The sequence below is a fragment of the Dipteris shenzhenensis genome, chromosome 9 (assembly GCF_047967505.1).
Source record: "Dipteris shenzhenensis isolate YYH24624 ecotype China chromosome 9, Dip_SZ_1.0, whole genome shotgun sequence".
In the NCBI taxonomy this organism is placed as follows: Eukaryota; Viridiplantae; Streptophyta; class Polypodiopsida; order Gleicheniales; family Dipteridaceae; genus Dipteris; species Dipteris shenzhenensis.
Genome location: NC_141604.1, coordinates 9311735 through 9383823, shown reverse-complemented (window position 1 = coordinate 9383823; position 72089 = coordinate 9311735). Strand labels below are relative to the sequence as shown.

General features: G+C 42.2%; 1 protein-coding gene across 1 annotated transcript; it reads right to left on the bottom strand.

Annotated features, from left to right (window-relative positions):
- Positions 1 to 36520: 36520 nt before the first annotated feature.
- On the bottom strand, positions 36521 to 41064 carry LOC147898157 (pentatricopeptide repeat-containing protein At5g27110-like). The gene is made up of 3 exons (XM_087379330.1): positions 40711 to 41064; positions 40566 to 40639; positions 36521 to 40472 (listed from the first exon to the last, which is right to left on the bottom strand). Exons 1-3 carry the CDS (start codon positions 40892 to 40894, stop codon positions 36930 to 36932), a joined length of 3801 nt encoding a protein of 1266 aa, XP_087235456.1. The 5' UTR covers positions 40895 to 41064; the 3' UTR covers positions 36521 to 36929.
- Positions 41065 to 72089: the final 31025 nt, after the last annotated feature.

Here is a 72089-nt window from a genome sequence, read left to right as displayed (position 1 = left end):
GCAGGAGAAGGTTTTACTAGGTCTTATTGATCTAGTTTATGTCAGCACAGAGGATCAAGTAGCTGACATATTCATGAAAGCATTGGGCGCAGAGAAGCTGCGCAAGTTCAGAGACCTGCTTGGTGTGCAGGAATTGGGATTGAGCTCGAGGGGGAGTGTTGAGATATCGAGCTCCACTCGCGATATGCCAGGGTGACTGTTGTGCATTTATGTCACCGACTTGTTAGCTGGAGATGTGGTTGGTACACCGCCCACGAATAATAGCTGGATGACAGCTATCCTTATCTACACTAGTTCGTGGCTCAGTTAGTATGCCACCTTAGTTAGTTGAGTTTGGTTTTGAGACCCACATATAGGGTTCTTCTATTTCTTTGTACTAGTGTTCTTTTGGCTTTCACAACTAAGAAGAGGAAAACTGTTTTCAGCCTCCACCTTTGTGTGTATTCCCCCATTGTGCATGTGAGAAAGCCGCAAGTGAGACTCCTTCCCTCTCTCCCACAATCTTCACACTTCCTTCATGGAATCCTTTGCAAACAATCCAGTAGGCACTTGCATGACACAAGTGTAGGCTTTTGCATCTCAAGGAGCAACTTGGGAGTGGAGACTCCAACGGTATTCCTCCAAGATCCCCATGACACATGTGTTACCTCTAGACCACACAATGACATTGATCCAAAGACTTTGAAATCTCATAAACCTATATGCCATTCCATAAAATTTGCAACTCGTCCACCAAAGAGGCAAGATACACATCCATGTTTTTCACCTTGGACTTGCCTAGCATAATGAGTTCCAACATCAAATGCCCCTTCTTTATGGTCAGCCAAGGAATAATATTGTATTTTGTGACTACTATTGACCACGTTGACCATGATGTGGACTGAATTTCCAAAGGGATTAACACCATCCATAGGCAGCCCACAACGTAAATGATGAGACTTTGGCCACTTCTTCTCTACGTGTCTCCAAGAATTTCCATCTACAAGGATTCTTAATATTCCATTTGTGGAGTGGTTGTGAGAATGCCAATCCATAAATCTAGCTTACGATCCACAACAAAACAAGTGCACGATGCATGTTAAGATGGGTATGTGTCACAGTGCCTTCCTCAAAATGTTTTGTCCTTGTGTTTCTTATATGTATTGAGATGCACCATATTGTGGACAGGTTGTAGAGTGCTTATATGCTCCTCTATAGAATAGGCATGAATTGACTTGTAATGAATTTCTAATGATGCAAGAATTTTCTTTGCATCCTTCATTGAGTTGGGCATTGTATTTCCTTCTAGAATTAGTGTTCAAATTAACCTAAAACATTAATCCATTCAATGAATTTGAAGCAACAAATTGGAAGTATATGCATGAAACTATAGTTTGGAGTACATAAGAACTCTTACCAAAAACAAGGCATGAAATGAATTTGAAGCAACAAATTGGAAGTATATGCACAAAACTATAGTTTGGAGTACATAAGAACTCTTACCAAACAAGGGATGAAACTGACCATCCATAAGTTCTTCTAGATTAGATTAAATTAGAAGAATGGCTACAAGGCTTGCCCCTTCATACAACATGGTGCTTGCTTCATGTGTTGCAAGCTCTCTTCTTCTAGACTCCTATTTCATCCCTACACTTTGATGTCTTCATCTCTTTCATTTTGGGGTGAAAGAGCATCAAAGTAAGTTCTTATCATGTCTTGCATTTTTTCATCCTCATTCAATGCATCCTTCTCTTAAATGCTTCTATTACCTTGCTCTTCTAGCTCTCAATCTTACCTTAGACTATTTTGATATCCTTGGGTCAACATTGACTCATGAGGATGATTATACAATCATGCGTATGCTCTCAAACTTCCTAGAATAATTTCATCTCCCTAGATGAAAAGAATTTAGTCATTTCCTAATTCTGAGCTAGGGTAAGCGCACGCTCATAATTGAGCGAGTCAAAATTTCATACAAGGAATTGAGACGAGGAAACTCGTCTTCAAGATTCAACAAGTTTTGAGGTGGTGGAAACCGATCTTTCAGGTCAGTCACAAACGTATCCGATTTAAAACTAGTGACTTGTGTGGTCGCATTCGTATAAGGTCTAGACCAATGTTACCACCAAGTCAACACCTCATCGGTCAGCTGAGGGGCAGCTAGGTGGACTTTGTCTTGTTTGACTTGAATATGAGCTAATGGAAAATGAGCTACAAATTGATTAATGAACTGCAAAATGGCTAAGTCATCGCACTTACCATCGTATTTTGTGAAATTTGGAGTGGACAAGGTGAGTGAAAAACCTTTGGTGTGGTCGAATTTGAGAAGGAAGTAGTGCTCATGCTAGCCTGCATAGTAGCTAAAATATGTTTGTGCTGGAGCAACATGGCTTTCTTATTGGTGCTTCTTCTCGGCTTCGGTGATCTCGTCACACCGAAGTGCCGCCTCTTGTTTGTGCTCCTCACTTTTCTTTGAGTTGTTTCTGCGATTCCTCTAGCTACATGTCTTTTTCACCCAACTGCCATGAAGTTTCTTCAAGTAGGGCCAGGAGGAGTTTATTCTATTCCATGAGCTTTTCTAACATTTCTTGAGTGATTGGCAAAAGTGTACTTTCTTTTTCTTCTTGTTGGTAGTCGAAACTTTGCTCTTCTTCTCTATGCTTCTCCATGATGTTGGTCTGTGTGTCATTTCTGGATCACAAGACCATGCACTCATGGTAGTCAAGCTAGATTATAGATCGAAGCTCTGATACCAATGTAACATGCAATGGTATTGATCGTGTAACGCACAACAAGATCCTCTTTAAACCTTTGTGTGAGGTAAATGTGTATGCACCATGAGAGAGAGAGAGAGAGAGATGATTAGAGAGAGAATGTAGACGATGTAAATTTGGTTTGTGTACCCCACTGAGGGGTCCCTCCCCAAATGCGGAAGAATTTACTTAATACTTAGAGAAATGCAAAAGAATACAACTGACACTCCTTCAGAGGGCTTGGGAGGCAACTCTGATGATGACCCTTTGATACGGAGAGCTAACCCACAAATGCTTGAGAAGCAACCCAAATCTTGATTAAGACCATGCTGCCCACATGGAAGATGTGGACCATTGTGCAAGCCTATTGAAGATGTAAGAAATCCTAGAGTTACTATATTTAGAAAAGTGCTAAGGAATAGAAAAGAGACTGAAATAGTAGAGAACAAGGAATATATGTATTGCTTGAGAGTCTGTAGTGTGTCATCCATATAGTTGGGCCTCTCTTATATAGAGAGTGAAGAGTTACACATGAAAAGGTGTGTACTCCAAAGTGTATATCCATGAAGAGGTGTGTACCCCTTGTGAAGGGTGTAACCCTTGATGAGAGGGTAGATTACGATGATAGCATCTCTTCAATAGGATGTGTACCCTGTTGAGATATCGAGCTCCACTCGCGATATGCCAGGGTGACTGTTGTGCATTTATGTCACCGACTTGTTAGCTGGAGATGCGGTTGGTACACTGCTCACGAATAATAGCTGGATGACAGCTATCCTTATCTACACTAGTTCGTGGCTCAGTTAGTATGCCACCTTAGTTAGTTGAGTTTGGTTTGAGACCCACATATAGGGTTCTTCTATTTCTTTGTACATGAGTTCTTTTGGCTTTCACAACTAAGAAGAGGAAAACTGTTTTTAGCCTCCACCTTTGTGTGTATTCCCCCATTGTGCATGTGAGAAAGCCGCAAGTGAGACTCCTTCCCTCTCTCCCACAATCTTCACATGGTATCAGAGCCTTGTTCGTGGTAAGGGGCTCAAGAAAGCAAGCCAAGTTCGTGGTGTCCTGGTAAGAGGACCAGTGTTGCTTTTCTATTTCGAGTTTGGGAGCAAATCTCTGCAGGTAGCACAGCCAGAAGTGCAGGAGTGCACTATTTCAGATTGAGACGCCCTTCGCGGTGTGGCGAGAGTGCAGTATATGCTGCAGGCATGGGCAAGGCCCTCAGTGACTTTATTTTTCTGATTTGAGGCCGTTTCGGGGCCCGTTTTGAAGGCGGAAGTTCTTCGCAGGCACTTAGAAAAAGGCCCTGTTTTTTGCTGTGCGACCACTGTGCGGCTAGTCGGTGGAAAGGTGCCGCAGAAATTGCATCGTATGCCTGTGTGCAGAGATATTGGGAGTTGCAGATTCATGCCTGTTGCCTGTTGATGCAAAATCGTCACTAGGAAGTGACTGTGTGGTGAAATACCACTTTCGTCAGTTTTGCAGATCTGCCCGTGTGAGGCAAAAGCTGTGTTTTTTACAGTGATAGAATATTTTGCAGTGTTCTGTAATGGCATCTGATTCTCTTTCACAGATTGTCACTGAAAAGCTTGACAAGAACAACTTCCAGGCATGGAAGTTTACAATGACGACTTTCTTGATGGGAAAAGGCTATTGGGAATTCCTTACAGGAAATGAAGAAGAACCTGTTCTTCTAATGTTCCCAGTCAACAGGAAATGCAGGCATTCAAAGGATGGCATGAGAGAGCCAGGAAAGTTATGTACTGGCTGTCTATCAGTATTTTGGACTCCATGATTGTGCATATTCAGGATGCAAGTACGCCAAAGGAGGCATGGGATACTTTGGCAAAAATGTACAGCACAAATACGCAAGCCAGGAAAATGCAACTCAAACAGGAGTTGCACAATATGCAGAGAGAAAATTTGAGCATAAATGACTACCACATGAAAGTGAAGAAAATTGTAGATGCACTTGCTTCCATTGGGTCGCCAGTGGATGATGATGATTTGGTTTGTGTGACCTTGAATGGTCTAGGAAAGGATTATGCACAGTTCCGGACATCCATTGCCGTCCGTGAAAAATTTCCTGATTTTGAGGAGTTGATTGCTCTTCTAATTTCTGAAGAGCAGAGAAATGGGGGTGCATCTTCTTCAGCAAGAACTTCAAAAGAAACTGTCTTCTACTCAAATGCTGGTAGAGGTAGAGGCAGAGGTAGAGGAGGCCGAGATCCGCAGGCCGTGGTAGAAATCAGAATATGCAGCAAACGCAAGAAAACCAGTCCTATGCAGGAGGACGTGGTAACTCTAGAGGCAGGGGGAGCCAAAGAGGCCGTGGTGGATGGCAGAGAGGCCAAAATGCAAACAGCAATATTGAATGCTACTATTGTGGCAAAATGGGTCATATGGCTAAGGACTGCTACAAAAAGCAGAATGACATTATGAATGGAAAATTGCAGCAAGGCAATTATGCATCTTCTAGCAGGCAGGGTGATGACAAAAATGAGCATCTATTTATGGTGCAGCATATGACCAATTCTGTGACAAGTGCAGAAGAGCAAAATGATGTGTGGTATGTTGACTCAGGTGCGTCAAACCACATGACAGGTCATGCAGAATGGATGCAAGATGCAAGGAAAATGGAAAAGCCAGGATTTGTGGAGACTGGTGATGATACTGCACATCCTATTGTGCAGATTGGCAAAATTCCTTTGTCCATGCAGGATGGGAAAAAGAAATACTTGTCTGATGTATTTCATGTCCCGAACATCACCAAGAACCTGGTTTCTGTTGGTCAGATGGTTGAGCAGGGCTTGCAGGTCAGATTGAATCCTCATGGATGCTTTCTTGAGGATATGAAAAATAATGGTCGCTTGATAGCAAAAGGAAAGAAGAAGGGCAGGATGTTTACGTTGGATGCAGACATGCCTGAATTGAGTGCAGCAATGTTTGCACATGGGACCGGTGTAATTGCAGATATTGATATCTGGCACAAACGCATTGGTCATGTTAATATACAGCGACTTAAATCAATGCAAGCCCAAAATATTGTTGCAGGATTGCCAAAATTCAAGGTTGCAGAAATGCACAAGGTTTGTGAAGCCTGTCAATTTCGAAAACAGGCAAGGAAACCTTTTCCTAAGCATGTTCAAGAGGGTAAAAAGCCATTGGAATTAATCCACTCTGATGTGTGGACTACAAAAGCTGCATCTATTGGAGGCTATCACTATTTTGTCACATTTATTGATGACTTCAGCAGAAAACTGTGGGTGTATTTTATGAAAAAGAAAAGTGAAGTGTTTGGGCACTTCAAAGCTTTCAAAGCTATGGTTGAAAAAGAAACAGGCCTACAAATAAAATGCCTAAGGTCAGATGGAGGGGGAGAGTACCTCTCAAATGAGTTTGCAAGGTTCTTGCAGGAGCATGGTATAAAGCAGCAATATTCATGCAGTCATACCCCACAGCAAAATGGAATTGCAGAAAGAAAAACCAGGCATATTGGAGAGGTATCTCGGGCTATACTAAATGAAAAAGATCTACCAGATTATTATTGGGCTGAAGCAGTTGCTATAGCAGTCTATATAATGAACAGGACTCCCACTGCAGCACTACATGGCATGACGCTAGAGGAGATGTATACTGGTAGGAAACCAGATATTTCTCATTTGAAGATTTTTGGTTGCATTGCCTATGTCCATGTGCCAGATGAGTTGAGGTCCAAGTTGGATCCAAAAGCTGAGAAGTGCGTCTTTATTGGTTATTCTCAGCAGAAAGGGTATAGATGCTATAACCCTTCTACACGTAAGTTCACAGTGAGCAGAGATGTTGTTTTTTATGAGATGAGCAGCTGGTATAAACCAGTAAATGTGATGATTGATGTAGATGCACAAAATGGTAATGCTGCATAGAATGCACAGCAGCAATCACAAAATATCAGTGGACCTGGAGTGTCCTCTACCAGTGGTTCACATACTTCGCCATGGACAGGCAGATTGAGATCAGGAGAATCCCCTCAAAGCAATGCAGAGAGTGGTACGCAGGTATCACGAAAAGAAAAAGAGAAGGTAGATCAGCCCATGTATGATGTGAATGCAGGTCACTCTTGTGTGGATGGTGAATCCAGTGGCTCAGAACAGAGCATTGATGATGAGTTGGGTATTCCTTCTGTTGTTACACCTAGAGTAAGGAGGACCAAGGATGTTTTGAGAGCACCTGGAAGTGAGCCTATTTTGCACAGGTCTACCAGGGTTAGGTATCCTGTGGATAGGCTGAAATATGATGGATTTACAGCCATTCACTATGCCTATATGGTCAAAGTGATACAGGAACTAGAACCCACTTCTTTTGAGCAAGCCATGGGAAATGAAAAATGGGAGAAAGCCATGGATGAAGAAATGGATGCCTTGGATGCTAATGCTACATGGGAATTCGTGCCTTTGCCTAAAGGCAAGAATGCAATTGGTTGTAAGTGGGTTTATAAAGCACAATGCAGATGGTTCTGTGAATAGATACAAGGCAAGATTAGTTGTCAAGGGGTATGCACAGACATATGGCATTGATTATGAAGAAACTTTCAGCCCGGTTGCAAGGATGGCAACCGTAAGAGCAGCCATTGCTATGGCTGCATCAAAGGGATGGTCTTTACATCAGATGGATGTAAAGAATGCCTTCTTGCATGGTGATTTGCAAGAAGAGGTCTTTATGGAGCAGCCAGCAGGTTATGTTCATGCTACTCATCCTGAGTTTGTTTGCAGGTTGAAGAAAGCCTTGTATGGCTTGAAGCAAGCACCTAGAGCATGGTCTGACAAGATAGGACAGTATCTTGTCACTATTGGCTTTTAGATTTCCAAGGCAGATTTCTCACTCTATGTGAGAAAAACAGAGAAAGGGATTATGCTGCTGGTCATTTATGTTGATGATTTGATCATCACAGGTGATAGTGATGAAGATATCCTTCATGTGAAAATGCTACTGAGGCAGAAGTTTGAGATGAAGGATTTGGGAGAGCTGCGTTATTTCTTGGGCATTGAGGTGATTAGATCACCAAGTGGGATACAGCTCTTGCAGAGGCAGTATGGACTGGACATGCTGTCCAAATATGGGATGACAGGCTGTAAGCCTATTTCAGTTCCTTTGGAGCAGAATGTGAAGCTGAGCGCAGATGCAGGTGAGCTTCTGGAGGACCCTACTATGTACAAACGCATAGTAGGAAGTTTGATTTACATGACTATTACCAGGCCAGATTTGAGCTATGTTGTTGGGTTGGTAAGTCAGTTTATGCAGGCTCCAAGGAAACCGCATTTGGATGCGGCTAGACGCATACTCAGGTATGTGAAGTCCACATTGCAGTATGGACTACTTTATGAGGCTGGGGTTCAGATACAGTTGCATGGATACACTGATGCTGATTGGGCTGGTAGCATTTCAGATAGACGATCTACCAGTGGATATGTGTTCTCTTTTGGGAGTGCTGCAGTCACTTGGAGCAGCAAGAAACAGCCTACAGTTGCCTTGTCGAGCACAAAGGCTGAGTACAGGGGTGCAGCAATGGCTGCATGTGAGGTAGCTTGGTTGCATAAGCTACTCTATGATATGCATCGGCAGCTCAAATCCATCTCACGTACACCAAGCAAGCTCCTAAATCTGTGAAGCTTCTCGGTACCCAATGCCTTCGTAAAAATATCAGCCACCTGCTCCTCAGTGCTGACATAGACAAGGTCAATCTCACCAGCTAGAACCTTCTCTCTCACAAAGTGATAATGCACCTCAATGTGCTTCGTTCTAGCATGATAAACTGGGTTATTAGCAAGCATGATGCTGCTAATGTTGTCACAATGAATGACAACTGCTGCATGAACTGACTGTCCCATATCTGCAAGTAGCTTCCGTAACCAAGCTACCTCACATGCAGCCATTGCTGCACCCCTGTACTCAGCTTCTGTGCTCGACAAGGCAACTGTTGGCTGCTTCTTGCTGCTCCAACTGATGGCACCACTCCCAAGGGAAAACATAAAACCACTAGTAGATCTCCTGTCTGAGACACTACCAGCCCAATCAGCATCTGTGTATCCATGTACCTGTAATGCACACCCAGCTTCATAAAACAGTCCATAATGCAATGTGGACTTCACATACCGCAGTATGCGCCTAGCCGCATCCAAATGTGGCTTCCTCGGTGCCTGCATAAACTGACTTACCAGCCCCACAGCATAGCTCAAATCTGGTCTGGTTATAGTCATGTAAATCAAGCTACCTACTATGCGCCTATACATAGTAATATCTTCAAGAAGCTCACCTGTCTCTACATTGAGCTTCACATTCTGCTCCAATGGAACAGAGATAGGCTTACAGCCTGTCATCCCATATTTGGACAGCATGTCCAACCCGTATTGCCTTTGCAACAGCCATATCCCACTCGGGGATCTAATAACCTCAATGCCCAAGAAGTAACGCAGCTCTCCCAAATCCTTCATCTCAAATTTCTGCTTCAACAGCAGCTTCACTTCATTAATGTCTGCATCACTATCACTTGTAATAATCAAGTCATCAACATAGATGACTATAAGCACAATCCCTCTGTTTGTCCTTTTCACATAAAGTGAAAAATCTGAATTGGAAATCTGAAATCCAATAGTGACAAGATATTGCCCTATCTTGTCTGACCATGCCCTCGGTGCCTGTTTTAAGCCATACAAGGCTTTGCGCAACCTGCATACAAAATCGGGGTGTAAATTATCCTCATAACCTTCTGGCTGCATCATATAAACCTCTTCCTGCAAATCACCATGCAAGAAGGCATTTTTCACATCCATCTGATGCAAAGACCATCCCTTTGCAGCAGCCATAGCAATTACTGCTCTCACGGTTGCCATCCTTGCAACTGGGCTGAAAGTTTCCTCATAGTCAATTCCATATGTCTGTGCAAAACCTTTAGCAACCAATCTTGCCTTGTACCTGCTAACAGACCCATCAGCATTGTGCTTTACTTTGTAAACCCACTTGCAGCCAATAGCCTTCTTATCATGAGGCAAAGGCATCAAATCCCAAGTGTGGTTTGCATCCAAGGCAGCCATCTCTTCATCCATAGCTGCTTCCCAATTTTTATGCCCTGCTGCATCCTCAAAACATGTGGGCTCTGGCTCCTCTAGAACCTTGACCATATAAGCATAGTGATGTGCTGTATACCCATCATATCTCAGCCTGTCAACTAGATACTTAATACGAGTGGACCTCCGTACAACTGGATCAGTTGCAGGAGTCTTTAAATCATGCCTGCATTTCCTTGCACCAGGTGTAACAATAGAAGGAATCCCAAGTTCCTCATCAAGGCTCATTTCAGAGCCACTTGACTCTCCATCAACATGAGAGCTACCAGCAGACACATCAAACACTGGAGCATGGTCCACTTTTTCTTTTCCCTTATGCGATACCTGCACAACACTATCAGGACTGCCATGTGATGATTCACTAGATCTCAATCTCCCTGTCCATGCATTAGATCCACTAGTAGAGGACTCTCTGGGTCCACTCAAGGTTGCTCATTTCATCAAAAACAACATCTCTGCTCACTTGCATTTTGTGGGTGGAAGGGTTATAACAGCGATACCCTTTCTGGTGCAGAGCATATCCAATAAAGATGCATTTTTCTGCCTTTGAATCCAGCTTTGTTCTCTTCTCATCAGGAACATGAACATAAGCTATGCAACCAAATACCTTCAAGTGAGAAATATCTGGTTTTTGGCCTGTATACATTTCCTCAGGCGTCATGCCATGGATAGCTGCAGTGGGGGTTCTGTTCATAATATAAACAGCAGTTGCTACTGCTTCAGCCCAAAAATAATCAGGCATGTTTTTCTCATTTAGGATCGCCCGTCCTACTTCTGCAATATGCCTGTTCTTCCTTTCTGCAACCCCATTCTGCTGAGGGGTAGACCTGCATGAGTACTTCCTTTGAATTCCCTGTTCTTTTAGATATTCACAAAATTCTTCTGAAAAGTACTCTCCCCCTCCATCAGATCTTAGCACTTTCATATGCACACCTTTCTCTTTTTCAACCATGGCCTTAAAAGCCTTGAAATGGCTAAACACTTCACTTTTGTGCTTTATAAAATAAATCCACACCTTCCTAGTGTAGTCATCAATAAACGTCACATAATAATGGCATCCACCAATAGAAGCAGTTTTGGTTGTCCAAACATCTGAATGGATCACTTCCAAAGGTCTTCTGCTCACCTTAGCATTTTTGGGAAATGCATGTCTGGCCTGCTTACCCATTTGGCATGCTTCACATACCTTTTGCATTCCCTCAACTCTGAATTTAGGCAAACCTACAACAATGTTTTTCGTTTGCATAGATTTCAGCCTTTGTATATTCACGTGCCCAATGCGCTTGTGCCATATCTCAATATCTGCAATGACACCTCTCCCATGCGCAAACATAGCAGCTTTCACCTCAGGCATATCAACATCCAAGGTGAACATTCTGCCATTTTTGTTGCCTTTCGCAACCAAGCGGCACTTATTTTTCAAGTCCTCAACAAAGCATCCATCAGGATTAAATCTAACCTGCAGACCTTGCTCAACCATCTGGCCAACTGAAACCAGGTTCTTAGTGATTTTTGGAACATGAAGTACATCTGCCAAGTACTTCGTTTTGCCATCCTGCATAGCCAATGGCACTTTACCAACCTGTGTAATTGGGTGCGCAGTATCATCACCTGTTTCAACATAACCTGGCTTATCCAAATTTCTAACATCATGAAACCACTCACCATGACTGGTCATGTGGTTAGAGGCACCTGAATCAACATACCAAACATCATTGCAAGCTGCAGCATCTCCTGACATGGAGTTAACCATATGCTGCATCACAAAAAGGTGCTCATTTCTGTCGTCACCATGCCCACTTGATGATGCATAGTTGCTTTGCTGCAACTTCCCACTTTTGATGTCATTCTGCTTTTTATAGCATGTACTCTCCTTGTGTCCAGGCTTTCCACAATAATAGCATTCTGTGCTGCTATTTACTTGCTGGTTCCTTTGCCATGAACCACGGCCTCTTTGGCTCCCCCTGCCTCTAGAACTACCATGTCCTCCTCCATAGGACTGGTTTTCCTGTTGTTGCTGTTGGTTCTGATTTCCTGCACGGCCACCAAAACGGCCTCTTCCTCTACCCCTGCCTCTACCTGTATTCGAGTAGAAAGCAGTCTCTTGAGAAGTTGAGGTGGCTGAACCACCATTCCTTTGCTCTTCACTCAGCAAGAGAGCAATAAGTTCCTGAAAATCAGGAAATGTTTCACGGACTCCAATGGATGTCCGAAACTGTGCATAATCTTTCCCAAGACCATTCAAGGTCACGGACACTAAGTCCTCATCATCAACAGGTGCTCCAATGGAGGCAAGAGAATCTGCAAGGCCTTTCACCTTCAAGGAATACTCATTTATATTCAGATTTTTCCTTTGCACATTGTGCAACTCCTGCTTTAGTTGCATCTTTCGTGCTTTGGTATTTGTGCTATACAGCTTCACCAATGTATCCCATGCCTCCTTAGGTGTCTCTACATCCTGTATATGCACAATCATAGAATCTGAAATGCTAACAGACAGCCAATACAAGCATTTTCTGGCTTTTTCATGCCATTCTTTAAAGGCCTTCAATTCAGCAGGAGTGGGAGCGGCACCCAAAACTGGTTCTGCAGTTTCACCACTGATGTAATCCCAAACTCCCTTTCCCATAAGGAAGTTTGTCATCCTGAACTTCCATGCTTGGAAGTTGTTCTTGTCAAGCTTCTCACTGACAATGGTAGACAGATTCTCAGACATTTTACAAATCACGAATTGCAATAGCAACCTGTAACACAGCAAATGCCTCACAAGGGCAAATAGCAAAACTTTTGCAAAAAGCCTCACAGGGGCAGATCTGCAACACTGACGAAAGTGGTATTTCACCACACAGTCACTTCCTAGTGACGATTTTGCATCAACAGGCAATAGGCATGAATCTGTAACTCCCAATATCTCTGCACACAGGCATACGATGCAATTTCTGTGGCACCTTTCCACCGACTAGCCGCGCAGTGGTCGCACAGCGAAAAACAGGGCCTTTTTCTGAGTGCCTGCAAAGAACTTCCGCCTCCAAAACGGGCCCCGAAACGGCCTCAAATCAAAAAAATAAAGTCACCGAGGGCTTCGCCCCAACCCGCAGCATATACTGCGTTCTCGCCACACCGCGAAGGGCCTCTCAATCTGAAACAGTGCACTCCTGCACTTCTGGCTGTGCTACCTGCAGAAATTTGCTCCCAAACTCGAAATAGGAAAGCAACACTGGTCCTCTTACCAGGACACCACAAACTTGGCTTGCTTTCTTGAGCTCCTTACCACGAACAAGGCTCTGATACCATGTAAAGAATAAGGGAGAGAGATAGGAGACTCAAGTTCAGCTTTCTTCACAACACACAAAAGAGAGAGGACACAAGGTTGGAGGGTGAAGCCTTTCTTCACATTTGCACACAACAACAATACAATAGAAGAGGGAAATACCCTATATGTCAAAACCTAGAATACGTGGTTCATATGTGAACCCAAACCAAAAACATACGTGGTAGTCTAACTACACCACGAGTACAACTAACATAGGTGGTGACATAAATGATAGTCATCCAGGAGATATATCGGGGGTAGAGCTTGATATCTCAACACGCTCTGCGTAAGAAATAGCGCCAGCAGTGGTGGTGATGTTTGCTTTGAGGACATCAATGTGTAACAAGGTATTTAGGCCTTAGATGAAATCATGAAGGCAATCATTATCAGTCAAACCATCAATCTCCAGCACCAATGTGGTGAACTGGGAGATGTAGGAAGACAGGGAGCCCATTTGATCCAACTGTCGAAGTTTTGAGCGTGTTCAAAACATTCCCAGGTTAGCAAACTTTTTCCATCCTTTAAGCATCATTGCCACCAAAGAAAAGCTGTATCTTTGAGGAGGGACGCTACCAAGACAATCTTCTTGCCTTCAGTGAGGTCAACAGTGTCAAAATACATGCGCATTTTGGTGAGCCAACTGTTCTTCGACGATTCCGCTGACAAATGTAGGCTTCCGATAGTTTTATGTCAAGTCCTTTAGTTTTGGAAGCTTGAAGTAAGCAGTAGAGGGCACGAAGTTCAACATTTTATGGACCATAGATCGAAAATGTTGTCTTGAAGTTGGAAATTTGGAGTTGAAGTAATGCTTTGCCATGTATAGTTGCTTCAAGAGACTTTTAAAGATTGAAGTCGCTAATCTCCGGAGAGGTTGGAGGCAAGCGGTTCGACATATCTGAGGTCCCTATGAGAAGAGCACGAGATTGTGCTCTAGTTTGTACCATTCCTGGAGGAAGATCCAATCTGCTCCCTAAGATTGCTCATGCTGGATGGGGCAGGGGAGGAAGGATGGAACCACCCGTGGAAATCTGGCAGAGGAGGTCTTAAAGGAAGTAAAACCAGTGATGCCAAAGTGGGTGTTACTGCTCTTGAGAGGTTAGGAGTTGGTTGCAGAGTCCTTGATCCAGAAAAGGGTAAGGAGTTGTTGTCGAAGGAGGAGGATATCCAGGAGAGGGAGTGCCTTCAGAGTGTAAATATTGTCTTGGGGAAGGGGAAACCTACTTAGGAGAATATCTGGGAGCTGAAGGACGTGGAGAGTACCCTGTAGATGCTGAAGCTGAGGGGTGAAATCCTCTCCAAATATGGATAGCAAACTCGCATGGAATATCAGGTTCTGGGTATCTGGGTGTCTCATGAAACACAACCTAGACTGTGCTGAGGAAGTAGTGAAGCTGAGGTGCCTCACACAAAAGATATAGGATGTGGTCCAAGTCAGTGGATGGGCACGTGACACAAAAGACCCATGATGCAAAGGCTCCAAAGTGGGCTAATATTGAGTGATAGGTGATGCCCGTGGTGGTGACCTTGAAGGTGCCGGGGCATTACCAGAGTGGTGTCCATGATTTAAGGAAGGGGCTTTCATTTGATGTAATTTGATAATGAGCAACAAATATCAATATGAAAAAGAATCCTTAGAAAAAGATTGAATGGAAAGAATCCACCTAGCATAGATCAGATCTACCAATTAGGTGCATGGCATGGCCTGAAAATCTATGTCGGGTTTGCAAGTCCAGGTTGAAGTGTGAACCAGGAAAAAAAGCGCCTAGAGATAATTTCGAGGCTAATTGAGGTGTGGCAGAGGCAATTTGCAGAAGAGGGTAGATTGTGTGGAAGCTAGCGCTATCTCCTGCATTGAAACTATGGCAAGCACCTGTGGGGTGCTAGGCACAGAACCGGGCTTGGCTGGTCGGGTTTGGAAGGCAACAAAAGGGTGCTACTCACAGGCAAAGATGGTGAGAGAACCAATGAGAACCAGGCTGGTCTGGTCGAGATAGACAGGCACCAAGGGCTGCTGGTTGTAGGAGGCAGGCATGGTTGGAAGAACTAGAGCAAATCAGGTGCTACAAACTACTCCAAGATATGCAAACCAAAGGTCATGCCTTGCTTGTGAGAGGGTGGCGAAATCCATACGGCCATTTTTGGAGTGGAGAATGCAGACGTGAATTCGTGATTTGTTTTCACCTATTGTTGGTTGGTGGTTGCCAAAAATTAAAACGTGGGTTTACTTGAACCTAAGATGACCTAGGGTTAGGCTTGGGTAAGGGGCTGGTTCTCCCTTTTTAGCCCCCTAGGGACCCTTTTTATAGGTAGGTACTTGGGCCAAAGGGTGTACCTATCCTAAGGGGTAAGTCTCTTTTTAAAAGAAGGGTCTCCCTAGATAAAAGGGGTGTCTTTTCCATGAAGGGATGCGCACCTTGGGTGAGGAGTCAAAGTGCTTCATTGACAAGGCACGTCCATTGGCGAAAAAGGGTGTGTCCCTTGGTTTTGGGATAGCCCAAGCCAATCAAAAGACAATATATCTTTGTAAGACTAGAATAAGTCCAGTCATACAAATTTAGTTTTTTTGTTGTTCTAAAGACCAAAAATCTACACATAAAATAAAAGAGAAAATAAAAGAGAAGAAAAAAGAGGTTTAAAAAAACTTTTATGAAAAACAAAAGGAAGACATACTTAGCAAGCAAAGCAACACTTATGTCGTCATCAGTGCCCAAGCATAAGTAACTATACTAGGTTTATAAAGACCCATAGAGTCTCTTGGGCAAACCCACTGCTTACTAAAATACATCAAAAAAACAAAAGGGAAAGAAAACAAGAAAGGAAGAAGAAAGATAGAAGGTGACTAAGCAAAAATAGACAACCAAGTCAAGAAACAAAATCTTCCAAAATTTTGGAATTCTCTCTCTCTCTCTCTCTCTCTCTCTCTCTCTCTCTCTCTCATTTAAAACATTAAAAGCTAAATGGACCCTTTACACTTATGTATCGCTTCCTACAAAGAGGCACAATTACATTCCTAACTTAGAAAGCACAAGCATACTCAATCAAACTCTCGTTTGAAACAAAAAAAAAAAACGGGCTATTCAGCTCCCCGCTTTTTGTTTTCAGCTTATGTTCAATCATTCTAAACATACCTAAGGCCGATACAACATAGATAAAAGACTTCATATCTAAGATTGTGCGTACTTTTTTCATTATTTTCCTTGGATTATACCTCTTGTGTAATAGTAAAGTGATCAAATTACTACATTGACTCCTTAGTTGTGCAAAGGTGGGAAAATCTATGAAATTGGAAAGAAATGACTCCATATTTTGCCAAATCAAAAATGTTTGAGTCAATATGATGCATTTTTATAATGTGTAAACCACCATATTCAGGTTGTTCACATTTATCATATATATCAACCTCTAATCCTATGGTAGGTTGAGAAAGTCTAAGATCTAAGAAAACACAAGAATCCCCTCTTGAAGTGTAGTTCAGTTCACAAGAGTCACAAGGATAGATTCCTTCTCCAAAAGCACAAGCATCTTTGTACATAAAGTCTTGAAAGTCAGGAACATCTGGTACAAATAAATCATCTATAAAACACCTAACTTGGCTCAACTTATGTAAAATGATAGGGCAGGTATTGATAGAAATAAGATGTTGCATAAACTCAAATTCATAAGTGAAAAGATAAAAGCTTGCTAAAAATACAGCACAATTAGTGCCCATGGGGATTCCTATAATTTGTTGAAACAAAGAATCACCTATTGTGACACTAATGACTTAGGTGGGGTTGGCCGTTAAAAAATTTACACTCATCCTCTCCATCTCTTCCATGCACAATGTGCTTGGATCTCCTTCTAGCGGAAGTAGAGGTATCAGATAGGCACTACAAGGTGAGGGGCTTTCCTACAGGCAGGAGCAAAATTTGCTCTGATACCAATGTAAGAAATCCTAGATTTACTGTATCTAGGAAAGTGCTAAGGACCAGAAAAGAGACTGAAATAGTAGAGAACAAGGAATATCTATAGTGCTTGAGTGTTTGTAGTGTGTGATCCATACAGTTGGGCCTCTCTTATATAGAGAGTGAAGAGTCACACATGAAAAGGTGTGTACTCCAAAGTGTATGTGCATGAAGAGGTGTGTACCCCTTGTGAAGGGTGTGACCCTTAATGAGAGGGTACATTACAATGGTAGTGTCTCTTCAACAGGATGTGTCTCTTGTGAAGGGTTGTGCCTCATAGGAAGTGTCCCATTGAAATGGCATACCCTTCCACAAGTGTCCATTTCATCAAACCAATGATAAGTCTAAGGTATAGAGAAAGGAATGTGTCATAGATCCTGACAGAAGAGGCGTATGCTGTCGTCGGGCATGTAATGATGATGTCGATGATATTGATGTAGTTGTAGATGACTATTATTTTGATCTGACTAAGTAGGATATAGTTTTTTTCTTTTTGTATGGGTGTGGATGCTCGATTAGTAGCTACACCTTTCAACTGGCGTGTATCAGGTTTCTCAAAGTATCATCTCTTTCTTTGGCCCGTCTGGAATGTTTACCAAGATTGTAAAGTCAAACACGCATAAGGTGTTTCTTACAGACATGTATGACACATTCTTTAAAGTGTACATGACAATGCCATCTTCATTGTATTCTTGCACGAGCCGCGAGAAGAGCCCCTTGTGCTCGTTCACAAATGTCAACTGCAAAGCTCAATTGGTTAAAATGCATTTGTAAAGGAAGAAAATAAAGTGTTCAAAGAAATATCTAAGAGAAGTTGCTTGCCCCGCACGGTCTTCATTTCTTGGCCCGTCTACAATAATAAGTTGATCAGCTCCTCCTCCATCCTTCACAACTTTGATTACAACAAATGATATAGTTCCCATGGCTATATTGATATGTTTTAGGGATTTACAGTTCTTTGTCACATAGGGCACATACTTTGCAAGATTGTGGTCATTCAATAGAGTAATAGTACCCTCAAAAGGTTCACCCTTCAATATAGTTGTTGTGGCATCTAGATGAATGGAAAAATGACAAGTACCTCCCTCGCCAATGTTCCTCTTCAACACCGCTGGCCCTTCTATCCTATAGAAGGACTCTACCTCAAGCTCATCTTTGAATTCTTCAACATATGAATGAGGTACAACAAATGTGATAGTATCACAATTGTGCCTTTCGATAAAATCAGCCCTTATGACAATGTGATAGTCTGCGTCTTTGGCCTTATAAGTCCCATACTTAGCTAGGAGCTTTCAAACCTATGGTTAATACAATCAGTGATTTGCCATATGTACAAGACTGAAAGCGTGTTAGGGTCAAGCATGCCATGTGCAAGAACAGGAACTATGTCTTGCAAGTTTCACCATCATTGGTTGGGGGGAAGCTTTTCTCGAGCCCTCCATTTGACACTGAAGATGACTTAACCTTGTCTTCACAACTCTTTATTGGTGTTGAAGATACTTTGCTTGCTATAAATAGTTATGAAGTTGAGATAAGTTCATTAAGCTTTCATGCATTTGCATTGAATTCACTATAAAGAAGTACGATTGATGCTTTTCATTTTTTATCTTAACAAAATTTCAAGTGGTGTGCATGGTATTTGGGTGATATTGAATTTATACGATTTTCTTTGAAAGACTAACAACTATGGAATTGATAAAAGAAAAAATAGTTATTGCAAATGTATTTATGACAAAAAATCCATGTATGAAAAGTTTACCTAGGTTGCAAAGCATGTTAAAGCACGCTATTTAAGTGTAAAAGCAAATATCATGTCATTATCAAACTAAGTTGCCTTGCTAAACTTAGCAAAGTAAAAAGCAAAGAAAAATGAAGAACAGCAAACAAAAACTAAGCACGAAGCTGTTCAAAAATTCATGAATAAGGAATGAAATTAAATTTTTTGTAGACGCCACCTAAAACTAAAGCTTTGGCCACTGCTTGGAATGCTTTGCGCAAAGAGCGCTTTGCAGATTTTTCAATCACAGGCTTCATTGCGAAGTGCCCATCTTTTGGGGGTTTCCCAATGCTAGGGGCCAACACAAGAATACAAGGAGAAAAACACTTGCAGATTGAAGCTTGACTTGCGCTGAAGTGGCTGAATCTGGATGAAGGCAATTGACAAACAGGTTGTTTTCTGCATTGTGAGGGTGTGTTCTCCTTTTCTTCACTGTTTTCCTCCTCAATGCATAAATGGTTGACAATGAAATCTCTGAAATAATCTTGCTCTCCCACTCTGTGAGTTTCCTCTTCATTGCATAAAGAATGTTGTGTCTCCATCCTTCCCCTGCTCTTACATCCTTTCCATCTCACCACAATTCAAGTGCCAAACTGTTCACATAATCCAAACCTCTATGCATCCAATAAGTTCAACGATTGACAAATCGTATTTCTTGCATGCCTATACCTACCTTGGCCTTCATGGTGAGTTTGTTTCCCATAACGCTTCTGAAGTTCTGCAGAAGAGGAAAGTTAGCAGCCAATCAGAGGATACGTTTTGTTAGCAAAGAAGATTGAAGATGAAGACTAAATGGAGAGAGATCAAGTTCACAATACCTTTCCCAAAGGTATTACTTTCTGTTTCCATCGCCTCAGGATAGCAGACGTTCTCAGCCATAGCGATCCAAAGATGATTAGATTGAATAGATTGATGTTGAACGCCCACTGCATGCAGCCCTTATAGGAAGTCCCTAGTGTATCCAGGTAAGCAAGACTGACGGGATATCTATACCATGAAGGCTGAATCTTCTCAATTGCACAAGAAAATAGTACGCCATCAATCAAGGAATAATGTCTAAGAAAGAATCGATGCAATACGACGGAATGCTGAAGGATTAGGCTATTTAAGGTGCCTTAATTTTGTTTGACTGCTCAACAACTAATTACAAAATGACACGTGGACAGTCACCCAAAATTTAGAAAATAATGAATTTACCTTCTCAAGCTCATGAACCATCCCTATACCCTTCCCACAAGGAAGGCCAAAAACCATTTTCCTCAACAAATCACAAAGCTTTGGGTTTGAAGGTTTTTTTAATCCTTAAAAAACAAGATGGCTTTCATATTTAAAAAAAGGTGGGGATCCCACATGGGCCCTGCCCAGGGGGCTTGATTATAGGAGCGAAGTTGTAATTTCACGATGCCCTATGTTATTTACGCATAGACAATGGAGTGGTCTGTCCAATAAGCATGTGGTATCCCAGTTCGAATGTTTGTCGGTTTTATGTCACTCCAAATGTGATCCAAGTGGGACCCGTATATTGTTGTTGGTTGTTGTAGCTGTAGTTGTAGGTTTAGTGTTTCCATCATTCTTTCCAAATTTGTTGAGTTTCGTGATTGCCTACCCATGTGTATGTTGAAGTCGCCTAGCAATATTGTGTAGGAGTCTGGCTTTCTTGTGTTTATTATTATGTTTTGAATGTATCCTACAAACAGATTGCATTTTTGAGATGGCGGCCTGTATATATTGTAGATTTGGAACTTCTTGTTGTGAATGGTAGTGTCAAACTTTTTGATTTCTATTCCTTGTTCTGTGAATGTACTAACATCGTGGATTGGCAAGTGTTGTTGCAATAGCGTGCATTGGCCAAAGTGAGTAATTGTCAATGACATGGAATCCTGAAAGGGTGAGCTACTAATGGTTTCTTGTTTTTGTTTCTTGTAGGCAAAAAATCTTGGAGGTTCTCTAATAAGTACAAAATCTAAATGTCTTTGACACATGATAGGGCTGTGTATGCCAATCCGTGCCCATGAACTCCTTTTGGGGAAAATGCAACTCATTGGAATGTGAGCCCTTGGGCTCTATGTATTGTCCTTGCTGCTGTTGCTCATTGAATAGGAAATTGTTCTCGAGTCAGGATATTTGTTTTTGATGACCCTATCTGCATGTCTTTTACGATCCTAAAGATCGGTGTCCATCACGGTGCAATACGTTCATCATATGCGTCAATGTTATTCTACTGAGCTTGCAAACCGATATCTTTAGAAGGTAAGAATATCCACACAACATCCTCCCCATGGGTGTTGATGTCGTCATGAAAACCCCATCAGCCCCATTAACCAAGCTGTCTTGCTGCTAGTCAATGTTGCCAGAGCATAGCTAACATACCCTCTTTTATTTCAATTTTTATATGGAGACCACATGTGTTTTTTGGATCTTCCTTGCTTGTATTATATGTTGCATTTGCGAAATGGTCCCTAGCAAGGAGGATGTGGTTTTTGCCTTTGCATTTATTTTCATCACCATCTCATTGTGTTTTTTTGTTTGGGAGTTTGTGTAGTATAGGCGTGGCAATGTATGGTCAAGTAGGATAGGACGGATGCATCTTTTATTTATGTATTCTATTTCCTCCATTGTGTGGTTACACTTTCTAAAGGAGTTGAGGATGTTAATAAATATGTTGTTGTTTTGACGCATGACTGATGTTAGCTCATAACATGAAGGTTTTGAGTGCCAATATGTGTCTGCGAGGCACTCGAGGTTGTTTTCTATTTTTTTGATAACCCAAGTCTTTCACTAGATTCGCTTGGTAGAAGTGCCCACATGCAATGACATCCACATCACCAAAAAAGTGTTCGTGGTCTCTTTTCAAAGTACGCATCCTGAGGTCAGCAAAGTTTAATGTTCTTCTACTGACCAAAGAGATTTCATCAAAAACACTAAGTTGTACTTGTGAATATAGGCTTGTCAGTGTGTCTGATTTCTCCTTTGACAGAGATGTCAAGGTATTTGTATGTGTGGGTAGATGCAACGCTGAGTGAATTGTGTTGCTGCCATTAATGTTACGCATTGCTTTTCCTGTGTAGGCCAACATCAACACTTTCGGTAGATTGTAGTCAACGTCCATGAGTACACGATTGTAATGTCGTAGCAAACCTTGCACCAGGAAATGCACCTTTTCATGTGGATGTAAATGTTTCCTTACCATGTTGTCATTGAAGAGGTCATGTTGTTCTTTGTTTAGTGTTCTTATCCTTTGGAAATACTCGTCGTTGTCCATTAGTATTTGTTTGTTCATAGGGATGGTGAATTGGTCATTTTTTGTGGTCTTTGACAATGCAAGCATATCTAATAATATGTCATATAAATCTTCTTTTTATGGGAGGTCATGGAAAGGAGGGCTTTGGTTGTTATTATCGATAGCCTCGGCATTGTCATGTACTCTATCCATGTCATCATTTTGATAGTAGTCATAGTTGTACATCTTCCTATTCTCATGTATAATAGCTTCCCTTGTGTAAAACGTTCTAAGTCTTTTCCACCAACTTATGGGACATTAGGTAAAATCATTCCTATATATCCTACTGTCAAGGTCTCAAAAACTAATACTTTTGGCAAGGATTCTAAATATGATAAACAGATGTCTAGATAATGATAAGGAAAACAGGGAGGTTCACAAACAGTTATCCCATTCTCTAATGGATGAGATGAGAAAGAAAGGACTTTATTTTAGATGTGGGGAGAAGTGGAGTGTGGACCACAATAAGGCATGCAAAGTTAAATCAACCCCGGTTAAGCTAAATTATTGAGGTGCACAGCCACAGCCATGCGCTCATTAGCTTTTTGGGTGCTGTCAAGACTCGTTAATCCAGCAAAATAGAATCTAAGGAAGAATTTGAAGATGCAGAGGAATTCCATGATTGTGCACAAGGCACCTCTAGGGATGATGAGACGAACGATGAGAATTGTGTTCAACACTGGGGGTCCTAATCACTTGGAATTGAGAGCTATGGAAATCTCTAGGACCTGGAATTTGATGCCTTGCTCTCCTCAATCAGTTCAGAATTCATTTGCAACAGTGGAAAGGCACAGCTCCTATCACCTTGAGAGTTCCTTTGATTGTAGTGAACCCTACAGTAAAGCTAAAGGTAATGGGACTCCTCAAGAAGGTCAGTCTATTTGCTTTGAAACTACAAGTTGGAAGCACTCAAAAACCTTGTATTTATTTATTTCTTTAAGAATGGGAAATGTTCATACAACAAGGGCTCTCCCTAGCACTGTGTTTTGAGCTATTCCTCTGTCAAAGCCAAATAGTGGCTACAACTTGCACTCAATCCTAGTGCACACACTAGTATCCAAGTTGTTAGAAATTGACCAACAGAGGGTACGCACAATGGAAGACTAAAAGAATAGCCCAAGAGCTCACACAGTGTGGTGTGGGGTGTGGAATCACAAACTTCTTTAACTTGTATCAAATAGATGTGCAGACTCATCAATAGACAATGAACCAGCCAGATATAGAAACCACCAAAATAATATATTTCCGTCCAAAGCTATGGAGACAATACTAAAGAGATAGATCCAGAGTCCCATCAATGGTGTGGTCCTTTGATTTTACCACCACAAGGTACTTCTATCCACCGACTATCTGTTGAAAAGTAGAGGATAGAATCACTCACTCCTCACACTCCCGATCGCAGCTTAAACAACACTCAAAGAGAGATAGAGAGATAGAGACAAAACTCATATACATTCTTCCACAACAATGGGTTGACAAAAGCTCAAGGTGAGCAACAAATAGCAAAGAGATGCTAAACCAAAAGCTAAGTCTACTCCTCTCCCTCCACGCTTTCCCGGGTGTTGGCTGTCAGTGCTAATGAGGGGGAGTAGGGGGGCTTTTTATAGGAGGTCCAGGCCCTCTCAAAGTGGCCAACCAAGGAGTCGGCTCCCTGATCTAGGCACCGACCTAGTAGGGCCCCCAACCGCGACCAGCTGGGTCAACCATTCCTTGGCTAATCTGGCTGGCTTGGGCCATCCTATATAAGGGCCCATGTGCCCAGCACAAGGGCTGCTGCTGCAATCCCCAGTGCCACCCGCATGCTGTACCGAGAGGCACCTAAGATACTACGCCATCATCTTTCTAGGCCAGGTAGGTGTGTTTTTTTTCCTTCCTCTACCCCCTATAGCCTCTTGCCCCCTTATCCCCTCAACTCGGGGGCTCACAGGGGGATCAATGACTTGCTTACACCCCCTCTCAATGACACAACTATGGGCCAATCCCCATGCGCCGAATGAGGTGTTCCATATGCTCCCTGGCAAACGCCTTCATGAAGACATTCGAGATATTGTCATCAGTTGGGCAATACATCAACTCTATGACACCTTTGTCGATGAGTTCATGAACAAAGTGGTAGTGGATCTCAATGTGCTTCTTATGAGCATGAAACATGAGGTTGTTGGCAATTGCTATGCAACTCTGGTTGTCGCACATAATCACCATCGCATCTTCTTGGGCCGTCCTCCAAGATACACCTGAGCCACAATGCTTCGCATGCTGCTGTACAAGCAGCCTTGTACTCTATCTCTATAGATGAAAGGGCAATAGTAGGTTGTTTCTTACTCAGCGATGACACAGCTCCTAATGAGAGTAAGAAACAGTATCCAAAAGTCAATCTCTGGGTGTCACTATCACCTGCCCAATCACTATCGCAAAAACCTCCCAACTCAATGCCTCTCAAATAAGTGATGCCATAGGTGCAAGTACCTTTCGAGTACCTCAGCACCCTCATACCTGTGTCCCAATGGGCCTTCTTGGGTGTGGCAGAGAACTAACAGAGCAATCCAACTAAGAAGGAAATATCCGGTCTGGTATTGGTGAGGTAATGCAAACTCCCCACCATGCATCAATACAATGATGAATCAACCGATGGCTGAGATGGATCATGTACACTCAACTTCAGACCAGCTTCCATGGGAGTCACTACTGCTTTGCAATCTTCCATCTGAAAGCATTTGAGTAGCTCCCTGCAATATTTCTCCTGTGAGATAAAGATACAGCTCTTTCCTACTTAATTTCTTTCATCTGAAAGCATTTGAGCGGCTCCCTGCAATATTTCTCCTGTGAGATAAAGATACAACTCTTTCCCTGCTTCACCTCAATCCTAAGAAAGTAATGAAGTATGCCTAAGTCCATCATCTTGAACTCTTCCATGAGAAGTCTCTTGACCTGGTTGCATCACGTCATCGTCCTATGGATAATTGATGGACTCGGTGATTACTCAACACCACGCCTAGAAGCTTAGGAGAATGGGGTGGGTAGTTAGGGCTTGAAGATTGGAGGGATGGATGAGGGGTAGGCTGGCAGGATTTTATTGAGGGAGAAGTAGGACATGGCAAGAATGGGGTGGTAGTGGTCGAGATTGTGGCGGAGGATGGTTGGGGTTGGGTGGAAGGGGGGCAATGAGATTGATGTGAAAGATGAGATTTTGTGCACAAAGGGCCATAGAAGTGCATCTAAAGTGTTTGGTGGATTATGCATGGCGATAATGTGTAGGTGGCCAGTTGTGGAACAACCTCCCTATACATTGTGAACTCCTGCTACTCCCTATCTTCTAGCATGGACTCCTTTGGGCGTCTTTGTATGATCTGCTGTAATGATGAGGTCATCCACATATAGGATCAATACCAACTGCACATCCCCCTCTATGTCAAGATAAAGACTTTCTTCTGATGGACTCTGCTAAAGCATATTCTGAAAGAAGACATCTATCCCACTGGTACCATGCTCTAGAGGCCTGTTTCAGCTCGTATAGGGCCTTCTTCAATTTGCAAACTTTTGATCGCGATCCTAGAATCTGAAATCCTGGTGGTTGTGCTAGATATAACTCCTCCTCTAGGGTTCCATTCAAAAATGCAGACTTGATGTCCATCTAAAAAATAGGCCAACTGTGATGATCAACCAAGGCAATCACTGTTTGAATGGTTACCATTCTGGCTACAGGTCACATGAAAATGCATTTCATCCCCTCAAAACAAGATGAAACATTTCATGACGAAACATTTCAAAACATTACAAAATGATGTTTCACCCAAATGCATGAGAGTTGATTTTGGCTGTTTTTTGACCCGTTGACCTTCCAAAACACTCTTCGCCTCTGTCGCCTACACCCGTGTTCATTTCACCTCCACCTGCATTGATCTAGCCTCTCCATCTCATTGCCCGTATGCTTCTATGCTACCCATGGCCCGTACCACACTGCCTTCTTCCGAGCCATCGTTCCACGTTGCTTTCTTGCAAGCCCTTGCTACAGCCATGCTGGGACAACCTGCAGCGTGCATGCATCTAGATTCTACATTTCTCCTACCAACCACCATCGATGACCAAGTCTTGCATCTTGTTTGCCCACCCGTTTTTGCTACTGAAGCCTGCCATCGATGATCCTACCCACCATCCCCTTTGCAGCTACCTTTGTTTTCTACCCCAATTTGGGATCAAGGGAGCAATAGTTCAATTTGCCCCAATTTTCTTTTCTCCAAAATTTGAGGACCTTGTCCATCATGCCTCCTCGCAAGTCTACCAATTAGCGTGATGTTTGGGGAGATTCAATTCTCATTAGCAAGTATGGCACTGCGGGCACAAAATGTGTTGTTTGCAAGTATTATGGGGAAGTGATTCGAGGAGCATCAAGCTAGGTGAAGGCACACTACATATGGGAGAGAGCTCAAGGAACACATGGCTGCACTTATGTTCTGGAAGGTGTATTTTTAGCGCATGATGGATTACCATCAAAGTTTAAAGAGGTCCAGTTATTGCTCCATTTACCTTTGCCTCATGAGGTGATTGATGCAAAGGTACAAGAGGCGACTGAAATAGAGAGGCTGAAAAGAGAGACCTCTACTTCAACAGAATCTCACCTCAAGTATCTTCTCAAAGAGGGGCCTCTACGTCAACAAGAACCTCACTGCAACTACCCTCTAAAAGTAATATTGGGCCTTCTCACCAAGTTCTTACCACCTTGGAGTCTTCTAACATTGGTGAGTCTTTACCCAATGTGAATATAGAGTTCCCGTGTCTTCTCCACATGCATCAAGCTTTGTTAGTGTTGGTATGGGCCATCAGAGGATCCCAACATCCTCCCAAATTCATGTCAAGGCTGCAACAACAAGAAAAAGGGAAAGAGAGCTTCCAAGACGCCAAATCATGCTTGATGCTAGTTTTGCTCCAAAGTTGAAGCAAGAGGCTCAAATAGCTTAGCATCATTTCTTCTATCAATGCAACCTTGCATTCAACATAGCTTGATGTCCAACATACCAAAAGTTCTATCATGCACTTGTAGCAATAGCCGCAGCAGGAGCTACAGGCCTACACCCAGCAAATTCTGAGTCCTTAAGGACTACCCACTTGACAAATCAAGTGAGACAGATTGAGGAGGAGCTTAAGGGTTAAGAGCATGCTAGGAGCGATATGGGTGTAGCATTGTGTCAAATGGATGGAGTGACATGGTAAGTAACAAGTTATAAGTACAAGTCTTTACTCTTGAGTCTTTACTTATTATAAAGTTCCACTATAGATTTGTGGCTGATTTTAGAGCTAAATTCTAATGCATGATGTATTTTTGGATATTTACTCTTGTGATTTGTCAAATATTTTCAAAGTCAGCGTCACATGATAAACATCTTGGTCTCCTTTTGTGCTGGCACTTCATTACTTCGTGTAGTTGATGCCTCTGCCCCTGGCTTGAGTATCACGGGAGAGTGGATTTATGGGCAAATTAGGCCCATTGTATGGACTCCATGTGCTTCTCACTCTTTGGACTTGATGATGGAGGACATCGCAAAGTTGGATTGGGTGGAATCTACGCTTAATAAAGCAACCCAAATCATTAAGTTAATAACAAGAAAGAGCCTGGCATTAGCTCTTTTCAGAGGTGTATGCAAGTATGATCTTGTCAAGCCATCCAAGACAAGATTTTTGGCTATCTTTTTCATGTTCTTCAAAGGTAAATGACAAGTCAAGAGCTAGCTAATAGAGAGTTGATTCTCAATTTCCTTTCTTAATACTAATTATTCAAATTTCGATTCTTAAATATTAACTTATGCTGAAATTTAGGGTGACACAAACGAAAGATGCACTCAGGTTTCTCGTTTGTAGTGAAGAGTGGGAGGCTTGGAGGGGAAGCTGCAAAGTGGAAGCACGTACCATAGCTTCCTACATCTTGGACAGTAGTTTTTGGGAAGAAGCCGCAGCCATAAAAGTCGCCATCACACCTTTGTACTTCATTTTAAGATTATTTGACTATGAGGGAAGTACAATGAGTCATCTCTACCACTACATGCAAAAGCTTAAAGATAGTATGCTCAATTGTAGATGTCTCTCAAGTGATAGGTATGCAAACTCTTTGTTATTCTATCATGAAATGTTACATTGAATTTAGAGAATGTTGTGACATAGTATTGAAATTTCATAAGTTGCAATTTACAGGGTGGATGATCTTCGTCAGATATGGACAAAAAGATGGAATTGGTTTCATAAACCAATTCATATTATTTCCTATATGTTACATCCATTATATAAGGAGGAAAGCCACTGTGGTTAGACATTGTTGTTATGGCTGGGTGGACATCCTATGTGGATAGAGTTTTGCCCTCCAAAGAGCAAGGAATGTGAGTACTTACTACGAAGCATCTTGATTAAAATTCTTGGTCTTAGTATACTATGTGATCAATTAGCTAAGACCTTATGCTTGCATCTTATTGGATTGAGAGGGAGTCTGTGCTCTATGTTCATGATCGTAGCTAGTTCAAACGAGATGTGGCTATGAGTCTAGAGCAAAGAAGATTTGCCATTTCACGGTGGGAGATAAATGGATGGCTTACTCTGACTTTACAAAGATTAGCTCTTCGAGTATTCAGGACTGCACTAGTGGAGCAGCTAAGTGCATATGGAGCATATGTGCAGACATTCATACTAAAAAGAGAAATAGGTAATCCAACTTATTGCTTGGATGCATTTTCAATTCTCTTGAGTCGTGAGTCTTATCCAATTTATGAATCACAACTATTTAGAATCTAGAATCTAGATGCATTTTTAATCTTGTTTTATCTAGAAATATTTGTGTTTTATGTGATTATCATGTTACAGGTTGAGCACATCTCAGCTTGCTAGGTTGGTCTATGTAAATGCCAACCTTCATCTCTTGGAGCGGTTCAAAGATAGAGACAATACTGAAGGGATCAATGTGCTCAATTGGAAGGTCAAAGAGCTTGATCCAAAAGTTTTAAAGAAGCGAGGCATGGCTCGAGGGGAGACTATTGATATATCATTCATCCAAAGGTACAGTGATGAGGATATAGCTTATGACTTTCTTTGAGAGGATGAGGCGCACTTTTGACGTGTGACACATGTGCAATCAAGGGTTATTGCACAAGCATCTACTAGTGCAACACCCTTGATTATAGACACTGGCCCTTCATCTTCACCATGATGTTATACACAATAGCAAGGTCATGGTCATACCCTTGCTACCAGTGGTCATTCTAGTGATTCCTTTGAGGAGATGGCAGCAAGGGTAGAGGCGCAAGAGAGTTCCCATGGCAAAGATTCCACGGATTCAAACATAGATAGTGATAGTGATAGTGATAGAGAGAGTAGTGAGCGTGAGTAGTTCACTTGACTCATGCTACTCATTTTCATTTTTGAAAACTTATTATTTCATATATCTATTTTTGGAACTTATTTATGCCTGACATTTTGGAATTGAGTCATATATCTAGATTCAAGCTTCAATGAGTCAATGATGTTCATATATCTAGTGTAGGCTATCTCATGGGCTATCCATAGATGTCACTTATGCCTTGGTATGAGCCTTGTAGGCCTAGTTATAGTCAGTTAGGACACTTAGTCCAGTTAGGGCAGCTAGCCCTAGGATTTTGTTATCTTGGCTCTCCCTTGAGCCTCCACACTTCAGTTTTGCAGCAATATTATAGCATCTCGTTTTTCTCCATTGTGCTTCCATTTTTGAGCTTCCATTGCTTCCAACACCCAATAGTGGTATCAGAGCAGGTCAAGAACCATTCCCTCAGCCATTAACAGCTTTTCCAAGCTGTTTGGTAGCCTCTAGAGCTCTCATTCTTGCTGGTCTTGCTGGTTTTCACACTCCCATGAGTGTTTGAGAACTTTCCAAGCACTTATGTTGCGAAAAACCTCATTTTGTCGAGAAGACTGCACTTTGGAGCAACTCTCGTGAAGGGAACTGTTTTTTGATGCATTTTGTAGCTTGTTGCAATAAAACAATGACCACGCGAGCATTTATAGCATTTGTATGAAATTTTGAACCTGTCAAAAAAAAACCGTACATGCATCAGAAATTGTATGGAAATCCATACATCTGTCAGAAATTGTACGAAAATCCATACATCTGTCAGAAAATTTCATACTTTTGTTTGGTTTGTCAAATTTTCAATACATTCACTACAGTGCCATTTCTCAAATTTTCTAGCATTTCGGAGCTATGCCTCGAGCTATGTGCCATCATTTCGGAGCTGCCTCGAGCTACATGCCAGCATTTTGGAGCTTGCTCAAGTTGCATGCCAATGTTTGGAGCCATTTAAAGCTGCTGAATTGATCCAAAGACTCCTCTTTGAGCCCTTCCCTCCTCATTTGGCATCCCTTTGCCTCGAGCTACGAGCTTCTCTCCATTGGATCTCTCTCTCCATTTCTACGTGCTCTCCTCCTCGTGGGAGCACTTCTTTGGCTGTAATTCTCATTTCCACCCCTCATTTGCTCGCTTTCAAAGCCTGTCACTGCTGTTCATCATTGGGTAAGCCATTATTGCATTGGCTTTTCCCAATTTCTGCTTCATTTGCATTTTGGAAAGGCCTCATGTTGCCTTTGGGGATTTTTCTTGCAACAAGTACAGCAGAGCCTTTTATAGACATAAGCTTTGAAGCTTGGGCAATTTTTTTGCTGATCACTTTCATTGGTAATGGGTGGGACCAAATAACTCGATTGGAGTGGCGGCAGAGCCATACCACATAGTCCCAGAAACTACAAAGGCGGCGAAGGAAACGACAGCGATACTGCTGGACGAAACGGTTTCGACATTCCCCATGCATAGGGCCTTGTATAACCGTTGGGGGGGACGAACACTGGGATGAAATGGACCAGACTGAATAAATAGGGCGCAAAGCGACATGCTGACGATCAGTAAATCTCACTTTTCGAGCTTTTTTGGCCGTTTCCGGGCCTCCGGATGTCCGATTCCAGTGTTTCCAGTGCTGTTCTTCGGGTTTGGGCTGCTCCGGACGCATCTGCGGTGTCAGAATCACCAAATTCTGCACAAAAAATAAATTTTTTAAAGATTCAAATTAGATCACCTCATTAATGTGACATGCTTCTACGAACATATAGTACTATTTCTTTTTCTTATTTTCATCTTCTTTTTTTGAATTTTTAACGTTACGTTGGCCCACTCTTGATTGGTTGAGAGCCTTTTTTCTCTCTCTTCTAAAAGGCCCCAAAGTGAGCTCCCTTTTTTTCTAATGGTGCTTCATGTAAGCTTTATTTGGTTCATAATGATGTTTGTCGACCCATGAGGGTTGTAGCTCTTGGGGGGGTTCTATCATTTTGTTACTTTTATTGATGATTTCACTAGGTACACTTGGATTTTCGCATTGAAATCCAAGTCTGATGTTTCTTCATGCTTCAAGCACTTTATTGCCTTGGCTGAGAATGAGAGTGGGCTGCACATTGCTCCCATTAATACAGACAGGGGGGGTGAATACATGTTGAAGGAGTTTGCTATTTTTTTGGCTTCCCGTGGCATTAATCATCGATGCACAGTGCCTTATACTCCTCAACAGAATCTCATGGCTGAGCGAAAGAATAGATCCATGATGGAAATGGCCAGATGCATGTTGAAAGGCAAACATTTGCCTAATAACTTGTAGTTGGATGCGGTCATGTGTGCAAATTACATCTTGAATAGATGTCCTACAAAGGCATTGCAGACTATCACACCTTATGAGGCTTGGACGGTTCGTAAGCCTCGCATTTCCCACATGAGGACTTTTGGTTGCTTAGCTTATGCTCATGTGCCTTCACAGAGAGGCACTAAGGTGGATGATAAAGCTCTTAAATGCATTTTTCTTGGGTATAGTTCAGAGAGCAGGGACTATAAGCTATATCATCCCCGCACGGGCAAGGGTTTTGTCAGTCGGGATGTTGTGTTTGATGAATCTTCCACTATGCCTTTGCTGGACTGTCAAAAACAGCCCGTTGTTGATGCCCTAGACATATTTGACAACTTGATGCCTTTGTTTACATCCGATGCTCGAGATGATGTTCCATCTGAGGTTGTCCTTCCTCCATCTGTTGGTCATTTATAGCCCCATGTGCATGCAGAAATTCAACCTGATATGCCTATCATTGATCAGGATCATTTGCATCGAGCTCTTGACCAGGAAAGAGCAGAAATTCAAGAGCCTAAAAAGGTACCCCGTTGGCTCCTTAACACATTAAAAGACAGTAAACAAGACACTCCTCTACCAACCCGTATGAGAGCAGCTATCCAGAAAGAGCATGCTAGTTTTGTTGCTTATGCTTTGGTTGCTACATCATGCAATGAAGAGCCATTATGTCATCAAGATGCCTTTTAGAATGATTGTTGGATGAAGGCCATGAAAGCTGAATTGGATTCTATCCATCAGAATGACACTTGGGAGTTGTGTGATTTACCTTATGGCAAGAATGCCATTGGAACTAAGTGGGTTTACAAGATCAAACGGAAAGCTGATGGTTCAGTGGACCGTTACAAAGCCCATCTTGTTGCTAAGGGCTATGCTCAGCAGCATAGCATTGACTTTGAGGAGACTTTTGCTCCCACTCCAGGATCACTACCATTCGCATTGTTATTGCCTTTGCTGCCCACTTTCATTGGCAGATACATCAGCTTGATATTAAGACAGCTTTCCTTCATGGGCATTTGCAGGAAGACGTCTATGTTTCCCAACCTCCTAGCTTTGAAGTTGAAGGTTCTGAAAGCAAGGTATGCCGCTTGAAAAAGGCCCTCTGTGGATTGAAGCAAGCACCTCGAGCTTGGTATTGGAGGATTCATTCTCATTTGCTCATGCTTGGCTTTCAAAATAGCCCTACAGAGGCTACCCTTTACATCCGCAAGTGTGGGATAGATTTGCTGATTTTTGTCCTTCATGTGGATGACATGCTTGTAACTGCAGATTTTAAAGTTGATTTGCAGCAGATATTTGCTATGTCTGATCTTGTCTTCTGCACTACTATATGGGCATTCAATTTGCTAGCAGTGAGGGGGGCATTTTGATGTCACAATCCAAGTACATTGGACAGCTTTTGCAGCATTTTCAGTTTGAGGATTGCAAGCCAATATCCACACCATTAGAGACTGGTTTTCACTTCTCTTCTGAGGATGGCAACGGTACATGAGATGTCACTCTCTATCAACAGGCAGTTGGTTGTTTGATTTACCTATGCCATACGAGACCTAATCTACAGTATGTTGTCTCACAATTGACAGATAGATGCACAGTCCATCTATGCACCATTGGCATGCTGTGAAGCGTGTTTTCAGATATCTTAAAGGCACTTAGCATTTAGGCCTTCTTTATGGGGCTGATACTTCACTTGTCATGCATGGGTTCACTGATAGTAATTGGGCTGGTTGTTTTGTCACTCGTGTGTCACATAGTGGCAACTATTTTATGCTTGGTACTTCATGTGTTTCTTGGTTCAGCAAGAAGCAGAGTACAGTTGCTACATCTAGCTGTGAAGCTGAGTACAAAGCGGCTTTTACAGCTACAGTGGAGTGTGTTTGGCTTCGGAAGCTACTTGCATATCCTTGTGCATGTCAGACTGCTCATACCGTGATCTTCACTGATAGTCAGAGTGCTTTGGCTGTCGCACGGAATCCAGTTTTCCATGCTCGCACAAAGCACATTGAGGTTCACTATCACTATGTCAGAGAGCGATATTGAGTTGTGATATTGAGTTGTCTTATGTTCCAATGAAGACAACTTGGCAGATCTTTTTACGAAGGCTCTACCTCGACCTAAGTTTGAGGCTTTTCGGTAAGCTTTAAACTTAGTACCTTTTGTAACTTGATCTGTTGTACTCTGTACAGTCATAGGTTGCTATATCCTACGGGACGAACATGTGCAACCATGACACTAGATATTTAGGTATCCTGAGCCATGTCCAGGATACTTCAGCCCATACCATGGAGGGGAGTTTGTAGGCTATCGATAGATGCCACTTATACCTTGGTATGAGCCTTGTAGGCCTAGTTATAGTCAATTAGGACTATTGGTACAGTTAGTTTATGTACCATCTAGGTCAGTTAGGACACTTACGGCAGTTAGGCCTAGGGTTTTGTTATGCTGGCTCTCCCTTGAGCCTCCACACTTCAGTTTTGCAGCAATCTATTACAGCATCTCGTTTTCTCCATTGTGCTTCCATTTTTTAGCTTCCATCCATTGCTTCCAACACCCAACATCTAGATCCTAGAATCCAATGTCCATATGCTTTTAAGTTTTGACTCCATAAATATTAAATGGATTATGGTCTAATTTCTAAAGCTAAACTTGAGATAGGATGCTAAAATAATGTGTTTGTGACATGTTTGATATGCCTCACTAAAGGGGAACACCAACACCAAGTTGGCCCACAGGTTCCTTTGTCCTTACAGAATCATTAGGGGGTTGGTGGTGACCTAGCCTACAAGTTGCAGCTGTCCCCTACCACCAAGATTCATGATGTATTCCATCTATCACTGCTTAAGAGGCATGTGGGGACAGAAATTCCTGTTGCAACAGAGTTGTCTCCAACGGATGAATCTGGCCAAATAGAGTATATTCCAGAAAAAAATATTGGGTTATAGGGATTAAATCCTCGGGAACAAGGTGTTGCTGGAGTACTGTAAGTGGAAAACATGGCAGCCTGAGAGTATTTTGCAGCAATTTCCAGATTTATTGAGCTCAGCTGGAGGGTTCCCTACTCATGGCAGGCCAGAGTACCTCTGCTTTATTCTTTTCAGTCTGTTGTATCGTTGGAACCCATTCTGAGGACATATTTGTCAAAAGGGGAACATAACAGTAGGAAACTCTAGGGTTAGCAGTCAGCCACTTAGATGGGCCCAGTTAGCCTTAAAATGGGGGTACCTTCTCATTCAGCACTAATACAGATACACTTCTTTCTTTGAGTTTTTGTACCTACTAAGCATCAGCCTGAAGGCTGTACATGCAAGAAGGACAGCATCCAGCAGCCAAGCTAGCCAGCCAAAGTGGGAGCTGCCAATTCTCAAGAGAACTCTATCCTATCCCCTTGCTTCCATTTCTGCCTTCTCTGCTATTTTCTGCTAACCAGTCCCTAAGTTTAGTTACTGTTAGGCAGCATTAGTAAAAGGTTCTGTTTCACCTCTATTGGCACGGGTTGTGGAAGGATGTGCTAAACTACGTTAAAAGTTGCATGCTGTGTCTGCAAAACAGGATTGACAATACTCACCCAGCAGGTCTATTACATCCCCTGCCCTTTCCAAAGGGTACGTGGACTCATATAGGCATGAATTTTATTACTGGCTTGCCCACCACCACAAAGGGGTGGAACAGTATGATGGTGGTTGTCGATAGGCTGACAAAGACAGACCATTTTGTGCCAGCTAAAACCACTTATATTTCTTCTCAAGTAGCCAGTCAATATATTTGGGTTGCATGGCCTTCATCAACAGATAGTTAGTGACAGAGATGCTAAATTTATGAGTGGTTTCTGAAGGAGCTGTGTTCCTCAAATGGATACTAGTGCTTATCATCCCCAATCTGATGGTCAAACTGAGAGGGTAAATAAGTGGCTGGAAGAATATTTGAGGCATTTCTGTTTTGATACACAGAAATCACGGGATAAGTGGTTATGTTTGGCAGAGTTCTGTTATAATTCAACAAGGCACACTTCCATTGGGATGTCCCCATTCAAAGCCTTATGTGGATGTCAAGTTAAGCTACCTTCTACACTCAAATATTAAACTTTCCTTAATCAACATGCAAAGGATGAGATTGAGAGAATGCATGCACATTTACAGCTGGCCAAAGGCTATTTACGCAGGGCACAGTCTAGGATGAAAGAGTATGCAGATGAGAAGAGAAGAGACGTGGAATTCCAAGGAGACTCGGTATATCTCAGGTTGCAAACGCATAGAGATGCTTCATGGAGAGGTATTATCAACACTAAGCGGGCTCACAGATTCTATGGCCCTACAAATTCTTAAAAGGATAGGTGATTTGGCCTATCAGTTGGACCTGCCTTCCTCTACCAAGATCCACAACGTGTTCCATGTGTCCTTGCTTAAAAAGCATGTAAGAGCAGATGTTCTAGTTGCTACAGAATTACCTCCCATGGATGAACCACGGCAAGTAGAGTATATACCAGAAAAGATTTTGGGATACAGAAATAAAATCCTCAGAAATAGCCTTGGTGGAATACTCCATTGAATGATATGAATAAAAACTATTATTTGCCCCCCCAACCCAATTTAAAAAAAGCTCTCTTCATTTTCTGCTGTCCCGTCTGAGATGTGTTTGAAATCTGAGTCAAATGGAAGTCCAACCAATCAGCCAATAGTCAATGGGAAACAATTATCTTAAATTGTAGCATAATCCACTTATATTAGTTTTACAAGTTACCCATCATGGGTTATATCGTGTTTGTTTCTCTTTCTATTGAAGTAGATTTATCCGCACGTATACACGTATCTTTCACTACAACCCTCACCTGCATTGCATAAGGTCACAGATCATCACATACCTCCACAAGGACACAAGCGTCCTTAAAATTATGGAAGTCTGCCACTTCTAGGAACAAACTTGCTTACCTTGTGACAGTCATTGCACATCCACCTGGTCATTGCAACATTTGTTACTGTATCTTTTTAAAAGCCCAACAGCTATAACCAATTCCTCCACATGCTCCCACAAAACACTTTCCAGCTATAGGCCGATTTTCTCTACATGACTATATGGGTTTTCTGCTTCTTATGGTAATGGGTCTCAAGACCAGATCTATATTTGGGGCATTCCCTTCCCTTTACTGAAATTTTCCTTAGGCAATATTGAGTAATGCACCTTCCCATCCACCTCTATAAAAGCAGTTGCAGGTGTTGCCTTTGCCACTCCATGTTTTCTCAGCTCCTCTATTCTATATGCATCATCCCACCTGCCAGCACTTGCGTAGATGTTTGCCATGAGCACATGCGCAGGAGCAGACTCTGGATGCATCTTGATAAGCTGCTGAAAAGATCTCAGTCCAAAACCTGCTTCTCCATAAGCCTTGCACGAACTAAGCAAAGCTCTCCACATTCCTTCAGATGGAGAACACCACATCGTTTCCACGAATTCCTCTGCCTCAGACAAATGTCCTGACCGTGCAAGAAGATCAGCAATGCAACTGTAGTGCTCTACAATCGGTGCAATTCCATATTCCCTTTCCATCATTTTGAAATACTCATGGCCCTTAAAAACCATGCTAGTATGGCTGCATGCAGTAAGAAGAGATGTAAATGAAATAGCATTCGGCTTCACACCCTGATCCTGCATGTTATTAAAACATTGTACAGCCATGTCACTCTCATTGTTCATGCCATATCCTTTTATCATTGCAGACCATGACACGACATCTTGAAATGGCAGCTTGTCAAACACTTCCTGTGCCTCTGAAAGTGAGCCACATTTGGCATACATGTTCACCAAATTCGTGCTAACAAAAAGATTTCTTTCAAAGCCCTTTTTTGCAATCCCAACATGGATTTCATGGCCCCTGTCTATGGCTCCCATGCTGCTACAAGCTTTCAATATGGAAGCAAATGTGATAGCATCTGGAGACAAACCCTCCACTTGCATCTGTTCAAAACAATTTAGTACTTCCTCAACAAGTCCATGTTCAGCATATCCTGCAATTAGTGCATTCCATGACACAACATTACGATCTGCTAGATTGTCAAAGACTTTCCGTGCCCCTGAAAGTGAGCCACATTTAACATACATGTCAACCAAAGTGCTGCCGATGAAAAGATCTATTTCAACTCCATTTTGTGAGATCTCAGCATGTATCTCTCGGCCCTTGCCTATGTCTCCCATGCTGCCACAAGCTTTCAAGACACAGACGAGTGTGAGAGCATTGGCGGGGACACCCTCCACCTGCATCTGCTCATAACATTCCAGCACTTCCTGAAAAGATCCATGTTCGGCATAGCCTGCAAGTAGTGCATTCCACGACACGACATCTCGGACTGGCAGCTTGTCAAAGACTTCCCATGCCTCTAAAATTGAGCCACATTTGGCATACATGTCAACCAAAGCGCTGCTGACAAAAAGGTCACTTTCAAACCCCTGTAATGCAATCTCAGCATGTATTTCTTCGCCCTGGCTTTTCGCTCCTATGCTGCCGTTCGCTTTCACAATACAAGCAAATGTGATAGCATCAGCAGACATGCCCTCCAGTTGCATTTGTTCAAAGCATTTCAGTACTTCATGACTAGCTCCATGTTCAGCATATCCTATGATTAGTGTGTTCCACAATACAACATCTCTAACTGGCAGTTTGTCAAAGACTTCTTGTGCCTCTGAAAGTGAACCACATTTGGCATACATTTCAACCACAGTGCTGCCAACAAAAAGATTGATTCCAAATCCATTTTGTGCAACTTCAGCATGAATTTCTCGGCCTTTTCTTAGGGCCCCCATGCTGCCACAGGCTTTCAAGACACCAACAAAAGTGACAGGATTAGGAGAGACACAGTCCAGCTTCATCTGCTCAAAACAGTTCAGCGCTTCTTGGCCTGGTCCATGTTCAGAATATCCTGCAATAAGAGTGTTCCAGGATACAACATCTCTGAGTGGCAGATTGTCAAAGACCTCCCGTGCTTCTGGAAGAGAGCCGCATTTGGCATACATTCCGACCACACTGCTGCCAACAAGAAGGTATCCTTCAAAGCCCTTTTGTGCAATCTCAGCATGTATTTCTCGGCCCTTGCTTATGGCTCCCATGCTGCCACAAGCTTTCAAGACGTAAGCAAATGTGTTAGCATCTGGAGAGACACCCTCTAGTTGCATCTGTTTGTAACATTTCAGCACGTCCTGACCAGGTCCGTGTTCAACATGTCCTGCAATTAGTACATTCCACAGCACCACATCTCGATCTGGAAGCTTGTCAAAAATTTCTTGTGCCTCTGAAAGTGAGCCACATTGAGCATACATGTCAACCAAAGTGCTGCCAACAAAAAGATCTGTTCCAAAACCCTTTTGTACAATCTCAGCATGAATTTCTCGGCCCTTCCTTATGGCTCCAATGCTGCCACAAGCTTTCAAGGTATATACAAATGTGATAGCATCTGGACAGACACCCTCCAGTTGCATCTGCTCAAAACATTTCAGTGCTTCTTGACTAGGTCCATGTTCAACGTATCCAGAAACTAAAGAATTCCAAGACACACCAGTTCGAACTGGCAGCTTGTCAAATACTTCCTGTGCCTCCAAAAGTAAGCCGCATTTTGCGTACATGCCAACCAAATTGGTGCCAATAAAAAGATCTCTTTCAAATCCTTTTTCTGCTATCTCAGCATGTATTTCCTGGCCCTTGCTTATGTCTCCTATGCTCCTACAAGCTTTCAAAGAGCAAGCAAATGTGATGGCATCTGGAGAAACACCCTCCAATTGCATTTTTTCAAAACATCTCAGGGCTTCCTGAATGTGTCCATGGTCAGTATATCCTGCAATTAGTGCATTCCATGATACAACATTCCGAACTGGCAGCTTGTCAAAGACTCCCCATGCCTCTGAAACTAAACCACATTTAGCATACATGTCAACCAAAGTGCTGCCAACAAAAAGATCACTTGCAAATCCCTTTTGTGTGATTTCAGCATGTATTTCTCGGCCTCTTTCCACATCTTTCAGCCTGGCACAAGCTTTCAATAGGGCCATGAGCGTATACCTGCTAGCATGGACATTATCCCTTTGCATTTTTTGGTACATATTGAGAGCATGCTCTGCTTGCCCACACTGGATATAACCTGATATGAGAGAAGTCCATGAATACTCGTTCGGACGAATCAACCTGTCAAAAACCTGCTGAGCATCCGACACACTTTCACAATCCACAAACATAGGAACGATGTGGTTTCCAATAGCTTTATGAACTTCCAGCCCATCATTGCAAATCTGTGCATACGCACGCTTAGCATACACCAGCTTTTTTCTTTTCCTGCAGTCCTGCAAGATGCAGATTGATTTTTCAATCGACAACAGTTTGTCCATCCGATTCCAAAAATTAAGCTGCTCCTCTAGGCTCAGCATCCCCCAACCATTCTCTCGTGGTGGTTGTGAATCCCCCTGTGCTAGCTCCTCTACCAAGTCAAGGTCTATGGAGGTTGAGCATGCCTCTTCTTGCTTTGCATGGGGACCAGATGCTTTGCATCCATTGAATACCTGGCCCTTAGCCGCCTTTTTCTCAAGTACGTCTTCAACCGGTTCTAGTTTGTGCCAGCCATCTATCCAAATTGCCTCCGTAGTTCGTTTGTGCCAGAAATCTGGAGCCATTGAGTCTGCCTGTTCAAATTCACAAATCAAAGTCAAATTTTAATGCTATCAAATTCAAATGCTCGTAGTACAAACATATTGCCGCAAAAATTGCTCACTTACTTTATTGCTTCTGTTGTCCCAGCTCTGAGAGGGATCCGTCCAGGAGCGTTCTGTATGTAACCGGCGCTCCCTATCTGCCAGCAGGAACGCAATGAAAGCTTGAAGAAGAAGAGGAGGTGTGTCCACCGGTAGCAAAGTACCAAACCTGAACAAGAATCTTGTGGAGTTACCCAAGAATCTAGCACCACTTCACTCTGCACACCTGTTTGAAGATCAAAACTGAATTTTCCTGGCGGATCATTGCTCCAGTCCATCTTTGAGACCAGTGGCAGCGAATGAGAATGTCCAGAGACGAGCCACTGGCTGACGATCACAGATGATGACGACATAGCCAGGACCTTAACGTTGCCAAATAACTCAGCATACAAGGCAGTGATCGCAGAAAACCTGAAAACTATATACAATGATCCTTCAACATTTTCATTTTCAACTGTAAAATGGATCTCTAAAATTTGAGATTCAATCAGACTCCAAAATTTGAGATTCAATCCTAAAACCCACCAACAAGCTACCACATTAACAAGACCAACACGCTATCACCTTAACAAGGTGAATGATATTTAGATGGGTTTCACACGCGCCCGCCCATCCTTGATCTTGCCTTATGCCAATCAATGTCAACACCCAGTTGAAGCCCATAATGTCGCACGCGGTGCCCACCGCGGTGAAAAAAGTGACGCAGCAATCCAGTCATGCCCGACTTTCAAAAAATTTGTGGGCAGCCTCAACAAGTCGCTTGCGGGGGTGTTTGTCGAAAATCAGCCAATAACCAAGCATTGGCAGGACTTGAAAGCAAGACCACAAAGCACTCAATCTGTCAAACCATCCACTGGAGTAAACCACATTGATTGCATCACTTTGCAACAGCATCAAGTTTAATCTTGATGATGATATTGTAATTGCTATTTTGCTCAAAAGCCTAACTGAGGAATATGGCACTATTGTCACTACTCTCACCAATATACCAAAGATCAGTTTGGTGGAAATAGAGGCATCCCTCTTGGAAGAGGAAAGGAAAATCAAACAAAGGAATGACTACAAAGAACATGGGGCATATGTGGTCAAAAGTAACCTCAAGAGATCCATCAACAAGAGCCAGATGAAGTGCAACTTTTGTGGAAAGCCTAGACATTTTGAGAAAGAGTGCTATACAAAGAAGAAATTTTCAGCAAACCTTGTGGAAGAACTCTTTTTACTGTTCATCTTCACTATTTCGTCTAGATTGTAATCACTCCTTTCCAAACCTAAAAAAGTGTGCTAATATAAGAATGAAATACTATGTGTAAGTTAGAATGCTTGCTCTCGCTATCTTTGTCCCTTATATGATAAGGTCAGATTAGCGGCTGATAATTCTATTCCCTTCAATAATGACAATTCTCTTTTCAAAAAATCGTTTATTTTGCAATGGCCCCAAACAAAGCATAGTTGGTTGTGCACTTGGAGGGACTTTGCATGCAATACCTGGCATAATGGATGGTAAGTTGGACGTGTCATTTTTGGGGCACATCTTGTCCCTTTACTAAAAGGAGTCATTGATATGAATCCAAAGAACTAGGGAAAGACCGATGAAGAGATATTGGTGAATGCAACTGAGGATATGGAGAATATGATCAGAGCTAAGGGACACACACCAAGGGAAATGCCTAGAACAAATTAAGGTAGCAAAGAAAAGAAATCACATACATGTGTGTGTGTGTGTGTGTGTGTGTATGTGAAATACATTTCTTAAAACCCTCTTTTTTGTTAGCTAGTAATGAGAGATTGTTTTGAGTAATGTTTACTTGTACAAACTCTACTACATATAAAGATTGCACTCTACTATGGATGCATTCCCTTTTACATATCTTGCAAACCTTGCTTCAAGAATAAACCATGTTACACATCCAACTACATGCTCGTGTTCAAATGTATGATTTAATTTCAACGGTTTTAATTTGTTACTAACATATGAAGGAGTATTTGGACTCACTTGCACATGAGAGCGGCTTTTGTGTTTTTGTTTTGTAGGTGTTCCCAATGCTAGATTTTGTCTGGTCTCATTTGTGTTTATGTAGTGTGTTTAAATAGAAATGTTCTTTACAAAATCAAGTTTGTGTTAATTTGATTACAAACCTATGAACAAGTCTTCAAACTCACTTGCACGCCAAAGGGTCTTTTGTGTTTTAGCTTTGTAGGTGTTCCAAATGCTAGATTTGGTTTACTCCCATCTCCTCTTTTAGTATTCCAATTGCTAGGAATTTGTAGTTAGAATTTCAATATCTTAAGTTTTTAGCATGTGAGATGTGTAGCTCATCTTTGGGATCTTGTAAGGTTGATCTTATAAGATTGAGGTGACAGGGACATGATCTTGGAGCATTCTAGGAAGAGATCAAGAGAAAGCCTGAGAGGTGAAGGCAACAGTGATAAGTGAGACAACGAGCCTTTGCCAATTCTTTATGCTTTGCTATCATTCCCATATGTTGGCCACTAGTGTCCTCTATGATGGAACAGCAAGAAGAACTCAGCAAGTGAAGCAAATAGAGTAGTTTATTTGAGAGAGGAGAGGCCTTTATTAGGGAAACTGATACAATGCATGAGCCCAAAGGAGAGCATCTCCAGATCCACAAATCACTCCACTGATCTCTCAATCAAGCCCATGAATCTCTCAATCACACCTAATAGAACATTCTACCACCAAACTTGGTCACACTAACCTACACACAACCCTTTTACCCCTTGGTACACCCCATTACATCAATTTGTCCTTCATACCCCCCCACAAATTGAGGACCTCACCCAAGTAGTAGTACATGGGAAGCTTCATGGTTTGTTCACACCTAGTAACAACACTCATGACCCCAACCTATGACTCACTCTGGTTATGGCTCTTGGTTTACAACTGGTAGATTGGACAATGACTATGTAAGGAAATCCCCATGGGTCCAACAAGGTAAAACCTCAAGCATAATACTAACCATCATTTAAGGGGACATTCTAGGGCAGAGAACCCTTCTTGACCACATACACAAACAACTTAGAAAATGGGTCATCACCCTTGTCAAGATTGACTTGGGTGGTGAAAGCAGTGAGAACATCCTCTGATTCTTCTTCTTCTTCTTTCTGAAATGGAATAGTGGGGGCTTAGGTGGAGTGAAGGCCATGTGGCTTAGGTGGAGTGAAGGCCATGTTGAGATATCGAGCTCCACTCACGATATGCCAGGGTGACTGTTGTGCATTTATGTCACCGACTTGTTAGCTGGAGATGCGGTTGGTACACCACCCACGAATAATAGCTAGATGACAGCTATCCTTATCTACTCTAGTTTGTGGCTCAGTTAGTATGCCACCTTAGTTAGTTGAGTTTGGTTTGAGACCCACATATAGGGTTCTTCTATTTCTTTGTACTAGAGTTCTTTTGGCTAACACAACTAAGAAGAGGAAAACTGTTTTCAGCCTCCACCTTTGTGTGTATTCCCCCATTGTGCATGTGAGAAAGCCGCAAGTGAGACTCCTTCCCTCTCTCCCACAATCTTCACATGGTATCAGAGCCTTGTTCATGGTAAGGAGCTCAAGAAAGCAAGCCAAGTTCGTGGTGTCCTGGTAAGAGGACCAGTGTTGCTTTCCTATTTCGAGTTTGGGAGCAAATCTCTGCAGGTAGCACAGCCAAAAGTGCAGGAGTGCACTGTTTCAGATTGAGACGCCCTTCGCGGTGTGGCGAGAGCGCAGTATATGCTGCGGGATTAGGCAAAGCCCTGAGTGACTTTATTTTTCTGATTTGAGGCCATTTCGGGGCCCGTTTTGAAGGCGGAAGTTCTTCGCACGCACTCAAAAAAAGGCCCAGTTTTTTGCTATGCGACCACTGCGCGGCTAGTCGGTGGATAGGTGCCGCAGAAATTGCATCGTATGCCTGTGTGCAGATATATTGGGAGTTGCAGATTCATGCCTATTGCCTGTTGATGCAAAATCGTCACTAGGAAGTGACTGTGTGGTGAAATACCACTTTCGTCAGTTTTGCAGATCTGCCCGTGTGAGGCAAAAGCTGTGTTTTTTGCAGTGACAGAATATTTTGCAGTGTTCTGTAATGGCATCTGATTCTCTTTCACAGATTGTCACTGAAAAGCTTGACAAGAACAACTTCCAGGCATGGAAGTTTAGAATGACGAATTTCTTGATGGGAAAAGGCTATTGGGAATTCATTACAGGAAATGAAGAAGAACCTGTTCTTCCTAATGTTCCCAGTCAACAGGAAATGCAGGCATTCAAAGGATGGCATGAGAGAGCCAGGAAAGTTATGTACTGGCTGTCTATCAGTATTTCGGACTCCATGATTGTGCATATTCAGGATGCAAATACGCCAAAGGAGGCATGGGATACTTTGGCAAAAATGTATAGCACAAATACGCAAGCCAAGAAAATGCAACTCAAACAGGAGTTGCACAATGTGCAGAGAGAAAATTTGAGCATAAATGACTACCACATGAAAGTGAAGAAAATTGCAGATGCACTTGCTTCCATTGGGTCGCCAGTGGATGATGACGATTTGGTTTCTGTGACCTTGAATGGTCTAGGAAAGGATTATGCACAGTTCCGGACATCCATTGCCGTCCGTGAAAAATTTCCTGATTTTGAGGAGTTGATTGCTCTTCTAATTTCCGAAGAGCAGAGAAATGGGGGTGCATCTTCTTCAGCAGGAACTTCAAAAGAAACTGTCTTCTACTCAAATGCTGGCAGAGGTAGAGGCAGAGGTAGAGGAGGCCGATCTGCAGGCCGTGGTAGAAATCAAAATATGCAGCAAACGCAAGAAAACCAGTCCTATGTAGGAGGACGTGGTAACCCTAGAGGCAGGGGGAGCCAAAGAGGCCGTGGTGGATGGCAGAGAAGCCAAAATGCAAACAGCAATGTTGAATGCTACTATTGTGGCAAAATGGGTCATATGGCTAAGGACTGCTACAAAAAGCAGAATGACATTATGAATGGAAAATTGCAGCAAGGCAATTATGCATCTTCTAGTAGGCAGGGTGATGACAGAAATGAGCATCTTTTTATGGTGCAGCATATGACCAATTCTGTGACAAGTGCAGAAGAACAAAATGATGTGTGGTATGTTGACTCAGGTGCGTCAAATCACATGACAGGTCATGCAGAATGGATGCAAGATGCAAGGAAGATGGAAAAGCCAGGATTTGTGGAGACTGGTGATGATACTACACATCCTATTGTGCAGATTGGCAAAATTCCTTTGTCTATGCAGGATGGGAAAAAGAAATACTTGTCTGATGTATTTCATGTTCCGAACATCACCAAGAACCTGGTTTCTGTTGGTCAGATGGTTGAGCAGGGCTTGCAGGTCAGATTTAATCCTCATGGATGCTTTGTTGAGGATATGAAAAATAATGGTCGCTTGATAGCAAAAGGAAAGAAGAAGGGCAGGATGTTTACGTTGGATGCAGACATGCCTGAATTGAGTGCAGCAATGTTTGCACATGGGACCAGTGTAGTTGCAGATATTGATATCTGGCACAAACGCATTGGTCATGTTAATATACAGCGACTTAAATCAATGCAAGCCCAAAATATTGTTGCAGGATTGCCTAAATTCAAGGTTGCAGAAATGCACAAGGTTTGTGAAGCCTGTCAATTTGGGAAACAGGCAAGGAAACCTTTTCCTAGGCATGTTCAAGAGAGTAAAAAACCATTGGAATTAATCCACTCTGATGTGTGGACTACAAAAGCTGCATCTATTGGAGGCTGTCACTATTTTGTCACATTTATTGATGACTTCAGCAGAAAACTGTGGGTGTATTTTATGAAAAAGAAAAGTGAAGTGTTTGGGCACTTCAAAGCTTTCAAAGCTATGGTTGAAAAAGAAACAGGCCTGCAAATAAAATGCCTAAGGTCAGATGGAGGGGGAGAGTACCTCTCAAATGAGTTTGCAAGGTTCTTGCAGGAGCATGGTATAAAGCAGCAATATTCATGCAGTCATACCCCACAGCAAAATGGAATTGCAAAAAGAAAAAACAGGCATATTGGAGAGGTATCTTGAGCTATGCTAAATGAAAAAGATCTACCAGATTATTATTGGGCTGAAGCAGTTGCTACAGCAGTCTATATAATGAACAGGACTCCCACTGCAGCAATACATGGCATGACGCCAGAGGAGATGTATACTGGTAGGAAACCAGATATTTCTCATTTGAAGATTTTTGGTTGCATTGCCTATGTCCATGTGCCAGATGAGTTGAGGTCCAAGTTGGATCCAAAAGCTGAGAAGTGCGTCTTTATTGGTTATTCTCTGCAGCAGAAAGGGTATAGATGCTATAACCCTTCTACACGTAAGTTCACAGTGAGCAGAGATGTTTTTTATGAGATGAGCAGCTAGTATAAACCAGTAAATGTGATGATTGATGTAGATGCACAAAATGGTAATGCTGCACAGAATGCACAGCAGCAATCACAAAATATCAATGGACCTAGGGTGTCCTCTACCAGTGGTTCACATACTTCGCCATGGACAGGCAAATTGAGATCAGGAGAATCCCCTCAAAGCAATGCAGAGAGTGGTACGCAAGTATCACGAAAAGGAAAAGAGAAGGTAGATCAACCCATGTTTGATGTGAATGCAGGTCACTCTTGTGTGGATGGTGAATCCAGTGGCTCAGAACAGAGCATTGATGATGAGTTGGGTATTCCTTCTGTTGTTACACCTGGAGTAAGGAAGACCAGGGATGTTTTGAGAGCACCTGGAAGTGAGCCTATTTTGCGCAGGTCTACCAGGGTTAGGTATCCTGTGGATAAGCTGAAATATGATGGATTTACAGACATTCACTATGCCTATATGGTCAAAGTGATACAGGAACCAGAACCCACTTCTTTTGAGCAAGCCATGGGAAATGAAAAATGGGAGAAAGCCATGGATGAAGAAATGGATGCCTTGGATGCTAATGCTACATGGGAATTGGTGCCTTTGCCTAAAGGCAAGAATGCAATTGGTTGTAAGTGGGTTTATAAGATCAAGCACAATGCAGATGGTTCTGTGAATAGATACAAGGCAAGATTAGTTGTCAAGGGGTATGCACAGACATATGGCATTGATTATGAAGAAACTTTCAGCCCGGTTGCAAGGATGGCAACCATTAGAGTAGCCATTGCTATGGCTGCATCAAAGGGATGGTCTTTACATCAGATGGATGTAAAGAATGCCTTCTTGCATGGTGATTTGCAAGAAGAGGTCTTTATGGAGCAGCCAGCAGGTTATGTTCATGCTACTCATCCTGAGTTTGTTTGCAGGTTGAAGAAAGCCTTGTATGGCTTGAAGCAAGCACCTAGAGCATGGTCTAACAAGATAGGACAGTATCTTGTCACTATTGGCTTTCAGATTTCCAAGGCAGATTTCTCACTCTATGTGAGAAAAACAGAGAAAGGGATTATGCTTCTGGTCATTTATGTTGATGATTTGATCATCACAGGTGATAGTGATGAAGATATCCTTCATGTGAAAATGCTATTGAGGCAGAAGTTTGAGATGAAGGATTTGGGAGAGCTGCATTATTTCTTGGGCATTGAGGTGATTAGATCACCAAGTGGGATACAGCTCTTGCAGAGGCAGTATGGATTGGACATGCTGTCCAAATATGGGATGACAGGCTGTAAGCCTATTTCAGTTCCTTTGGAGCAGAATGTGAAGCTGAGCGCAGATGCAGGTGAGCTTTTGGAAGACCCTACTATGTACAGACGCATAGTAGGAAGTTTGATTTACATGACTATTACCAGGCCAGATTTGAGCTATGCTGTTGGGTTGGTAAGTCAGTTTATGCAGGCTCCAAGGAAACCGCATTTGGATGCCGCTAGATGCATACTCAGGTATGTGAAGTCCACATTGCAGTATGGACTATTTTATGAGGCTGGGGTTCAGATACAGTTGCATGGATACACCGATGCTGATTGGGCTGGTAGTATTTCTGATAGACGATCTACCAGTGGGTATGTGTTCTCTTTTGGGAGTGCTGCAGTCACTTGGAGCAGCAAGAAACAGCCTACAGTTGCCTTGTCGAGCACAGAGGCTGAGTACAGGGGTGCAGCAATGGCTGCATGTGAGGTAGCTTGGTTGCATAAGCTACTCTATGATATGCATCAGTCTAGAGATGGGCCAGTTGTCATTTATTGTGACAACATGAGCAGCATACACTTGGCAAAGAACCCAGTCTTTCATGCTAGAACAAAGCACATTGAGGTGCATTATGACTATGTGCGGGAGAAGGTTTTACTAGGTCTTATTGATCTAGTTTATGTCAGCACAGAGGATCAGGTAGCTGACATATTCACGAAAGCATTGGGCGCAGAGAAGCTGCGCAAGTTCAGAGACCTGCTTGGTGTGCAGGATTTGGGATTGAGCTCGAGGGGGAGTGTTGAGATATCGAGCTCCACTCGCAATATGCCAGGGTGACTGTTGTGCATTTATGTCACCGACTTGTTAGCTGGAGATGCGGTTGGTACACCGCCCACGAATAATAGCTGGATGACAGCTATCCTTATCTACTCTAGTTTGTGGCTCAGTTAGTATGCCACCTTAGTTAGTTGAGTTTGGTTTGAGACCCACATATAGGGTTCTTCTATTTCTTTGTACTAGAGTTCTTTTGGCTTACAAAACTAAGAAGAGGAAAACTGTTTTCAGCCTCCACCTTTGTGTGTATTCCCCCATTGTGCATGTGAGAAAGCCGCAAGTGAGACTCCTTCCCTCTCTCCCACAATCTTCACAGGCCACCACGGTGGTTTGCTGGCTCAAACGAGGGCTACCACGGTGGTTGGATGAGGCTCGAATTGGTGGCTAAACCATAAGTCTTTTCCAAGAAAAAAATTTGATGCACATGAGATTAAGTAGAGTGCAGTTAATTACCAGCCACCGCAGTGGCTCCTTCAAGATTAAAGGGTGGCATGTGAAAATTAACGGCTCAAATTTCGATTAATGAATGTGGCAATGATGGCACCACATGATATTTAATTACCGCTTAAGTACCAGTGACCGACATGGCGGCTCCTTCATGATTATTTGCATGGCACCACCATGCTCACATGTAACGTAAGGGTGTATTGAATGCATCTATGATGTGGGAAATCTTGAAGGATGTTAACCTTGTGGCAACAATGGCCAGAAGTGCAGTCTAGGACAACAACTATGAGAGTATTGTGTGTGCAGAGTAGCGGCAAAGCTCCGCTTGTAATATCTTGAGCCTGAAAGATGGTATGATAAATCTTAAAGGATGAGGATAGCCAAAATCCTCTCTGGAAAAGATCCAATCATACTTGCAAAATCAGGATCTAGAGAGAGAAATACTAAATCTAGAGAGAAAGACTAAAAGCCTACACTTTCTAAGGTCCCTCCACTTTGTGTAGAGACCCAAAAGATCCCTCCAATTTGTGTAGAGCCCCAAAAGGTCCCTCCACTTTGTGTAGAGACCCAAAAGGTCCCCCCCAAAAGGAGAGGGACTCGTCCAAAAGGTCTCCTGCAAAAGAGGTCCCATCACGGAGTTACCTACGGATTGTATAGAGAACAACATGTATAAATATCTCTCAATGGAATGAAGCTCCCACTCTTTGGGGTCAGTGTTCAAGCTCACTATTGTGTTCATGTGATTGATCTCCATTGGGTCCATGCTCTCTTACACTATCATGTTCTAGCATGCCCTTACCCTTGCACTCTCTACCCTTGTACTCCTCCTCCTTCCTCCCTCCTCCTCCTTCTCCTTTCTCATCCTTCTCCTCCTCCTCCTTCCTCCCTCCTCCTCCTCCTCCTTCCTCGTCCTTCTCCTCCTCCATCTCTTCTCCTTCCTCCTTCCTCCCTCCTCCTCCTCCTCCTCCTCCGTCCTCCTCCTCCTCCCTTCTCCTCCTACTCCTCCATCTCTTCTCCTTCCTCCTCCCTCCTCCTCCTCCTCCCTCCTCCTCCTCCCTCCTCGTCCACTCTCCTCTTTCTTTCTCCTCCTTCCTTGTCCCTCCTCCTCATCCCTTACCCCTCAAATCCGCGAAGGAGACTAGCTCTCCACTCCTCAACCTTGTACTCCTCTTAAACCCTGCAACCCCCTCTCACCCCTGGAACTTCTAGTTAGCACTCTCAACCATGTCGCCCTTTCGAACCCTAAAATCCCCTTTTAAACCCTTGAACTCTCGTGGAGGTGAGAGCCTCCATCAATTGTTATGATCAAGCTCTCTTTCTCATTCACGGGCGCATGAGATCTACTTTCCACACTTTAGCCTACACCTCTCACCGGAACATGACCCGAGGACCTATGCTACACTTGTGAACACCTAAGATAAAACGAGCAACAACACGACTATAGGTGACCAACACCCTCAAAACCTGCATTTGGGTAAAACAGGGACAACATTCGGTGCCCCTGTAGGGGAGGTTAGCACTGGAAGCGAAAGCGGAGCATGCGCTTGCATGTGTGAAAAAGAACCCCCTTCGAAAAACCATTCAAGATACATCCCTCAAGGCAAAGGAGTGAAAAATGCTTCCAAATGATGCAAAAGGATAATGTTGACTTACAAAATCACATTAATACACTAAAGACACAAAATTAACCCTCAACCCCCCCACATCCTATAAAAGCAACACCAACCCCCCTCACTTCTTTCCCCACACTTTTGCTAGCCACTTCCTTCTCCAAATTCCATTAAGCCTCCATATTTTTCGTCTATCTCTATTTTCCGTCCTCCAACTTTAGTCCACCATTTCCACCACCACCACTTTTTCTGTCAAAACCCCCTCCACCACCACTTTTTCCATCACCCCGCCTTCCATCTCCATCTCCACCTCCCATCATCTTCCTCCCCATCACCTCCACTTTCTCTATCCATCCCCCACTCAAGGTAACCATCCTTTTCTCCTCCACCATCTATCTATCTCTCTCTACGCCCCTTTTCCCCCTCTACCTCCACCCCCCATCTCCACCTCCACCTCTAACCCCATCTCCTCCATCCCCCCATCTCCATCACCCTCCACTCCACCATCTCTCTACCCCCCATCTTCTCCACCCCCCCATCCCCTCCACCCCCCATCTCCATCAACCTCCACTCCATCGTCTCTCTACCTCTCTCTACCCCCCATCTCCATCACCCTCCACTCCACCATCTCTCTACCTCTCTCTACCCCCATCTCCTCCACCCCCCATCTCCATCACCCTCCACTCCTCTATCTCTCTACCCCCCCATCACCCTCCACTCCACCATCTCTCTACTGCTCTCCCCCCCCCATCTCCACCACCACGCCCCTTTTCCCCTCCCCCCCCCTCCAATCTCCCTCCCCCCCCTCCTCCACCACCATCAGCTCCCCCACCCCCCCACCCCCTCCAATCTTCCCCCCCCTCCCCCTCCTCCACCTCCACCCCCCCATCCCCACCCCCCATTCCCTCCCCCCCCTCCACCTCCACCTCTAAACCCCATCTTCCCCACCCCCTGGTCTCCACACCCCCCTCTCCACCTCCTCTCCCCCCCCCCTCTTTTTTCCTCCTCTCCCCGTTCCCTCCCCCCCTCCTCCCCCCTGCCTCCACCTCCACCCCCCATCCCCCCCCCCCCCCCCCCCCCGCGTCTCCACCCCCCCCTTTCCTCCACCACCCCCACCCCACCCCCCTCCCCCCCTCCTCTCTCTCTCCCCCCCCCCCCTCTCTCTCTCTCTCTCTCTCTCTCTCTCTCTCTCTCTCTCTCTCTCTCTCTCTTTCCCCCCCCCGGCCCCCCCTCTCCCTAACAATACCTAAGGCAAGGCCCCCCAAGGTCCTTAGCCTTGGTTGCAATGGGCGGCTGTCCCGTAGCGCTCGTGCGCCAGTAGCGACGAGGACGCCCGCTAGCCCGACCAACCCCCTCCATAGCCTAGGCTAACCAAGAGCCTTAAGGCCCTCCACTTTATCCTCCTGCTCTTGCATCGCACCCCCCCTCCTGCATTTCCAAAAAACACCCCCCCCCCTCTCCGTTCGCATCCCCCTCCCCCTCATGTATTTCCAAATCCGTCGACGCCGATGCTCCCCCCTTTAAAAGAAATATTTTTTTTAACCCTAACCCTAGTTAAGTTAGTTTTGACCTAGGTTAGGTTAGATTTAACCAAGGATGTTAGGTTAAATCTAACCAAACTCTGCTTGTAGTTTATATTAACTGGTAGTTAGTTAGACTAATTGGACAGTTAGGCTAGCCTAACCTCGGTTAGTGTTAACCATAGTTAAGTTCGGATAGTTAGGTAAGTGGCTAACTACCATTTACATTAACTAGATTGGGCCAGTTAGGTCAACTGAGTTGGGTCAGTTACTCCCCCTCAATTAGACTTAAAGTCCATTCACACTTGGACATAAAGACCAAAGGGTCCCTAAATTCCCCTAACTTTTAGGGTCCATAACTTGCTTATTTGGGACTCGAATTGGAACCACAAATTCACACATGAAACCATTGAGCTATGGGAACTTTTTTCTAGCCAATCCCACACCATTTAGGCATCCATAACACTCGTCGATTTGCGCCCCCATGTGGGCCCCTTTTTCGTACTATTTCGCTCATAAGATTCCACCGTGACCTCTGATTGACAATCTGTCTACACTAGCACATTTTGCCACTCACGTGGACCAATCTTAGGCACATTTTTAAGACGACAGTCCCTACGACACTAATGCATCTCTAACCCCCCTAACAATTTTTACTCCTTCTTTGGGAGCCCATCTCATTGCCGTTTGAAGACCAAATCGCACCCAACTGACGCCAAGCTCAACTCACGCAACATACAATCTCAAATGATAAATTTCAAGTCTTTTCACCATTGTTTTCAATCTCGGTAGTCGCCATTACGTAGGCATTAATTTTGACTCGTTGATAGCATATTTTTTGTGATTATCGGGCTACGAAGGTTGAAATCAAATGTGCATTTAAAAGTCAAAGGCACTCAGTTACAGGATACACTTAAGCATTGTGTATGCACCTCAAATCTGGACAAAGACTAGCCCCTACATACTTTCGCGAGCTTTCTTTGGCCCTCGATGCTCTGCAAGAATTCAACCTCTCACCATCGACAAGCAGCATGGAGGACATAACAATGAAAGAAGCAATAAGTAGCAATGATCAAAATCCTTTAGAACACCTTAAAGAATAAGGCAACTGCAACAACAACAACAATGGCAAATGACACTTTGGTAGATTGGAAATGCCAAAGTACAATGGATGAGGGGAATCCACTAGGTTCCTTCAACTCTTCGATGTAGCATGTTGTGCTAGAGGCGACCAGTCAAATGAAACCAAAGCCACCTGGTTCCCAATGGCCCTAATTGATTAGGCTTCAGAATGGTACCTTGACCTTCTTGTAGAGGAAAGAGCTACACAGGCACTGCTATCTGACCAATTCAAAAGAAGATTCCAAATAGAAAGATTGCAAGATGACCCCACATTACAACTAGGCAATATAGATATGCGCAAGAAAGAAAAGGTTAGAACATACTTATGAAGAATGAAAAGATTAATAGCAAAGTATGATCCCCGTCCGGACGACAAGTACCTCATAGCATGGGTCATCTCTGGCTTGAAAAAATACATTTGCAAGGACATGAAAAAAGTCAGTAGTTATGCACATTTCAGTGACACTCATGAAGCTGCAATTGACATTGAGGACAGCATGATAGATTCTGACATCAATAATGACGGCTATAAATCAAGTCAACACGATAAGAAATCTTCAAAGAAGGGAAGCACTTCCCACAAAGATCGCACCACCGAGGACAAAGTGGAAGCCATGGCCCTAAGAGTAAAAGATGATATGATGCAGGCCATCGAGCAAAAGCTGTTGGTCTCTCAACCACCACAATACCCACAGAGAGAAAATGTTTGATGCCCACACTATATGGCCAACCATATAGCCAATAAATGCCCAATCTTAAGGAACAAACTAAACCCACCAGAAGTGGCTCAGCCCCCATGGTTATGGTGTCCCATTTGCAATGTTGTAGGGCATGATGTAAATACTTGTTTCTACAATTCTCGTAAGTACTCTTTCCTTTTACATCACCCTGAAGATCTCTCTCTGGAAACCTCCCCCTAGCCCAATGCTTGCAAAGTGGCCTCCTCTTTTGGTTCCATGTGTCCCATAAGGGACCTTACCCTTCTAGCCCCCTCATGGGCTCCTCTTTGCACCTCTTAACTAATGTCTAGGACTAGGCATGACCCTAGACCCAACCCTCTAGGCCTCATAGTATGCAAGCATCGTCAAGCCCTCTGGTTTCTTGCCTAACCACAATCACAATACATGGTTCCAGGATTATGGCTGACGTAACATGCAGCGAGGTTGTTGCGATTCTCCTATGGTTGCAGTATAGAGACAAAAATTTCAAAGGTGCTGAAGACATGGATTAAGCAACATGCAACATGTACCGGTCGTGAACATGGCCAACATGGATACACAAATCAAACACATCAACAACCAACACATTGGAGGAGAATGGGCACCATATTATGTGATTTGCAAGGTTTGTATCTGATGGTAATGCTCTAAGGATCCGCATGGTGATGAATACCATAGGGAATAGCTCGTAGGTCTCTAGATCATGGATCAAATTGTAGTATATAGGACCACTAGGCATGCGAGACATTTATGAAAGTGGCTAATCATATGGCCATCCCTACCTAGATTAGGATGTGGATTCATTAATGGAAAGCCTAAGTCGGGGATGTGGATGCGATTGCAAATGGCAGCCTTGGTGTGGAAATTTTGTAGTGCAAAGTGATGCGGCAAAGATTGGGATGGTTTTTTCCATTCTTAGGGAGCTTGGTTCTTTATTGTTGTACCCTAATAAACTAATTGCAAGATATGTTTCCATCTTCTCATTTTCAATTAAGGAAATGCCATGAGTCAATGAAGTTGATGCTATGATGAGAGGGACATGTCGACTCAAAGATAGATTGGATGGAGCGCCTACATTGATAGTTTACTTCATTGCGGTAGCAAAGAGTGTTTTTCAATGTGGAGATGGGGATAAGAAGATTTGCGGTTTTTGCATATTGATTTGGGTACTAGCATTGAGATGATGAGGCAAAAGCTATAGTGATATGCTATTTGAAGTTTCTTCAAGTGTGGGATATCCCATGCCTACTATTTTTTAAAATTTATGAACTCAATAAAGGTTCTCTACCTTGGCTCTGCCTAAAAGGATTGTTTTTCTTTCTATTTGCACATACTTATATGGCATCTGACTTCTACTCATACACAGTGTGGATTTGCATAGTCCACCGTGAGTGCCATGTGTTAAGGCATAAAAACTCAAGTTTATCCTTAAGGTGTGGTGGCAATGAGTGTATGCATATGGCATGAAGGAGTGTTATCTCGCTATATGTACACACATTACTAATTCATGCAATACAATTAGCTACATGGTTATCATTCTTCTCTCCTTGTCTGGTCATTCTACACATTGATAGTCTCACATGTGTTTGTGTCCTTATTGGGGCAAAAAGCTCCAACTGAAACATGCCTCTAAAACACCCATTCTGAGACAACCAAGATGGGATCTCATTTTTCCATGTTCATGTGTATGCTTCTAGGTGTGCAATTAGAATTATTCTAGCCCAACTTGATGGGAATTAGACTACCCTATGTATTATTCCAACAAGTTGATGACACAACCCAAGTGCAATTACAATACCACCAAGTGAGCCCTTGGTATGTTCTGCAATGTGCAAAAGTTTTGAAATTATTTATTAGAAAATTTGTTTACATTTTATGTGGATCATCAAGCTTTATTATATCTCATTAACAAAATAATGTTTCAGAGAAGGTTACTAAGATGGATGTTGTTGCTTCAAAATTTAAATTTCAATATTGTTCATAAACTTGGGAAGTCCCATGTAGGAGTTGATTGTTTGTGTCAGTTACCATCCCAAGGAAATTAGATAGGTGTCAATACCAAGTTACTAGATTCCAATCTCTTTGTAGCTGATTTTGATAAAACAGAGTATCATGATCTGCTATGTAATATTTATCTCATGCGACATTTCTTAAACACATGTCAAAAGACAAGTGCACACAATTAGATATCAAGGCTTAAAAATATAGCCTAATAGGTGGGTAGTTGTATTGCCAAGGAGATGATGGTGTACTGCACAAGTGGATATTGCCATGTGAGTGATCTATATATCACTCTCACAAAATACACATAATATTTAATACTATATATGCAAGATTTTTCAAATTATAACCCCATAGATGTGCTCAAATGGGGTTTTTTTATCAATTTGAGTGGCTGAATTACTATATTTAGACATTGGATGTGAAAGTTGTAAAAGTGTTGTCCAAGGTAGTTTCGCTAGCAAAACTACCTTGGAAGACCTACTTCAAAGGGGTTTCGCTAGCAAAACTACCTTGATGGCTTGTTTCAATGAGGTTTTTATGGAGAAACCCTTTCATGAAGATAGGTTGAGAGAGGGTTTTCAATGTCACTCCCTATTAAGTAAAAGTTATAAGATTGATCATCAAGGAATTTTCATAGAGAAGTCTACTCTACATGTGGGTTTCTTCAAAAGCCATCCCATTATGTTACTCACCATTCCCAAATATTCATGTAAATATCTGTGTATAAAATAGGCATTTCTATAATACTTTGCATATTTCTAAGTGAAACTATGTTTTCTTCCGATCCATTTTTGCCATATTTTTACATAGTTGGAAGCTCTCTTTTTTCCTTCACTCGAACACTCGGAAGATTTCGCTCAAAAAATAGTCATCCTCGCATGGGTCTATATGGGGCCGATGATGGATATGGAGTACACTCTAGGCCTCCTCCCCAAGTTGGAAATGATGGGGCTTGAAGTGTTGGAAATTTGGAAAGTGTATTCTCCCTTGCCTCTTTTAGATCATCCATCTGTCTTGCTGAGCCTTGTGGATGGTGTGTGGATGGTAGTTCCTTGGCACTCTAGGATCAAAAGTACCACTATAAGAGGGATCTCATTTAATAAAGTAAATAGCAGTGGCAGATTTCTCACCAGTGGTATGGTGGGTACTAGGAATTGCTACACTCTGCATGCCCTCTATCAAACGTGGTTGTGTTGAAAATTGTGGCTCCACTAGCACTCTATTCTACCTAGCAAATGGGTTTACCATGTCCATTGGTTTCATCAGCCTTAACCTTCCCATCATACTGGAAAAAGTTTCTTGTATCAGAGGTGTTGTAGTGGAAGGGCTATGGGATTGAGACCAAATCGAGTTAGAGTTAGGAGACTTGAGGCTCCAACATTGTGGTTTTCACCCATTTCTCCATTTGAAGCACATAGGGTCTTTGGAGCTAGATATATCAGCTTGGGATGGTCCATGTACTGTGTGAGATTAGAACTAAATCCCCATAGTGGATTAATGCAAAGATAGCTAGGTAGCTAGATAGGATGTTGTTAGAGGCACTATCCTTAGACTCAAGCTCTACTGCTGCAAAGTACCCTACTAGCTCTCAGGTGCATATAAGTGGAAAAATGCATGTGAACACCTCAAATAGGCAATGTTAGTTAAAATACAGTTAACTAAATATTTAGCATGGCATTGAATTAACCTGCACATAAAAATAGCAATTCAACGTGCTAAGTTGGGTAATTTAGTGTGACACGGGGTTAGAACTTAATTTAAATGGAGACCCCACTGCTAGATTTGGAGGTCACAACTGGAATTTTTCCAAATCTTGATGCCCAATTGTACCTAGCCCACCACCCTAATTAATTACTATCAGTCAGCTATCTCGCCGATCAAACTTGCATTGACCTGGTGCCATAAGGCTATCCCGCCGGTCATTGTCATAGCTCTATCCCTCTGGTTGTTGCCTTAACTCTATCCCGCCAGTCATTTTTGCCATAGCTCTATCCCGCTGGTCATTTTTGCCATAGCTCTATCTTGCTGATCGTCGCTTTAACTCTATCCTACCTACTTGCCATCCCGCTGATCATTGCCATAGCCCTATCCCCATGGCCGTAGGGATAGCTCTGGGAACACAAAAAATAGGAAAAAGCACATGAAAATTGGGACCTCAAGAATCAAGAAATGATGAAATTTGCATACAAATTGCATTGAAATAAACCCAGCGTTGAGGTAGACTCAACCTAGAATTGGGGCATCAACTACATATACTAACACATGCACTTGAGATGAAGAAGAGTCCTACAAGCTCACCCTGAGCCTAAAGATAGTGCCTCAAATACCATATTGTCGACCTCCCTACCCACCTTGGCATACTCAAGGTCAGTAAGCTCAAAAGTCAGTTCTAACTCATTGCAAGATCCACCACCAGCTGAATTATCTTGCTCGAAAGAGTCCATGAGTCAAGATAGAGACATGGGTGAACCCTCTAATGTTAGAGCCTCAGTGGCTCTGAACTCCACCCCCACTGATTTGCACTCTCCTACCCCATCTACAGCAACAACTACATTAAGGGAAACCTTTTCCAATATCATGGGAAGGTTTGGATTGATAGACCCAGTAGAGTGGCTAAACCCATTTGTTGGACAGACTAGGGCAATGTCAGAGGCTCAAATGCTGGCCCAACCACCGATGTCAAAAGCAATACTCAAGGAACCAAGTCCCACAATACCTAATGTCAATCAACCCCCATCATACCAATTCTTTGATGATAGACACTCCTATGAGAATGGAGTGGACCCACATTCTCACAGGGGTCCCAAATGCTAGAGCAAAGAGGGCAGAGGAGTAACCTCGAAGTTCAACAATTAAGACCCTCCACTTCATAATCCCCTATGATGCCTCCTTGGCAACAAAACATGGGAGATATTCCCTACCCAACAAGTGCCCCTTATAAGCCTATAACTGCAGGGAACATACTGCTCCCTAGACGACATCTAGACCATCTAGACCAACCTGTTAAGTTGAACCTGACCCAAGTCACAATGCCAATGCCTATTGGGCTTGGATCCTCCCATCCCAACCTTGTGCCATCAAATCCATGGAACCCTTCATCAGGACCACCAATGTATGGGACCTACCCACCATTCCACAACCTCCTCTTATATCACAAATGGTCCTTATAGATGAAGCTATGAGAATCCTAGTGCAAGCACTAGGAAGGGTAGCATGCTGCCACTCCACCACTAATGTTTTCAGGATGGGATACCAACCCCTGAAGGAGCATGCCTATTACAATCTCCAAGCTAATCTAACTAAGTTTGTAGGAGAAGGAGACCCAGTCTCCCATGTTGAGAGGTTTGAACAAACATGTGACACCTTTGGAGATATTGGGGATCTAGACAAGCCACACAAATAATGCCCATCACAATGGAACTCCTAGAAGAACCTTCCAATGTGAACAACGAATTATCTTCATCCTTGACAACTTTCTCAACTAAAACTTGGGCTCAACAAAAGAAAAAGATCTATGAGACATTGCGATCCTATTCACACTTGATACATAGAACATATATCACTTTATTACGGTGAGTATCATAGAAATGGTACATGTGGGAGATCGCAATGTTCAATGGTGCAACACTAACAACAAGAAACATGCCAACAGTAGATCCACAAGAACCTACTCCTAAAAATGGAGTAGCTCCATAAGAACCTACTACTGCAATCAAGGATCTCAAAGAACTTCAAGCAACGTTGCTGCCAATGGGATGACAACTACTTGCCAACAAAGATCTCCAGTAATGTCTTAGAAATTCTCCTTTGAAGTGATTATCAGACTTACTCTAGGGGTCTACAAAATGATGTTCTTGCTAGGTTTGGGACACAATTGGTCAATATGTCACATGAGGAAGTCCTAGATGAAAATAGGACTAGGTGAAAATAGGAGGTCAATCCTCTTCATGTTCTCAACATAGCACACTCAGCAAATCACAAGTGCATCAGCCCAATGGCTCCTTGGTCAGGAAAATAAGCTGCAAACACTACAAAAACTCAATACACCAATCAACATCAACAAACTCCATCAGCAGAGCCAAAATACAATAGGGCATTGAATTATGCCTAAGTTATCAAGGGCTTGGATTTGAGTTCACACATGGAAAGACAAGTGGTTTCCACAAGCAGCTCTCAAGGATCAACTCTAGGGTGAGGTGATTACACCAATACGGATTTGGATGAGCTTCTTGTGACCCTCAAAGCCTTTTTCACATTCCTTTATCAACATCACCATTAACTATCTAACTTCTACTCATCCTCGTTTCTTTATTTTTCTTTTCTTTCAGTTCTAGCTTAGAAGCCTTTCCTAGAATCCCCCTTCTATAAACCTATTCATTTTAGGGGTTTGTATGGTGTATTATCAGACTCCTCTTGATTTGATGACTCAGACAAATAAAGCTCCAGATGGTGCCACAACCTTATTGGGCTCAAATACTTCCAAGCAAAGCCCTCAATAAAATATAATATATAAAATGGACTTTGGGCACTTCAATGTAGAGAAGCAAGACAAAATTGCATGCACAAATTTGGACATTCAAACATGGCATTACAAAGACATAGTCTGACGAGAATCCATTAGAATTCCCACTCAAATCAAATATGGGACTGAAGAGGAGCATGAGAATGCACTTTACTTACTCTGCTAACACTAACACCACTATGATCTTACATCAATCCCTACTAACACCTTCTTCCTACTATCTTACCCCTTAGATTTCTCTTTTTCTTTTTCTTATGAGGATAAATGCCTTGGAAGGAGTTGATCAGCAACTCAGAGAAATGGTAGAGGTTGATGGTATTTTTTCCAACTCCTCTGATCTCACAGATATGAAGACACAGCTAGCAAAGACATCTCAGGATCTGTGGTCCAATCTTAAAAAATGCTTGTTCATTATTGCACAACGACCTTATGAGGCATTTGCATTTGCTACTTATGCCTATGAAATCATGGCACGGGAATTGGAAATGCTAAGAGCTACAATAGAGGGTGCAAAATAGAGCTAGATGCCAATGGATGCTGAGACAGAAATTTTTGAATTGACAACAGAAACAAACTATCACCATTACTCCATTATCACAATCTTTTCATTCCCTTCTTCCATTGATGGGTTGAAATTTTCCAAAATTCTCCAAAAGCCACCTTTCCTTCTTTCCTCTTCCCAAAGTGTTACAACAATATTCAACTTATCGCATGAGATATCTACGATGCGCTACTTGTAGTTCAAGAGTGTCCCGTTTGCCCTAGAACCAATTGTTGGAGCTCTTTTTATAGTTCTAGTCCCTTATATCAAGCTATCTTAACTTCTTAGTGTTGAGATATCGAGCTCCACTCATGATATGCCAGGGTGACCATTGTGCATTTATGTCACCGACTTGTTAGCTGTAGATGCGGTTGGTACACCGCCCATGAATAATAGTTGGATGACAACTATCTTTATGTACTCTAGTTAGTGGCTTAGCCAGTATGCCACCTAGGTTAGCTGAGTTTGGTTTGAGACCCACATATAGGGTTCACCTATTCCTTTTGTACTTAGGGAGTTATTTTGGCTTTCACAACTAAGAAGAAAACTATTTTTAGCCTCCACCTTTATGTATATTCCCCCATTGTGTATGTGAGAAAGCTACAAGTAGACTCCTTCCTTCTCTCCCACCTTCTTCACATGGTATCAAAGCTCGGTTCATGGTAAGGAGATCAAGAAAGCAAACCAAGTTTGCAGTGTCCTAGTAAGAGGATCAGTGTTGCTTTTCTTTTTTTTCAAGTTTATGAGCAAATCTCTGCAGGTAGCACAGCCAGAAAGTGCAAGAGTGCACTGTCTCATATTGCGACGCCCTTCACGGTGCGGCGAGAGGGTAGTATATGCTACAAGTGAGGGCAAATCCCTTTGTGAAATTATTTTTTTGATTCGAGGCCATTTTGGGGCCCGTTTTTGTGGCGGAAGTTTTTCGCATGCACTCAAAAAAGTGCCCTGTCTTTGCTGTGCAACCACTGTTCTGCAGGTTGATGAAAAATTGTTGTAAAAATTGCATCATATGCCTGTGCATAGAGATATTGGGAGTGATAGAATCATTCTTATTGCTTGTTGATGCAAAATCGTCACTAGGAATGACTGTGTGGTCAAATACCACTTTCGTCAGTTTTGCAGATTTGCCCTTGTGAGGCAAAAGTTGTGTTTTTTGCAGTGGGAATATTTTTGTAGTGTTATGTAATGGCCTCTAATGCCCTTTCATAGATTGTCACTGAAAAGCTTGACAAGAACAACTTCCAAGCATGGAAGTTTAGAATGACAAATTTCCTTAAGGGAAAAGGCTATTGGGAGTTCATTACTAGAGCTGAACAAGAACCAGTTATTCCTAATGCTCCCAATCAACAGGAGTTGTAGGCATTTAAAGGCTAGCATGAGAGAGCTAGAAAAGTTATGTACTAGCTGTCTATCAGTATTTTTGATTCTATGATTGTGCATATTCAGGATGCAAGCATGCCAAAGGAGGCATGGGATACTTTGACAAAAATGTATAGCACAAATATGCAAGCCAGGAAAATGTAGCTCAAGTAGGAGTTACATAATGTGCAGAGAGAAAATATGAGCATCAATGACTACCACATGAAGGTGAAGAAGATTGCAAATGTGCTTCCTTCCATTGGGTTGCCAGTGGAAGATGATGATTTAGTTTCTGTGACCTTGAATGGTCTAGGAAAGGATTATGCATGATTTCGGACATCCATTGCCATTCATGAAAAATTTCCTGATTTTGAGGAGTTGATTGCTCTTCTAATTTTTGAAGAGCAGAGAAATGGTGGTGCATCTTCTTCAGAAGGAACTTCAAAAGAAGCTATCTTCTACTCAAATGTTGGAAGACGTAGAGGCAGAGGTAGAGCAGGCCGATTCGGAGGCCATGGTAGAAATCAGAATATGCAACAAATTCAAGAAAACCAGTCCTATGGAGGAGGACGTGGTAACCTTAGAGGCAGGGGGAGCCAAAGAGGTCGTGGTAGATGGCAGAGAGGCCAAAATGCAAATAGCAATGTTGAATGCTACTACTGTGGTAAAATGGGTCATATGGTTAAAGACTGCTATAAAAAGCAGAATGACATCATGATTGGAAAAATGCAGCAAGGCAATTATGCATCCTCTAGTAGACAGGGTGATAAGAAAAATGAGCATTTGTTTATGGTGCAGCACATGACCAATTCTGTGACAAGTGCTAAAGAAAGCAATGATGTGTGGTATGTTGACTTAGGTGCGTCAAACCACATGACAGGTCGTGTAGAATGAATGTAGGTTGCAAGAAAAATGGAAAGACTAGGATTTGTGGAGACTAGTGATGATACTGCACATGCTATTGTGCAGATTGGTAAAATTCCTTTGTCTATGTAGGATGGGAAAAAGATATAAATGTATGATGTATTTCATGTCCCAAATATCACCAAGAACCTGGTTTCCATTGGTCAAATGGTTGAGTAGGGTTTGCAGGTCAGATTTAATCCTCATGGATGCTTTGTTGAGGATATGAAAAATAAAGGTCGCTTGATAGCAAAAGGAAGAAGAAGGGCAAGATGTTTACGTTAGATGCAGACATGCCTGAATTGAGTGCAACAATGGCCCAAGTTCAAGGTTGCAGAAATGCATAAGGTATGTGAAGCTTGTCAATTTGGAAAATAGGCAAGGAAGCCATTTCTTAGACATGTTCAAGAGAGTAAGAGGCCATTGGAATTAATCCACTCTGATGTGTGGACTACTAAAGCTGCATCTATTAAAGGCTATCATTATTTTGTTACTTTTCTTGATGACTACAGCAGAAAAGTTTGGGTGCATTTTATGAAAAAGAAAAGTGAAGTGTTTGGGCATTTCAAAGCTTTTAAAGCTATGGTTGAAAAAGAAACAGGCCTACAAATAATATGCCTAAGGTCAAATGGAGGGGGAGAGTACCTCTCAAATGAGTTTGCAAGGTTCCTACAAGAGCATGGCATAAAGTAACAATATTCATGTAGTCATACCCCACAACAAAATGGACTTGCAGAAAGGAAAAACAGGCATATTGGAGAGGTATCTCGTGCCATGCTCAACGAAAAAGACCTGCCTGATTATTATTGGGCTGAAATAGTTGCTACATTAGTCTACATAATGAACAGGACTCCAACTGTAGCAATACATGGCATGACACCACAGGAGAGGTATACTGGTAGGAAACCAAATATTTCTCATTTGAAAGTTTTTGGTTGCATTGCCTATGTTCATGTGCCAAATGAGTTGAGATACAAGTTGGATCCAAAAGCTCAGAAGTGCATCTTTATTAGTTATTCTCTACACAGCAGAAAGGGTATAGATGATATAACCCTTCTACTCATAAGTTTAGAGTGAGCAAAGATGTTTTTTATGAGATGAGCAGCTGGTATAAACCAGTAAATGTGATTGATGATGTAGATGCACAAAATGGTAATGTTGCACATAATTCATAGCAGCAATCACAAAATATTAGTGGACCTGTAGTGTCCTCTAGCAGTGGTTCACATACTTCACCATAGACAGTAGGTAGATTGAGATCAGGAGGATCTCCTCAAAGCAATGCAGACAATGGTATGCAAGTATCACAAAAAGGAAAAGAGAAAGTAGATCATCCCATGGTTGATGTGAATGCAGGTCACTCTTATGTGGATGGTGAATCTAGTGGCTCAGAACAGAGCCTTGATGATTGGAGTTGGGTATTCCTTTTGTTGTTACACTTGGAGTAAGGAAGACAAGGGATGTTTTGAGAGCACCTAGTAGTGAGCCTATTTTCTGCAGGTCTACCAAAGTTAAGTATCTTGTGGATAGGTTGAAATATGATGGACTTACAGCCATTCACTATGCCTATATGGTCAAAGTGATACATGAACCAAAACCCACTTCTTTTGAGCAAAGATGTTGTCCCAGTGATTCAACAAAGATATAGAATGAATCCAAACTATGCTCAGAGGGTAAAGGAGGAAATTGATAAGCTACTCAATGTGGGGTTTATTTACCTAGTAGATAAGGTAACTTGGCTTTCACTTATAGTCATAGTACCTAAGAAGAATGTAAGCTGAGTGTGTCTTGATTATAGAAAATTGAATGCAGCAACAATAACAGACCCTTTTCCATTGCCTTTTTGTGACACAATGCTTGATGTTATAGCCGGTCACAAGATGTATAGTCTCCTTGATGGTTCTAGTGGCTACAATCAGATAAGGATGGCTACGGAGGATAGAGATAAGACAACTTTCATTACAGAGTGGGGAGTTTTTGCTAGTAATGTTATCACTTTTGGTCCTAAGAATGCACCTCCCACATTTCAGAAATGGATCCAGGAAGTTTTTGCTCCTTACTTGACTACTTTTATTAGAGTTCTTCTAGATTACTTTTTTGTGTTCAGAAAAAAGAATGAGCATTTGCAGCATCTGAGGTAATGCCTTGAGAGATGCAGAATTGCATGGCTTAGCTTAAATCCGGAGAAGTGTGCTTTTGTTGTAAAAAGGGGTGTCTTGTTGGGACATATAATTTTAGAAGAAGGGATGACCATAGACCCATGAAAAGTGGAAGTTATTCAGAACGCCCCTACACCTAGACCCTTGAAGTAGTTATCAGGCTTTGTTGGGCAAATCAAGTGGCACAACAAATTTTTACTATATCTATGTCATGTTTGTGTATCACTGACAAAGCTTACCAAGAAGGTAGACTTGTTTACATGGGAAGAACCACAACAGAGGGCTTTCATTCTGTTAAAGAAACTATTAGTTGTAGCACCCATCCTTAAACCACCTAATTGGAAGTTGCCATTTCAAATTTTTGTGGATGCTTCAGACGTGGCTATTGGAGCAATGTTGATGCAACAATTTGTTAAGGGTTGGTTTCAGCCTATATACTATGCAAGCAGAAGAATGACAAAATCAGAACAAAATTATAGTGTGACTCAGAGAGAAGCATTGGGAATGGTGTATGCTCTCCAAAAATTTTGACATTATCTGTTGGGAAATAATGTGGTACTACATGTGGATCATCAGGTGCTTATTTATTTGGTGAACAAACCATAGCAAAAGGAAGAAGAAGGGCAAGATGTTTACGTTAGATGTGGACATGCCTGAATTGAGTGCAACAATGGCCCAAGTTCAAGGTTGCAGAAATGCATAAGGTATGTGAAGCCTGTCAATTTGGAAAATAGGCAAGGAAGCCATTTCTTCGACATGTTCAAGAGAGTAAGAGGCCATTGGAATTAATCCACTCTGATGTGTGGACTACTAAAGCTGCATCTATTAAAGGCTATCATTATTTTGTTACTTTTCTTGATGACTACAGCAGAAAAGTTTGGGTGCATTTTATGAAAAAGAAAAGTGAAGTGTTTGGGCATTTCAAAGCTTTTAAAGCTATGGTTGAAAAAGAAACAGGCCTACAAATAATATGCCTAAGGTCAAATGGAGGGGGAGAGTACCTCTCAAATGAGTTTGCAAGGTTCCTACAAGAGCATGGCATAAAGTAACAATATTCATGTAGTCATACCCCACAACAAAATGGACTTGCAGAAAGGAAAAACAGGCATATTGGAGAGGTATCTCGTGCCATGCTCAACAAAAAAGACCTGCCTGATTATTATTGGGCTGAAATAGTTGCTACATTAGTCTACATAATGAACAGGACTCCAACTGCAGCAATACATGGCATGACACCACAGGAGAGGTATACTGGTAGGAAACCAAATATTTCTCATTTGAAAGTTTTTGGTTGCATTGCCTATGTTCATGTGCCAAATGAGTTGAGATACAAGTTGGATCCAAAAGCTCAGAAGTGCATCTTTATTAGTTATTCTCTACACAGCAGAAAGGGTATAGATGATATAACCCTTCTACTCATAAGTTTAGAGTGAGCAAAGATGTTTTTTATGAGATGAGCAGCTGGTATAAACCAGTAAATGTGATTGATGATGTAGATGCACAAAATGGTAATGTTGCATATAATTCATAGCAGCAATCACAAAATATTAGTGGACCTGTAGTGTCCTCTAGCAGTGGTTCACATACTTCACCATAGACAGTAGGTAGATTGAGATCAGGAGGATCTCCTCAAAGCAATGCAGACAATGGTATGCAAGTATCACAAAAAGGAAAAGAGAAAGTAGATCATCCCATGGTTGATGTGAATGCAGGTCACTCTTATGTGGATGGTGAATCTAGTGGCTCAGAACAGAGCCTTGATGATGAGTTGGGTATTCCTTTTGTTGTTACACTTGGAGTAAGGAAGACAAGGGATGTTTTGAGAGCACCTAGTAGTGAGCCTATTTTCTGCAGGTCTACCAAAGTTAAGTATCTTGTGGATAGGTTGAAATATGATGGACTTACAGCCATTCACTATGCCTATATGGTCAAAGTGATACATGAACCAAAACCCACTTCTTTTGAGCAAAGATGTTGTCCCAGTGATTCAACAAAGATATAGAATGAATCCAAACTATGCTCAGAGGGTAAAGGAGGAAATTGATAAGCTACTCAATGTGGGGTTTATTTACCTAGTAGATAAGGTAACTTGGCTTTCACTTATAGTCATAGTACCTAAGAAGAATGTAAGCTGAGTGTGTCTTGATTATAGAAAATTGAATGCAGCAACAATAACAGACCCTTTTCCATTGCCTTTTTGTGACACAATGCTTGATGTTATAGCCGGTCACAAGATGTATAGTCTCCTTGATGGTTCTAGTGGCTACAATCAGATAAGGATGGCTACGGAGGATAGAGATAAGACAACTTTCATTACAGAGTGGGGAGTTTTTGCTAGTAATGTTATCACTTTTGGTCCTAAGAATGCACCTCCCACATTTCAGAAATGGATCTAGGAAGTTTTTGCTCCTTACTTGACTACTTTTATTAGAGTTCTTCTAGATTACTTTTTTGTGTTCAGAAAAAAGAATGAGCATTTGCAGCATCTGAGGTAATGCCTTGAGAGATGCAGAATTGCATGGCTTAGCTTAAATCCGGAGAAGTGTGCTTTTGTTGTAAAAAGGGGTGTCTTGTTGGGACATATAATTTTAGAAGAAGGGATGACCATAGACCCATGAAAAGTGGAAGTTATTCAGAACGCCCCTACACCTAGACCCTTGAAGTAGTTATCAGGCTTTGTTGGGCAAATCAAGTGGCACAACAAATTTTTACTATATCTATGTCATGTTTGTGTATCACTGACAAAGCTTACCAAGAAGGTAGACTTGTTTACATGGGAAGAACCACAACAGAGGGCTTTCATTCTGTTAAAGAAACTATTAGTTGTAGCACCCATCCTTAAACCACCTAATTGGAAGTTGCCATTTCACATTTTTGTGGATGCTTCAGACGTGGCTATTGGAGCAATGTTGATGCAACAATTTGTTAAGGGTTGGTTTCAGCCTATATACTATGCAAGCAGAAGAATGACAAAATCAGAACAAAATTATAGTGTGACTCAGAGAGAAGCATTGGGAATGGTGTATGCTCTCCAAAAATTTTGACATTATCTGTTGGGAAATAATGTGGTACTACATGTGGATCATCAGGTGCTTATTTATTTGGTGAACAAACCATAATTGTCTGGTTGACTAGCTAGATGGATATTATTGCTTCAATAATATGATTATGACATTGTGCATACACCAGGAAAACAGCATGTTGTTGCAATTATTTAAGCAGATTGCTGAGTGGTGAAGAACCTTTGGGGGTTCAAGATGATTTACCTGATGCTCATTTATTTCTTGTTAGTACGGAGGAAGGGCAAGATTGGTATGATCGAATGTTGCTATTTTTGACAGATGGGGTGGTTCCTCAATCATTGTCTCAAGATTAGAGAAAGAAATTTGTGCTACGTAGTAAACCATTTCTAGTCGTAGCTGGAGTGTCGTACAGGAGAGGCATTGATCAGGTGATCCAGAGGTGTATCCCAGATTATGAGACAAAATTTGTTTTGATAGAAGCACATGCTAAAAGTTTGGGAGGTCACTATTCGGGTGACATCACTGGGAAAAAGATACTCCAGGCCGGTTTGTGGTGGCCTACGGTCTTGAAGGATGCTCATGAATTTGCCAAGACTTGTTGTTTACCTTGTCAGCGAGATGGAATCCCAATAGATGCAAACAGAATGCCACATCAACCTGTACTACCTCTAGGTCCTTTCCAAAAATCGGGGCTTGATTTTATGGGTCCTATCAAACCTCCTGCCAAGTATATTGGGAACAAGTATATCCTAGTGGCTATAGATTACTGTACGAAGTAGGTGGAAGCAATTGCTTTGAGAGATAATACAGCTACAAGCATAGCTAAGTTTCTATATTATAATATCATGACTAGATTTGGGTGTCCAATTGAGATAGTATCTGATCAAGGGTTCGCTTTCTAAAAAAAGTAATGAAAAAGCTAACAAGTTTACATATGGTTGTCCATAAGAAATCAACTACATATTATCCACAAGCTGATAGTCAAGCTGAAAATTCAAATAAGACATTCAAGAAAATCCTTAGGAGAATAGTTTCAGAGAATAGAACTGATTGGGACCAGAAGTTACATTCGGGGTTGTGGGCATTCCGGACAACATACAAGGTAACTACTGGAATGACACTATTTCGTCCCATGTACGGGTGTGAAGCTGTAGTTCCAATGGAGTTCATTGTACAAAGTCTTCGAATAGTGGCTGAATGCAGATTGTCTTCAGGAGAGTCAGTTAATCATCAGATCCAGTAGTTGCTAAAGTTGGAAGAAGATTGAGTTATTAGTTCATAAATTTCGGATGTGATCTAGAAGCAGAGACAAGCATGGGTCAATAGGAATATCAAATTTAAGGTGTTCCGAAAGGGAGATCTGGTGTTAATCCTGGTAAACTGAAGTTAAGATATAATGGCCCCTACAAGATTGTTGAGGTCTTGGGAGAGGAAACATTCAAATTGAAGGATATGTATGGGGATACAATTCTAAAACCAGTCAATGGGTATCGGTTAAAACCATATCATGCTCCAACACTTTCTATGGAGGTTAGGGTAGAAGTTTTGGTACTAGAATGTGCCTTTACAATTAAGAGGGGAGTTTTGTTGGGTCAATAATCTCAAAAGAGGGCATGGCTATAGATCTAAGAAAGGTGGAAGTGATTTAGAATGCTCCTACACCAAGAACTCTTAAGCAGTTATCATGCTTTATTGGGCAAATCAAATGGCAGAGCAGGTTTTTGCGCTATATTTCTCATGTTTGGGCACCATTGACAAAGCTTACTAGGAAAGGAGAAGCTTATAAATGGGAGGAGCAACAACAGAAGGATTTTGTTTTATTGAAGAATATGTTAGTTGTGGCACCAATTCTAAAACCACCTAACTGGAAATTACCATTTCATATTTTTGTTGATGCTTTGGATGTGGCCATAGGTGTAGTATTAATGTAAAATTTTGTACAAGGATGGTTTTAGCCAATATATTATGCTAGTCAAAGATTTGGGAAAGGTAGAATAGAACTATAGTGTTACTCATAGGGAGGCATTGGGAATGTTTCATGCTCTCAAAAAATTTCGGCATTATTTGTTGGGGAATAAAGTGATCTTACATGTGAATCATCAAGCTCTCATCTATTTGGTGAACAAACCATAATTGCCTGGAAGGCTAGCTAAATGGATATTACTCCTCCAAGAATATGATTATGACATTGTTCATACACTTGGTAATCATCATGTGGTTGCTAATTATTTAAGCTGATTGATGAATGGTGAGGTGCATTTGGGTGTTCAGAATGATTTACCTAATGCACTTTTGTTTTCTGTCAACTTGGATGGTGGGGAAGACTAGTATAATAGAATGCTTCTTTTTTTTACAAAAGGAATGGTACCTCAGTCCTACCAAGAGATCAGAGGAAGAAATTTGTGTTGCAAAGTAAACCATTTTTTGTGATAGTTAGAGTTTTGTACAGAAGGGGTATTGATTAGATTATCCAAAGATTATTGATCACATTATCCAAAGATGTGTGGTAGATCATGAAAGGAAGGCTGTCCTCATGGAAGCACATGCTCAAAATTCAGGAGGTCACTTTTCTGGTGATATTACTAGAAAAAAGATATTGCATGCAGGTTTGTGGTGGCCTACACTTTTGAGATATGCTCATCAATTTGCTCAAACTTGTTTACCATGTCAAAGAGATGGGGGGACGAGCATTTTCCAAGCGAAATCTTCCGAGCGTCCGAGCGAAGGAAAAAAAAAGCTTCCAACTATGCAAAAATATGACAAAAATGGATCAGAAGAAAACATAGTTTCACTTCGAAATATGAAAAGTATTATAGGAATGCCTATTTTATACACGAATATTTATGTGAATCTTTAGGAATGGTGAGAACATAATGGGATGGCTTTTGAAGAAACCCACATGTAGAGTAGACTTCTCTATGAAAATTCCCTTATGATCCTTCTTACAACTTTTTACTTAATAGGGGGTGACATTGAAAAACCTCTCTCACCCTATCTTCATGAAAGGGTTTCTCCAAAGAAAACTCATTGAAGCAAGCCATCAAGGTAGTTTCGCCAGCGAAACCCCTTTGAACAAGGTCTTTCAAGGTAGTTTCGCTGGCGAAACTACCTTGGACAGCACTTTTAAAAGTGACATAACTTTCACATCCAATGTCCAAATATAGTCATTCAGCCAC

Excerpts from the sequence above, each read along its gene's own strand:
- LOC147898157 (XM_087379330.1), bottom strand. The coding sequence starts at position 40,894 with ATGTCGTCATCATCTGTGATCGTCAGCCAGTGGCTCGTCTCTGGACAT. Across the intron at positions 40,640-40,710 it reads TCCACAAGATTCTTGTTCAG|ATAGGGAGCGCCGGTTACAT; the intron begins GTTTGGTACTTT and ends TCCTGCTGGCAG. Across the intron at positions 40,473-40,565 it reads GGGACAACAGAAGCAATAAA|GCAGACTCAATGGCTCCAGA; the intron begins GTAAGTGAGCAA and ends GAATTTGAACAG.